Source organism: Pseudophryne corroboree, chromosome 2 (assembly GCF_028390025.1).
Source record: "Pseudophryne corroboree isolate aPseCor3 chromosome 2, aPseCor3.hap2, whole genome shotgun sequence".
In the NCBI taxonomy this organism is placed as follows: domain Eukaryota; kingdom Metazoa; phylum Chordata; class Amphibia; order Anura; family Myobatrachidae; genus Pseudophryne; species Pseudophryne corroboree.
In genome coordinates, this window is record NC_086445.1 from 658,036,880 (window position 1) to 658,108,968 (window position 72,089).

At 44.7% G+C, this 72,089-nt stretch overlaps 1 protein-coding gene across 1 annotated transcript; it reads right to left on the minus strand.

The window, feature by feature from the left end:
• Window positions 1-1,267: 1,267 nt before the first annotated feature.
• On the minus strand, window positions 1,268-56,576 carry LOC135042583 (mucin-3B-like). The gene is made up of 9 exons (XM_063955033.1): window positions 56,243-56,576; window positions 54,124-54,234; window positions 53,972-54,034; window positions 40,733-40,894; window positions 40,296-40,470; window positions 38,698-39,965; window positions 8,557-8,609; window positions 8,402-8,438; window positions 1,268-3,057 (listed from the first exon to the last, which is right to left on the minus strand). Exons 1-8 carry the CDS (start codon window positions 56,255-56,257, stop codon window positions 8,405-8,407), a joined length of 1,881 nt encoding a protein of 626 aa, XP_063811103.1. The 5' UTR covers window positions 56,258-56,576; the 3' UTR covers window positions 1,268-3,057; window positions 8,402-8,404.
• Window positions 56,577-72,089: the final 15,513 nt, after the last annotated feature.

The window sequence follows — 72,089 nt, forward strand, 5'->3', positions numbered from 1 at the left end:
TCCAACTCGTGGAGGCACCCTGCTCTCTTGACTCTACAGCATTGCTCTCCACTGCCCTGCATGACCACCCGGCTCTCACAACATGGCTGTACTGCTACGCTCCTCAAAGCACGCTTTCTCCCCAAAATGGCTTCTCTCCAGCTCTGTGTCCATGCCCTCTTCTTCCCACAGGGCTCCGCTTGCTCTCAGCTTTGCTGTCCAATCAGATTCTACCACCTCATAAACAGGACATGTGACCCAACTCTGGTCCATCCCTTAACCAGTGCTGTGCCAGCCAAATGAAATGTGAGGTGCAATCTCTGTCATTTATATGTTAAAGGGGTATACACAATTTTTCCGGGGTACCACACTAACATCATCTTTAGATAGAAAAAACCTGTCTTCAATAGCTAACACTAAGTAGCCCTATTTCACCATCCCCTTGGAGAATTATAAGGACAGCGTTACTTTAAAAAATGGTAGCGATACTGTAGTTATTATTATAGTATTAATAAAACAGCAGCTACTGAGTGTTTTCAAGCCTGTGTATACAGGAACCCCTGTTTCATCACTTCAACCCCCCAGGATCCTGAAGTAAGAGAGACTAAGTTATGACCTGATGAGCGATCCAACCGCTACAGTCAAGTTGAAATAAAAATCAGCCATAGATTTAAAAGGACAGTTTAACTAGTGGACAAACTATCATTTAAATGGATTAACACTTTATTTCTGCTTTTACTTTATAATTTTACATAAGTAATGCTGTTTTTTACTCTCTCTATACAATATGTATATCAGCTTAAACTGGTAGTCATTTTTTTTTTTGTCTATTACAATGAGATTTCAATAACAATCCTGCATTTAGCAGTTTGTGCTTGTGTCCCTGAAGGATACTGAACCATCTCTGAAATTGCTGGGATTTCGGTATATACATCCTGCCAACACTTTTTTGCTTTTGCTTTTTTCTTTTTCCTTTTTAGTGTAGTCATTCTTTTCGGTAAACTGATGCTTGCAAATTAAAGAATTCAAAGCATGTTGAACTCTTTGCACTTTTCTTATCTTTTTCCTAAACCATATGTATTTCACTAATATACTATAGATGTAACAGGCAAGACTAACGGTCATAGCCCAAACATTCAGATCTGACAAGAAGCAGACCAAGGCTGTAATCGGTTTTATTTAATGGGTTGGGATTAAAACTTCAGTTTTATATGTGCTATTGTGAGAAATATAATATTTTGATTTATTTTTAGAAATACATAATCGTTACAAAACAACAGCCACCAAATACATATAAAAACATTTATTAAATACATATTTTTCTTTTTATTTAAATAAACATATTAAAAATACACACAATTATAATGTTAAAATATAAAAATACATTAGAAAGGCTTTTAATCCAAAAAACAAACAAACTCCGGGAATCAATCCTATGGCCAGCACAGAAAGGTCTAAACATCCCAGAGGAGGTCAACTCCTCTTTAAAATCCTAAATTAATGACACAGCATTTTTTTTTAGCCAAGTGCAGACTCTTTAAAGAGAAACAAGTCAAATTAGTAAGTTTTCATACATTGTAAAAATAAACTGCCTTCCTCTTTTGACAACAGATCTGCTGACTCAGAAAGTGATTATATGGTCTCCTATTGAATTCAGTTTTAATTTATCACATTCCAAAACTTAAAAAGCAAATTCCAACTAAAATGGAAATAATATTTTTGGGAGAATTAAAAAAATAAAGTCAAAACAAAAACTGGACTTGCTTACCTGAGCTCTGTCAATACCATGATTGGCAGGACCCCTGCAGGCATACAGGGGATCCTCACTATTAAATTCTAAATATTTTATTTAATTATTGAATTTAATTATCCTATTAGTGGGAGACTCCGCCAATCAGGGTGAGTGATGAACTAAGAGTTGACTAATAAGTTCAGTACTCTTTACAGTTCATGTATAAGTATCATTGCTAAGTGCACATCAAGCACAGAGCAATGTTCTGGGCAAAGTTTAGCACCTTCTAGTCTAGATATGGAGAAATCATAGTACCGTGATATCACAAGTGTCAGGGTTACCATTTATATTGAAGTGCAAAACGAATATTCTTTATGTCATAATATCACATCATTTGTATTATATTTTATGCCACTCTGTAAGATGCCATGCTCATAGAAATTTACAGTGTCCTAAAACTAACATATCAATTACAATCTTTTGCTTAAAAAACAGAAATGAAACCTTACTGGTAACATTCCCTTCGCATCATTAAAGTGACAGCGGCATGAACAGTGACCATGTATAGAATGCATTTATCTGCCTACTCACTCCCCATTGCTGGCAGCTTTCTAAAGCAAGAGTCCTTAGGGAGGCGTTGTAAGCAAAGAGGAAGCAGATTTAAGTGTACACAACTAGACAAATAAACCTGAAACAAATGACTAACACAATATAATGGCACTTTGATATCCAGTATATCCTTTTACAATGTCCCATAAACAAACTGAAAACTATTGAAACTCCTTCAGTCTGTTACAAAGTCAATTCAGTAAGGTTACAAGTAGTTGATATCCTCCCTGCTTATCGGTATACACGCTCTGCTTCCATTCACCTGTAGTAAAAAATGTATTTACAGGAATTCACTACTGCTGTGATCAGCTTTCCCTTTTGTACGTACATGAACCAAAATAACTGTATATGACATTCAGTAACTGCAATTCATAGTCTCAGTTTTTCAAACATTTCCTATGTGAGGCACTTTACACTAGCCCCAGTCTGTTCGATGGATAGGTCGTGTTCAGCAGAGTAAATAATATTCACATGAAAACTGATTCCTATGGACGGAAAGGATTTTTCAGGTATTTGTCTGGCTCATGAGCAAAGCCAGCCTCCGGCTAAGTAAGAAGCAGGGCGAGTCTGCGTTACATGTTTTAACCTAATAGGTAACAAGACATGATAACTTTACAGCAGGTGATAATCGGAATGATGCAATTCCCCTCTTACTGTATGTGCAATCCAGGCAAGACAAGCTCCGTGTGGCTGTCAGCAACCTTTACAAATTCATTCTTCAAACAATGAAATTATGCCTGTAAAACAAAAGTTGCTTGTACTAAGAGATTGTAGCAGAAAGAGTTAACAACTGACAGTAATGCTATACATTTTGTTTACTCAACCACGAAAGACTAGGACTTAGCCCTCTGCACAGGCCTTTGTGTGGAAGTTGCAAAACACACCTGCCTGCCTGCCTGAACATAGCAAGGAATGAGTTGTTTATTACCAGGTTTGTACGTGTGTATAAAGAAATTACACACACACACACACACACACACACACACACACACACACACACACATATATATTTTATACAAAAGGTCGCACTCTCATCTTCCATCCTGCTGGGGTGTCCACTCAAATACCAAGGTATTGTAATTACAGAAAGAGAAAAGGAGGGGGCACTCTCCAGACTTATTCACAAAATACAAATCTTCATTTATTCAGAATATACTTTACAATGTCCTCATCATAGTAAGAGGTATTCTTCTCAAGCGCTTTCGGCCCACAAAGGGCCTTCTTCAGGAGGCACTAACCAACAGCAACAAAGAATAGAAGCATGTGCAATCACAGGTATCCAGCAGCAAAGCTGGTCCTGCCTGACTGGCTCTATATATACACACCACAACTCATTTGTAAATGGCGCCAAACGCCCACTGGTGACGTCATCACCGGGCGTCACATCCTATCAATCTTATGTGTAGTACTCAACTAAATATCAATCATGAGTTAAAGAATAAAAGAACGATGAACATAAGCTGCTAACATCCACAACACAAAAAACCCACTGATGCAAAACGATCTGGCTTAATCTCACCATTGGAAGTGTGAGGTGTGGTGCCTCTGGACTGGCTGGGCTGGATAGCTTTAGTGTGGCATACCTTTACATTCTATTAACACTTTTCACTTATTAATTTTCTAACACTATTTCTCTATTTTAATTACATTTCATGTTTATATCACCCTCTCTATAGCTTCGGCTTCCTAAATACTAATTTATTAACACTATAGTTTTTTACACTGGTATGCCATGCTGGGCTTTCTGGCTTATGCTGGTGTTTTGGGGTGCCACACCCTGCACCTAGATATAGCGCTAGGGACCCCAAATATACAGAGAGGCCTTGATGCGGCTTTGGGGCTTAACCACACATTTGCACAAATATGTGTAACGAAGATCTCTGAATTCTATTATCATGTGGGATTTATATCTGGTTACTGTTATCACTCAGGGTGCTGGGGAAACCAATTGCTTTTTTTCTTGCTCAGAAATACCCCTTCCTTTCGAGCACCTGAATGATATCACTAAGCTAATTGAGCATTTACCAATCTATATGTTAATCTCACCATTGTCATGGCAAAACGTCCACAACAGCGCGATCAACTTCTGGCCCTTGGAACGCAAGCGTCACGGGACCGGAAGTAGAGCCGCGTCATATGGAACACAAGCCAGACAGGCGGCCACAAACTCTACACAGCCCCATAGTGTCCCAAGACACTGCCACTGGAGACCTGTCACAAACGGATACTCTGTGTCTCAAGTTTGTGGGCATGAGCGCAGAGGCTGCTTGTTTATTAACTGGGGATCTTAATCATTGATACATACTACGCATGTCCCCTCACCAGAGAATTATACTAAAGATCAATTAGTAAATATATACACGGTATCCAGTGCTAGTGTGACCAGGTAGACAAGAAATATTTTTTATGTGTAATTAATAGACTATCCCTTATACATTAAACTCTGTAATAACCTACTCTAAGGGTTGAGACTAATCGTGTCCACCTAGTTCACAACATAGCAACAAGACATAAAAAAATATCTAAAACGACATATAATGAATCCAGAAAAAAACCCCACTAGCCAACACTTAACACAAAAAAACTAAATTAGACAAAAAACATAAAACAATAGGTGTATCGGTCAGATAATCCTCTGGGAGCTCACTCAACCAGAGGGTAAAAAAAATTACTAAAAAAAACGTAGGAAACAACAATAGGAGCAAATGCTCCTGTCTTGATTACAAAAAAATCAAGACCTCCTTTAACGGAAGAAAAAGTTATGTGGATTTGATTCATTTAAACCATTTGGCGCAATTGAACCCAATCTGTGGATCCATCTGGCTTCCAATTTTTTAACAAGAGTGCTTGATCTCCTCCTCTTCTAGGAATTGGTACCCAATGGATAATTCTACACTTCAGGGATGACACTTGGTGTCCTGCATCCAAGAAGTGTTGGGCAACCGGTTTGTCAGTGCGTCCCGTGAGGAGTGCTTGATGGATTGAGCTGCGATTATTCGCCATCCTCTCTCTAAAAGTACAGGTGATCATCCCCACATAGGGTAGACCGCATGGACACAGCAGCATGTGAATCACGTGATCTAACCGACAGTGTAAATGGTGGCGGATACTGATTGGTTTTCCACTCAGAGGATTTGGGAACTTATCACCCACTAACAGAGACCTGCAGGTCACACACCACAGGCACTTGACGCAACCCTTTCTCTGTGCGCTCAACCAGCTATTGTCGCCACACACAGTCTGTCTTGCTGGGTGCATCAGTAATTGCTTCAAGTTGCATCCACATCTATAGGCCATCATGGGTGGATGTTCAAACATACCCTTAAATTTTGGATCGAACTTCAATAGCAGCCAGTGCCTCCTCAATGAGTTCCGGATACCAGATGATTTTGCATCAAATTGAGTAACGTATATCATACGCGCTTCTTTCATTGGTTTCACCTCTTGGAGCCTAGACAGAGCCCTCTCTAGGCAAGTCTTAATAGTAGTCATTTTGTATCCCCTTTCCAGGAAGTGAGTAATCATTTCTGAAATCTGTACTTCAGCATTTGCTGGATCTGTGTTATTCCTCAGCACTCGCATAAACAGAGATAGGTAGGCTGGATCTGAGAGATGGTGGATGGTTGCTCCTAGCGTGTAAGATTGTGTTGCGGTCCGTATCCTTCCTATATAGGGTTCTTCCCAACCTCTTGCCATCACAAAATATAGTCAGATATAAAAATTAATGCACACAGTGTCCAAATGTCCCGTAAAGCGTACAGTGGAGTTTTAATTATTTAAATCCTCCAACATACTACGAAAATAAAGTTCAGTGCCATCCCACAGCATTAAGATATCATCTATGAAGCGTTTATAATAAACAATCTTGCTACCAAAGACCGACAAGATATGGGTGGTCTCATACTCTTGCATGAATATACCTGCATATGCAGGGGCCACATTAGAGCCCATGGCTGTCCATGAACATTGCATATAATATTCTCCTTAGTACATGAAGTGATAATTGGTCAGAATTAACTCCAAAAACTACAAGATACACTCAATCGGGATGGTGGCTGTCCCAGCAGACACTAAAAATTTTCTAACCGCCTCAAGCCCTAAGTCGTCCGGTATGATGGTATATAAAGGAAGATACATCAAGTGTCACCAACAAAGTTTCCTCCTTAATGTCTCCCAAAGTCAAGATCTTGGTCAAAAAATACCCTGTATCCTTTAAATTGCTAGGTCTGAAAGATATAAGTTCTTGCAAGAAGCCATCCACGAACATGGCTAGTTGTTGTAATAGGGACCCCATGGCAGATATAATAGGTCTACCAGGGGGATTGACCAGGGTCTTATGGACCCTGGGAAGCGCCTATAACATAGGACAAATTGGGAAGTCAACCTTCAAAAAATGTGATATCTGTTCAGTCAGCCATCCCTGACTGACTGATCTCTCAATCAGAGAATCCGCCCTTCTTTTCACAAGTGGCATCGAGTTGTATCCACATTTCATATATACAGTAAGGTCGGAAAGTTGAAGCTTGACCTCCTTATCATAATCCTCTACATTCTAAATTACTACGGCACCGCCTTTGTCGGCGGGCCTGATGACAATTTTATCATTATCTCTCAAGAATCTTAAAGCAAGGGCTGCATGTTGGCGGATCAAATAAGCTTGGTTTCTTCAACAGGGAAGAACTGGTCATATCATCACCCTTGTCACTGGTTGCATCACAAAAGAACCCTCTAAATCTCAATTTCCGGCCAAATTTATAATGATCAACCGCTAGGTTGAAATCATCATGCTTAGACGTTGGCACAAATGATAGACCCAGTGACAAAAGGGAGATCTCCCCCTTAGTGAGGATATGGTTAGACAGATTGAATACACTGTTTACTTCTTCTTCACGCGCCCCCTTCTTCCTGAAGCCACCCCACCTTGGGTGCAGTCTTCTATGTTTCCCGGGTTTGCTTCTACGATCACGCGAGAACCTTTCCCTAAAAAGCAGCGTCTGCAGCAAATGTGTACGATGTGCCAATATATTGTTAGATATATTGACAGTAGGATGTGCTGCAGGGCCAACGTGATATGTCTGTAAACGACGTATCGCTCATACACACTGAGCGATATATTTGATATATTGGACTTCAATAGAACGGCCGATATATAGGCCAGTGTGTATGAACTTTAAGAGTCAAAATACCTCTCTCTCCTTTCCTCCTATTGTTCTCTGTAAGGTTCGGCAATGTTTAGTTCACAAAATCTCCTGAACCATAAGGCTGCACTTCCTTGCCAGTAGCAGTTTTAGAGCAGTCCATTATTCAAATAGGAGAGCCACACTCAGCGATGTTTGACAGTGTTAACGAGTGGCAGTTGATGTGGCTCCCCTATTTGAATAATGGAGTGCTCTGCAACTGTCACTGCAAGGAAGTCCAGGAACAGAGCATTGTGTCCTCCCCGCTCCGCAACTTGGTATCGCTGGCACCATGCGTTCTTTATAGCCCCAGCTGGGTGGGCTGTCTTAACTCTCCTCTGTGAGGGGGGAGTTAGCTCACCCCTTTTAACCCCTTTGTGGGTGGAATTTAAAAAAATACCTTCTTAGTGGATGCTTAGGTCACATAAGCAAACTACTGTCCAAATTTCAAGTTCCTAGTCTTTATGGTTCAGGCGATTTATATATACACACACACACACACACACACACACACACACACACTGTAGACAGAAGTGATTGGACACCCCCACTCCCACCCTTCCGCGCAAGCAAAATGGTGTGCTCCCTCAGCAGACACATTTGTGAAGGTATAAAATGGGTAGAGGGGATTAGATCATTTGATAATGAAATGCCTGCTGGAGGGAGCTAACAGAGTTTGAAAAGAGGATCATCGTAGGTTGCGCAATATCATGTGTCCAGTGCGACACTGGATTGGTGAACAGAAAATTCCCACCTGGTTAGATCAGCAGGAAGGGAGATCAGTCAGGCACGCTTCAGACCACCCTCCATTGCAATTAACTGTCTCAATCATTAGAACGTCTGATTTTCAACCTGTATGAAACTATTCATTTAAATAACCCGGCACAAAAGATAAAATACTCACCCGCTACACTATTTCAGTTATTTGTAATTGTAAGGGGCTGAAAGAAAGAGAAAACATGTTAGTGACAAAATTGTCAGTAAGAGTGTAAGTGTAATGAAATGGAAACAAAAAAATGATGGCATATGGGGAGTATATATACTAAAGGCAAAGCTTACCTCTCTTCAGGGAACTGTAGGTCACAATCTCTATGTAGTCGTCTTTGTAATAACTGAAAAGCAGGAAAAAACTATTGGAACCACATTATATAATTTCAGATATCTCATAATTATGAAAAACATACACTTCTTTCTGCCAGAAAGTCACAGCTACATAATGCAATTTAACATGCATACTGTATATTTGCACAAGTCAGATACTGTAATTCAAAGAAATCATTCCAGAAAGTGCAGAGCACCAAGGAGGCTTTGCCAGTCACATAAATAAATAATACGGCTTACAGTAATTTGATTGGCTTCCAAGATCATGGGAGTAACGTGTATATTGTTATTATAGAACATTACTGTTGTACACAGTGCACAGCCAGATATTTGTGGGTCCCATAGTGATATTTTAAAAATGGTCTTTACCGTAATGGTGATTCTCCAGAAAGTGAATATAAAATCCTGTGCATCACACGCTTTTCATTTTTTTTTTCCTTTTAAAGTGTTCTGTTAAGAAATTGTTATATGAAAACTTAATTGCTTAGTAGCAATGCTTTACCCTATCACTTAACACCCACTAAAAATAGGATTTTAATTACCTGCCGGTAAATCCTTTTCTCGTATTCCGTAGAGGATGCTGGGAATCCATTTGGTACCATGGGGTATAGACAGGACCAGTAGGAGCCATGGGCATCTCAAGAATTTGATAGTGTGTGCTGGCTCCTCCCTACATGCCCCTCCTACCAGAACCAGTCCAGGAAACTGTGCCCGAGGAGATGGACATACTTTGAGAGAAGGATATAAAAGGATAGTGGTGAGATTCCGAACCAGCACACATGAAACAAGAGGAAAGTCATGCTAATCAAACTTGAAACAAGAAACAGCAAACAGCTGAACCAAACAACAATACTTAACCAAGTAACAGTGCAGGAGGTACGAAGCATCGGGTGGATGCCCAGTATCCTCTAAAGGACTACAAAAAAAAATGGATTTACCAGTAGGTAATTAAAATCCTATTTTCTCTTATGTCCTAGAGAATACTGGGAATCCATTTAGTACCATGGGGAAGTACCAAAGCTCCCAAACCGGATGGGAGAGTGCTCAGGTTCATGCATAACTTATTGACCAAACTGAAGGTCCTCAGAGGCCAAAGTATCGAACCTGTAGAACTTAGCAAACGTGACCTGACCTGACCAAGTAACTGCATGGCAGAGCTGTAAAGTCGAGACACCCCTGGCAGCCATCCAGGATGAACCCACCGACCTAGTAGAGTGGGCCTGTACAGATTTTGGAACGGGCAATCCTGCCATGGAATAAGCATGCTGGATAGTAAACCTGATCCAGCGCGCAATGGACTGCTTTGAAGCAGGACACCCAATCTTATTGGGATCATAAAGAACAAACAGAGAGTCCGATTTTCTGTGACAAGCTGTTCTCTTTACATACACCTTTAAAGCCCTCACAACATCCAAAGACTTTGAAGTACTGTAGTAGAGGTGTCAGTAACAACCAGAACCACAATAGGTTGGTTAATGTGAAACACAGACACCACTTTAGGAAGAAATTGCTGACCAGTTCTGAGTTCAGCTCTGTCTTCATGGAAAATTAAATAGGGGCTCTTGTGAGACAACGCCCCCAGCTCCGACACATGGCTTGCTGAAGCCAAGGCCAACAGTGTGACGGTCTTCCACGTAAGATAATTTACATCTACCGCCTGTAACGGTTCAAACCAGATCGATAGGAGGAACTGCAGAATCAAATTGAGATCCCATGGTGCCGTGGGAAGCACAAAGGGAGGTTGGATGTGCAGAACACCTTTCAAGAACGTCTGGACCTCAGGGAGAGAAGCCAATTGTTTCTGAAAGAAAATGGATAAGGCCGAAATCTGGACTTTTATGGAGCCCAGATGTAGGCCCACATCCACACCTGGCTGCAGAAAAAGCAGTAAATGTCCCAAATGAAATTCAACCACAGAACATTTTCTGCTCTCACACCAAGAGACATATTTTTTCCAAATATGGTGGTAATGTTTAGGCGTTGCCTCCTTTCTGGCTTGGATCATAGTCGGAATGACCTTGTCAGGGATCCCTCTCTGGGCTAGAATCATCTGTTCAACTTCCATGCCATCAAACATAGCCACGGTAAATCTTGATAGACGAACGGGCCCTGTTGCAGAAGATCCTCGCAAAGAGGTAGAGGCCACGGATCTTCGAGTAGCATCTCTAGAAGATCAGCGCACGAGGCCCGCCTTGGCCAGTCCGGAGCAATGAGTATTGCTTGAATCTTTTCAGTTTTTATTCTTTTGAGAATTCTTGGGGATCAGAGGAAGTGGAGGAAACACGTACACCATCTGATAGACCCATGGAGTCGTCAGGGCATCTACCGCCACTGTCTGTGGGTCTCTCGACCTGGAACAATACCACTTGAGCTTCTTGTCGAGACGAGAGGCCATCATGTCGATTTGTGGATATCACCACTGAAGTGTCAAACACCTGAACAACTCCAGGTGAAGGCCCCACTCCCCTGTGTGCAGGTTGTGTCTGCTGAGGAAGTCTGCTTCCCAGTTATCTACTCCCGGAATGAAGAGCGATTACAATGCCACAGCGTATTTTTCTGCCAAGTGGTGAATTCTTGTCACCTCAGACATTGCTGCTCTGCTTTTCGTTCCGTCCTGTTGGTTTATGTATGTTACCGCCGTCACATTGGCCGACTGGACCTGAATGGCCTGATCTCGAAGAACATATGAGGCCTGCAGAAGCGCATTGTATATAGCCCTGAGTTCAAGAATGTTGATTGGAAGGACAAATTCCTGATTTGACCATCTTCCCTGAAACTGCACTCCCTGGGTGACTGCTCCCCAACCTCTGAGGCTTGCATCTGTAGGTAGCAGAATCCAATTCCGAATCCCAAACCCTCGACCTTCGATTAGGTGAGAAGTCTGAAGCCACCATAGAAGAGAAATCCTGGCTCTTAGCGACAGACAGATCCTCTGGTGCATGTGAAGATGCGATCTGGACCATTTGTCCAACAGATCGAGCTGGAAAGGTCTTGCGTGAAATTTTCCGTACTGAAGCGCCTCGTAAGAGGCTACCATTTCCCCCAGAAGGCGAATGCATAGATGCACCGATATCCAGGTTGGCTTCAGGACATCCCGAACCATCGACTGGATTACCAATTCCTTTTCCAACGGAAGGAACACTTTCTGCGACTCCATGTCCAGTATCATTACCAGGAATGGAAGCCTCCGTGTTGGCTCTAAGTGAGATTTCGGAAGGTTCAGATTTCACCCCTGATCTCGGAGTAGTCCGAAAGGACTGCAAATTGGAAGCTGAGTAGGTTTTCCTGGCTGGTGGAGCTGCGGAAGGAAGATATGTGGAATTAGCCGCAGTAGCTTTGGCGATCCATTTATCCAGTACATCTCCAAATAATGCCTCTCCTGTAAATGGTAGGCCTTTCCGGGAGTCCGCACCAGCAGTCCACTGGCGTAGCCACAAGCCCCTGCATGCCGACACTGCCATAGCCGTGGTGTGTGCATTAAGCAAGCCTATTTCTATTATGGCTTCCACCATGAAGTTTGCAGAGTCCTGTATATATGTAAGAGTAAAACAATCTCTCTCCCCCCCCCCCCCCCCCAGATAAGGAATCTAACTCTTTTCATTTAGGTTACCTGACCATTTAGCAATGGCTTTAGTGATCCACACACATGCTAGAGTGTGTCTCTGGGCCACCCCAGCAGCTGTTTTAAAAGATTTGAGTGTGGTCTCAATTCTACGATCAGTAATGTCTTTCAGGGAGGCTGCACCAATGACAGGCAAAACTATTTTCCGTAATAGCCTGGAAACTGACCGGTGGACTTTCCCATTTTTTCCTATCCTCAGGAGGAAAAGGAAAGGATGAGAGTAACCTCTTAGGGATTTGAAATTTCCTATCAAGATTAACCCACAGTTCTCCAAACAGGGTATTCAGTTCCTTTGACACAGGAAAAGAGACTGAGGATTTTTAATAATAAGATACCTCACACTCCTGTCACCTTATCAGGAATTTGCAGAACGTCTCTGATAGCTTCTATAAGAGCCTCTATTCCCTGTGACAGAGCAGCATCCCCCCCTCTGAGGCCACCAACCCCTCCTCCATGTCTGACCCAGCATCATCAGGGTCAGACTGCAGGATATGGGCCAGAGTACATTTTTGCAGACAAATGGTAGGGGTCTGAGACGCTGGTTTGGGGACTGAGTCTCTGTTCATAAACTCATCCACAGACTGTCTTAAGTATTGCGTCGCTTTCTCATTGCGGGACAATTTAGTAGAAATATTGGAAATCATTCCTTTAATGGAATCCAGCCATGCTGGTTCAACCCCGCTAGCCTGGGAAGGTACACTACACTGAGTACATAGTAGTGAGCCCCCTGGGGAAGAGGAACACTCTGCCATACATGAAACACACTTTGCCTGACATATTGTAAATGTGACAGCACACACACACACACGAAAAGGTTAAAAGCACAATTAACCCACAAAGAGCCTTTCCAGGGAGAGACAGAGATAATATAGACCCAGCACCCAGTGCCCTTATCACTAATGCTAAGCTTAGCCGGTACACTAATAATTGCTCCCCCCTGCTATGACCCCCTGGTACCGCTGAGGTAATCTGGAGTCACTCCGGAGGAGCTGCGCGTTTCTGTCAGTCAGCATCTGTGTCCACTGCAGAGGGAAAATGGCGCTGGTGAGCTGCTGGATCCGCTTACAGTGAAGCCCTGCCCCCTCTATCACGCGCAGGCTTCCCGCATTTTTTATACTGGCTGAGGTAATTTAGTGCTTAAAATGGAGTCAGATCCGTTTTAAGTCTGTGTTTGCCAGTGTGGGTACTGTGCACAGTGTACTGAGACTCAGTTCACCCCCTCAGAAGCTGTGCGTCTGCACTGTGTACTGAATCTGGAGACGCAGTCCACCCCGGTTAGAAGCCGTGCGTCTCCGTACCCTAATGGCCGGTGACCCGCTAACCGGGACGCTGGCTTAGTACTCACCACTCTTTTGGCTCTGTTAGGGGTGGCGGCGTGCTGCAGGAATGTACGGTCGCCATGGTGGGGCTTGCGAATAGTTCCCTCAGGAGGTAGTGTCCTGTCAGCGGGGAACGGGACCATTAACCCTTCAAGAAGTTGGGCCATTCCCCCCCCCCCCCCCCCCCAAGTCCCATGAAGCAGGCAGGCTGGTGCCAACCAGTCCTGCCTGAAAATAACAGAAAAAATGCAGAAAAACTCTTCAGGAGCTTCCATAAGCGTGAAACTGGGTCTGGTAGGAGGGGCATGGAGGGAGGAGCCAGCACACACTATCAAATTCTTGAGGTGCCCATGGCTCCTAGTGGACCAGTCTATACCCCATGGTACTAAATGTATTTCCAGTATCCTTTAGGATGTAAGAGAAATCTTGGTATTTTGGAGACGTATGTTGTTTGAATTTGTGTAGCTGTCCCGTGCATCACGGAGAATCGTCCTTTTACAGTTAAAACCTTCCCTTCAGCAGTTGTTAGTTGTTTATTTTATGCTCTATAGTAATTTCATAGTTAATTGTATGCACTATAGTAATGCCCTAGTTCATTTTATGTCCCATAGTAGTGTCCTAATTAATCGTATGTCCCATAGTAGTGCCCTAATTCACATTGCAGTGCTGCCACTACACCTTACACTACACCTTACGCCACATAGTGTCCCCAGTACATGTTATTTCACTCTGAAGTGTCTTCACTTCATTATACCACAGTGTAGTGCCTCCACTTTATATTATACCACAATGTAGTGGCTGCAGATCATTTTATGCCACATTGTAGTTGTGAAGGAGCATCGATATTCGCGTCTGCTCAGCGCCACTAATAAGGTGAGCATGCGCAAGACTGTGCTTGCGCAGATTAAGAAATACACTGGGAATAAATCAGCTGTATATAGAACAAAGGAAACATACTGTATTGATCGTAACATGAGCTATAGTAATACAAAGAACAGGAAATGACACCTAGCCAGCAATGGATCTTATGTCACACTTCCAAGCCATGTGCAGCTGTGGGGGTAGGTTGGTGAGGTGCATGCTGGGAAAGGTTATATAAAGCCCCCTCACCCAAAACATGCTTTCTTTCCCTGACACTACATTACAGGACACAACACTGACCTGGCTTCTGGAAATCCACTCGACAAAACACTTTCTTTGGAAGGTAACCATACTTTTGACTATACTATAACACACTCTACCTTTATTTACCTTCACTTTAAATCATCTCTCCTTTTGACTTATATCTTTACTATTTCTGTATGTTATGCCTGCACTGTGTCTGCACATGGGCTGGCCTATTACAATTACAATGGACACTGCTTTCTCCCTTTGTCTGCTTTCATCTGTCCATCTCTATACACATACTGATGACCTTTTAACACACATATACACACACACACACACACACACACACACACACACACACACACACACACACTAGACCTTTTTCAGGTAGATGATCATCCAGCACTTATCAGTTAATCCATAGATTAGCCAAGTGCATGTTAAAAATGTATTCCCTAACAATAAATGCCACACACACACACACACACACACACACACACACACACACACACACACACACACACACACACACTCTATCATCCCCTAACAATACATGCCACAGACACACACAGACGTTTCTCACTATGCTTTCTGGAACAGCCATCTACACACATGTACACAGGGAAGAGCACAATCTGATAACACTAGCATATCTTTCTTGCATTCATATATTCACACATACATATCTGCATGCACAACAAGATCATATACTAGCAAGGAACACCTAGAATCTGCATTTAAGTTTACTTAGCAACAAAATGGGGTAATACATTACTGGGATCAAGTTGGGAATTCACTTCTGAGGTGTTAAACTATTGTGTATCTGACCAGGTAATCTATATTGCATTATTTGTAATTATCCACATATAAGTCATCTATAGTATTGCAGTTACTTTTTATGGAGTAAAAGATGTTATACTTTATATGGTTCATTACAACTGAGGGTAAGAATGATTTGAATGTTTAAATCCTATGTATAATGCAATATAGTTTAAGTAACGAGGTTACTTGACGGATTTTGTCAAGGAGTAATATTTGGGTGGTTTTGGCCCAGGCAATAGTAGAGAGTTCGCGTGTGTAGCTCACATAGGACTGTAGCTGAGACGCATAATGCATATCAGCTGGGACCTTCTGTCTGTGGGCTGTTGTGGTATAAGACAAATATATATTAGAAGACTGCATGGAAAGGCTAGTAGTAGTATAGTGAACCACTTTCTATCAAACTCATTTGACAGGTACCACGCCTACTCTCCGCCCCCATCACCACCCATAACAAACCCCCGACACTCCCACTTTTCATCTCTTTCTGATGCTGTTTTATATGAAATAAGCTTACAAAATCTGTTATAAGCGCTTTTTATACACTGTGTATTATCACTGATGATGCAACGATGTATATTATTTCAAAATGATTTATAAAATAACGTGCGAGCTAGGAATGTCGTTTATTGGATTATAGCGTGATATCTATAAAAGTGTATACTTCTATGTCTGCGAACAAAATATTCGATGTGTTACAACAGTCTGCTAACCGAAAAAATCATATGAAGAATGCGTATTACACTGTATTAAAACCGGGAAGTTATAGCGGCATTGATAAGTTTTATGCATCGAATAAAGACGTGTTTAAAAGGAGCGATATTCAAGAATAGCTGCAAAAAGAAGATACTTATATATTACATAAGCCGGTCAGGAAAAACTATAAAAGGAATATGATCTGCGTATCGGATATAAATCAACAATGGCAATGCGACTTGGTTTCGCTCATAGATCTTGCAAAGTACAATGACGGATTTAAGTACATACTACCCATCATCGATATTTTCAGTAAGAGGTCGTGGGCTGAAATCCTAATGACTAAGAATGCTACAGCCGTCGCTAATGCTTTTGAAAAAATATTTCAGCAGGGTTACGTACCAAAGAGTCTACAAACCGACTGCGGTAAAGAGTTTCTAAACAAAACCTTAAAAAAAGTGTTAGAAAAATACGACATACACCATTTTATGACTAATAACGACGTAAAGGCTGCTGTCATAGAATGCTTTAATAGAACTTTAAAAACACGGCTGTGGTGCTATTTCACAGCGCATAATACTTACAGATATATAGATGTTTTACAGGCCTTTATATGCAGCTACAATAACACGTACGACAGAGCGATTAAGTGCGCTCCGTTTGAAGTGAAGCCCTCTAACGCTTTGAGGATTTTCAAGACTGTGTACGGTGATTACTTTAAATACGGTAAACAAGCGCCACGTTTTAACATCGGTGAGCACGTGCGCATATCCAAATATAAGGATATATTTCAGAAAGGGTATGAACAGAATTTTTCTGAGAAAATATTTGTCATACAGGATGTGAACACTAAAGGTGTTATAAATTGACGGATCTCTACGGCGAAACCATTACAGGCAGTTTTTACTCCGAAAAACTTCAATGCATACCCAAAAACCATAATAGAATTTACAAAGTGGAAAAGATTTTAAAAAATAAGACGGTTAAAGGTCGAAAATACGCGTTAGTCAAGTGGCGCGGATACCCCGCAAAATTTAACAGTTGGGTACCGGCAGCGGAATGAAAAGATATATAAAGCGCATAACCCTCTAAACAAGACGAGCTATGGATGACAAATCGTTTTACATAACTTTGCCCAGCAATGCTTCGGCCTATACTTTCCCGCAGAATAAGATATCTAACTATACAACAAAGCTTGCAAAGTCGGAACACTTAAGCGGTGAGTGGGAAGTCGCTCTTACAGAGATACAATATCCGCACACATGGAATACTTTGGATATACAGGATTGTAGGTTACAAATAACACAGGACGTTATGCTAACCAATTCAGTTGTGGAATTCACAACAGTGTGCGTTAAACCCGGGTTTTATAAACCAATCGAAGTGCTGCTGGATGTAATCAATGCAGAAATTGACCGTCATAAACTGGATGGCGGATTAAGGCTAGTGTACGAACCGCTTGAACGTGTTGTATCATGCGACAGTAAGCGGCTGTATCATCTTTCAGCAGGTGATAAACTGACGAGTATACTTGATTTACAGCCTAAAACTTAGATTTCTAAGCCATGCACAGACATCAAGGGAGACCAATATATGCTGTACGTATATACTGACATTATCGAACATCAGAGGGTCGGTGATAGCTACCTACCGCTACTACGCACAGTTAAAATTAAGGGATATAACAACGAAGTGATCACAATACGATATGAGAAGCCAGATTACATACCTTTGTGCAAAGCGCATTTTGACACAGTCGTCATAGAGATAAAGGACGACCAGAACAAGAACATATCATTTAAGTTTGGTAAAGTGATTGTGAAACTACACTTCAGACGTCGCAAAAACTATATTTATTAACTAAACAGAATGGTCGCTGTTAAAAATTATGGTGATCCGGACCTCTACGCACAATATTATAATACGCAAGCTGGTAATAGATTACCCGGTTTTCACGGCAGCGCGTACATGTACGGCTGCGGTTTAGTCTGTATTTTTCGAAGTCTTCCGGAGAGGTTTAGAGTTAGCTAAACCGCATATGAAGACAGCCGCACGTAATATTGAAAAAAAGACGTTATCGGACAAGCCACAACGGCCGTAATTAATAAAATACATGAGTCGAACCAAGCAAAACAAGATTGATCAGGCCTAATATATACAAGAAAAGGTGTGTCTAAAAGAAAACGGAAGCGTGTGATATCACTTCTGCCTTGGGAGATACCCTTTTTAAATAAAAACCAGAGACGACGCAACTCAAAGAAGAAGAAAAAGTCGAAGTGCACCGTTGGTGATATTTTTTAAACATGTCTTTCATACACCACGAGTCCGTTTAATGTGCAAAAACTGAGCTGGATCTTTTTGACGTACCCCCGACACAAACTAGCATAGAGAAAAGTCTATACGTTGAAGTTCAACCTTTAGCGGCGTTATCAGACACAGCACCGCTAGAGTTTAATATAGCGGCCAGCGGCGAACACTACTATGATCTGAACAACACGCTGCTGTACGTGACGTGCAAGATTGTACGAACCGATAACACACCGATACCGCAAGGTGCGCGGGTCTCACTTATTAATTACCCCATAGCGACTTTATTCAACCAAGTGGATGTAACTTTGGGCGATAGGCTCATATCACAATCCAACAATCTTTACGCATACCGTGCGTACATTGAGACTATATTGAATTACAGCTCGGACGCTTTGTCAACAAAGCACACAACAGGATTATTTTACAAAGATTTGGCTGAAAAATTTAACAACACTGTGCTGGACGGACCGAATACGGGATTCAAAAAACGAGCAGGAGCGACAGAGCAGAGTCGCACTATTGAATTGCTAGGACCGCTTCACTGCGACCTTTTCCATCAACATAAATTAATTTTAAACGCTGTTGACCTGAAGATTAAACTCACCAGAAACAAAGACTCATTCTGCTTAATGTCAGCTGAAGTGGATGCCTTTAAAATACAGATCACAGCGGCGTCCTTGTTCGTGAAAAGAGTGCAGGTTTCACCGGCCGTGCGAATTGGACACGCGCAGGCTTTGCTAAACGGCAATGCGAAATACGTGATCGACCGCGTTGGGATGAAAATCTACAGCGTACCCACGGGCAGTAGAGTATTTAATCTAGAAAATCTTCAAGCGGTTCGTACACTAGCCTTAATCCGCCATCCAGTTTATGACGGTCAATTTCCGCATTGATTACATCCAGCAGCACTTCGATTGGTTTAGAAAACCCGGGTTTAACGCACACTGTTGTGAATTCCACAACTGAATTGGTTAGCATAACGTCCTGTGTTATTTGTAACCTACAATCCTGTATATCCAAAGTATTCCATGTGTGCGGATATTGTATCTCTGTAAGAGCGACTTCCCACTCACCGCTTAAGTGTATCGACTTTGCAAGCTTTGTTGTATAGTTAGATATCTTATTCTGCGGGAAAGTATAGGCCGAAGCATTGCGGGGCAAAGTTATGTAAAACGATTTGTCATCCATAGCTCACCTTGTTTAGAGGGTAATGCACTTTATATATCTTTTAACTCCGCTGCCGCTACCCAACTGTTAAATTTTGCGGGGTATCCGCGCCACTTGACGAACGCGTATTTTCAACCTTTAACTGTCTTATTTTTTAAAATCTTTTCCACTTTGTAAATTCTATTATGGTCTTTGGGTATGCATTGAAGTTCTTCGGGGTAAAACCTGCCTGTAATGGTTTCGCCGTAGAGATCAGTCAACTTATAAAGCGGCTTAACACCTTTAGTGTTCACATCCTGTATGACAAATATTTCCTCAGAAAAATTCTGTTCATACCCTTTCTGAAATATATCCTTATATTTGGATATGCGCACGTGCTCACCGATTGTTAAAACGTAGCGCTTGTTTACCGTATTTAAAGTAATCGCCGTACACAGTCTTGAAAATCCTCAAAGCGTTAGAGGGCTTCACTTCAAATGGAGCGCACTTAATCGTTCTGTGGTACGTGTTATTGTGGCTGCATATAAAGGCCTGTAAAACATCTATATATCTGTAAGTATTATGCGCTGTGAAATAGCGCCACGTCCGTGTTTTTAAAGTTCTATTAAAGCGTTTTATGACAGCAACCTTTACATCGTTATTAGTCGTAAAATGGTGTATATCGTATTTTTTTAACACTTTTTTTAAGGTTTTGTTTAGAAACTCTTTACCGCAGTCGGTTTGTAGATTCTTTGGTACGTAACCCTGCTGAAATATTTTTTCAAAAGCATTAGCGACGGCTGTAGCATTCTTAGTCATTAGGATTTCAGCCCACGACCTCTTACTGAAAATATCGATGATGGGTAGTATGTACTTAAATCCGTCATTGTACTTTGCAAGATCTATGAGCGAAACCAAGTCGCATTGCCATTGTTGATTTATATCCGATACGCAGATCATATTCCTTTTATAGTTTTTCCTGACCGGCTTATGTAATATATAAGTATCTTGTTTTTGCAGCCATTCTTTTATATCGCTCCTTTTAAACACGTCTTTATTCGATGCATAAAACTTATCAATGCCGCTATAACTTCCCGGTTTTAATACAGTGTAATACGCATTCTTCATATGATTTTTCGGTTAGCAGACTGTTGTAACACATCCGATATTTTGTTCGCAGACATAGCAGTATACACTTTTATAGATATCACGCTATAATCCAATAAAAAAACATTCCTAGCTCGCACGTTTATTTTATAAATCATTTTGAAATAATATACATCGTTGCATCATCAGTGATAATACACAGTGTATAAAAAGCGCTTATAACTGATTTTGTAAGCTTATTTTATATAAAACAGCAACAGAAAGAGATGAAAAGTGGGAGTGTCGGGGGTTTGTTATGGGTGGTGATGGGGTCTGGGCGGAGAGTAGGCGTGGCACCTGTCAAAAATGAGTTTGATAGAAAGTGGTTCACTATACTACTGCTAGTGTATATTAGTCAGAAGGTCACAGATGAAATAGTATCACATATAATGAATATGTATCATTTCCCAGTAATTATTACTGGTATAAAGGTTATTCTGTGTGACTATCAGACCCCCCAGATGGAGGGGGGGGGGGGGGGGGGGGGGGGGGGGGAGTACAAACAACCCCAGGTAAAAAGTATACACTTTGACAGTAGTCTCCCCGTTTCATATTACACCACACTATAGTGCCTCCAGGTCATACTGTGTCACATTACATTTCCCCAGTCCATATTATGTAACATTGCAATTCCTTCCAGTTAGTATTATACAAAATTACAAGGCCCAGTTCAAATTATGCAGCCTTACAGTACCCCTTACCATTATAACATTATCTACACACATCATTCACTAAATATGAAATGTCACCCACCCCATCTAGGAATGGCAGAAGGTCCAACCCAATTGCTTAGTAGGTAATTCTAGGAACTTAGTAGACAACTACAGTGCCTTGCTAAAGTATTCACCACCTTGGCTTTTACCTATTTTGTTACATTACAACCTGTAATTTTTTTTTTTTTTTAATCTGAATTTTATGTGATGGATATGCACAACATAGTCTAAGTTGGTGAAGTGAAATGAGAAAAATTTATATAAAAAATTATTTTTATAAATAAAAATTGGAAAATTGGCATGTGCATATGTATTCACCCCCTTTGCTATGGAACCCCTCAAAAGTTCTGGTGCAACCAATTACATTCAGAAGTCACACAATTAGTGAAATTAAGTCCACCTGTGTGCAATTTAAGTGTCATATGATCTGTCAGTATAAACACAACTTTTCTGAAAGGCCCCAGAGGCTGCAACACCACTAAGCAAGAGGCATCACACCATGAAGACCAAGGAGCTCTCCAAACAAGTCAGGGACAAAGTTGTTGAGAAGTACAAGTCATGGTTGGGTTATAAAAAAATATCTAAATCTTTGATGATCCCCCGGAGCACCATCAAATCCATCATCTTCAAATGGAAAGAACATGGTACCACAACAAACCTGCCAAGCGAGGGCCGACCACCAAAACTCACAGACCGGGCAAGGAGGGCATTAATCAGAGTGGCAGCACAGAGACCAAAAGGTAACACTGAAGGAGCTGCAGAGTTCCACAGCAGAGACTGGTATATCTGCGCATGTGATCACAATAAGCTGTACACTCCCTAAACCTGGGCTTTATGGAAGAGTGAGCAGAAAAAAGCCATTACTTAGTGTTAAAAAAAAAGGCACGTTTTGAGTTTGCCAAAAGGCATGTTGAGGACTCCCCAAATGTATGGAGAAAGGTGCTCTGGTCAGATGAGACTAAAATTGAACTTTACGGCCACCAAGGAAAATGCTATGTCTGGCGCAAACCAACACATCCCATCAACCCAAAAACACCATCCCCACAGTGACACATGGTAATGGCAGCATCATGCTGTGGGGATGTTTTTCAGCAGTAGGGTCTGGGAAACTGTTTTGAGTTGAGGGAAAGATGGATGGTGCTAAATACAGGGATATTCTTGAGCAAAACCTGTTTCAGTCTGCCTGTGATTTGAGACTGGGATGGTGGCTCACCTTCCAGCAGGACAATGACCCTAAGTATACTGCTAAAGCAACACTTGAGTGGTTTAAGGGGAAACATTTAAAATGTGTTGGAATGGCCTAGTCAAAACCCAGATCTCAATCTAATTGAGAATCTGTGGTCAGACTTGAAGATTGCGGTTCACAAGCGGAAACCATCCAACATAAAGGAGCTGAAGTAGATTTGCCTTGAAGAATGGGCAAAAATCCCAGTGGCAAGATGTGGCAAGCTCATAGAGACTTCTCCAAAGCGACTTGCAGCTGTAATTGCCGAAAAAGGTGGCTCTACAAAGTACTGACTTTAGGGCGGTGAATAGGGGTGGTCTTCTGTAAGCCGACTGACGGGATCCCGGCGCACAGTATACCGGCGCCGGGATCCCGACAGCCGGCATACGACACTTATTCTCCCTCGTGGGGGTCCACGACCCCCCTGGAGGGAGAATAAAATAGTGTGGTGCACATAGCGTGCCACTGTGCCCGTAGCGGGGCGAGCCCGCAAGGGGCTCATTTGCGCTCGCCACACTGTCGGTAAGCCGGCGGTCGGGCTCCCGGCGCCGGTATGCTAGTCGCCGGGAGCCCGACCGCCGGCATATCGTACTGAACCCGTGAATAGTTATGCACGCTGAAGTTTTCTGTTATTTTGTCCTATTTGTTGTTTGCTTCACAAAAAAAAAAAAAACCTTCAAAGTTGTAGCTATGTTCTGTGAATGAAATGATGCAAATCTTCAAACAATACATTTTAATTCCAGGTTGTGAGGCAACAAAACATGAAAGATGCAAAGGGGGGTAAAAACTTTAGCAAGGCACTGTATACAACCTACATCTGGGCCCTCTAAGCATCTGGGACCCATAGCAATGGCACCCCCTGCACCCACTATAGCTACACCCATGCTTGTACAGAATATTGTATGTGTTTTGTGTTTGCTGATTTAAAAAAAAAAAAAAAAAAAAAAAAAAGTGTTACTGCCAAACATCAGTTAAAACAGTTTATAAAAATTATGATTCCAGAACTGTAAGCTGCGCTCAAATCTTAGGTGCTATATTATAAAATATTTAAATGCGTCATATAAGATAACTGTGCATATTAGTTTAATAAGATATTATTTTCATTTACATTATTATTTTTTGTGCCCACATAATACTGAAACTTACAGTTTGTTTAATTTTTCAATCCTTAGGCCTAACCTACTTTCAAAGCACAAACAGGCCATTCTTCAGAAATATCCCTTGTTTTCTAGTTTGTAGTAGTACATTAGATATGTTCATCAATGGAGAATGTCACATTAGCACTCTAGGGTGAGTTAACATCCAATGCAGTGGCCCACAACAACCAATTATATACTGCCTCTCATTGAGCAGATTTACACTCAGAGTTGCCATTAGGGGGGGACTGCCAGGAGTGGAGTTCCAAGCCCGTACAGAAAGGGGGAGCTGCAGCTGTCATTGAAATCAGTCAGTCCGCCTGCTTAGAGCTGGGCCGTGAAAGCAATGTAGTGGCCACCCCTTCCCTTTCCTACAGTTCTCTCTTGCACTCAGGTCCTTCAGATTCTGTCAATAGAAAACTCTGCCGGCCCCCTCTCCTCACCCTCCAGATTACATAAGTGAGCACTGCAAATGGCTTCTGGATGATGAGAAATTATTAATGATTGCTGTGTGCGTATGTACTGTATGTATGTAAATGTGTAGTGTGTGTGTGTGTGTGTGTGTGTATGTTCATGAGTATATATGTGTGTGGTGTACAGATGACATCTGTACCGTGGGTAGCCACAAAAGGAACTTTGTATTTATCCACGGATTTTTTACCATTGTTTTATTTTTCATTACTTTGTCCTTTGGTGGATTTGTCATTTTTTACTCTGTAAATTGTATTAAAGAAAGAACTTTTATTGTGGACACATGGGAAAGTTTCCCCTTTTTTATTGGATACATTACCTCCTTTACTACTTAAACCTTGTTTGGATGAAGTACAAAGATACCATGATGGGAGTGAACACATGCTATCTGGAGTGAGTTGGGGTACACATCTGGGCTACCGTTGTTTTATAAAGATACCTTTATAGGAGTTTCTACTCCTGCTTTTGTGTGAGTTTGGGTATGCAAAGATTATCCCCTATTGGAGTGTATATTTGGGACACTGCTAGCTGCAAAGATACCTTTGTGTGAATTATATCTTCCACTATTGTGTGAGTCGGGGTACGCAGAACTTCATCCCCATTGGTTATATACATAAGACATAGTGGACTGGTCTATTCTTTAAAAAGATACCTTTATGTGTATGTACTCATCAGTACATACTGTGAGTGGGGTACGCTCCTCATCCTTTGAGGGTTTATACTGAAAGATGCACATGATTATTGCAAAGTAAAGATTGGTCTACACATTCTTTGTATTTCATTTTTTTCTATGAACTTCGGAGAATCTCCATACAAGAGTCTTTCGGATTTGAAGTGGACCCCTCTAAGGATTATCCAGAAATATTATACCATTAAGAAGAATCCTTCATCTGGTCACTATTGAAGGAATGTATTGTCTTTTTTATGTTATAATATCATAGCAGTTTTTTAGCGCCCTGGCCACAAATGAGTGTCTTTCTTTCTGTGTGTAAACTGTTAGTGGGCACTGGGATGTTAAAAATGATAATAAGTGCTAGGTGGGGAAGGGTAATAGGTGCTAGGTGAGTGTATTAATGGGTGCTGTGTGACGGAAGCTTTATGGGAGCTAATATGGTGGAAGAATGCGCTAATGGGTACTGGGAGGACGGAATAATAATTAACTAGGGAGAGATGGAATAATGTATGACAGGTGGGTGGATTGATAATGAATTGGATTATATATGCTCGGGGGGGGGGGGGGAATAATTGATTAATTGGTTCTTGGACAGGAATAGGTTAGTTGATTCTTGAGGGTGTGGCTGTTGTGTGGGGGATATTTATGGGTGTTAAAGGGATTAATGGGTGCTGGCAGGATGGATGAATGAGTTACTGGTGGTAAATGGAGCTGAAGGTAAATGGACATATTGGGGGCAATTCAGTTGTTTGTAGGAGTTTAGTTTGTCAACAGCTATTCAATTCTTTTGCGTGACCAGCCCCGAGGCACTGCTGCATGGCATATTATGAAATGGAGGTACTTTTGAATCGGAACAGGGGCCCTGTCTATTTTTAAAGAAAGAAGTGTTATCCGCACAGACAGAAAAATGAACCCAGAACAAAATGAGTAGAGATCAAAGGACAATCAATGTATAAGTAACACTTGTACCCCTGTTTTTTATAACATGCACATCTGTTCTTATATATCTGTTTAAGACACGGGGGGTGCTCCTTGAGAGTTAGGTTAAACTGTTACACATAAATACCAAAGAAAGGTAGACAAGAACTCTCCTAGAGTGGGGCACTCAAAAGTGTAATAATATGTGTGCAACAATATAGGATCAAGAAAGAAAATATGATAAGACTTAACTTTTATCAAAGATCAAAAATTAAAAATACTTGGAGATATTCTCTCTTATTCTAAAAAGGCGAAATATAAACACAATACATATAGTACAACATATAACAAATTAAAAGGTACAGGTGATTTACAAACTCAAGCGGGCCTTGGCCCTTTCTATAATGGAGAATCAGTATATGAATAAGACTCAATTGACTGTAAGTCAAGACCTTAAAAGCATGTTTCGTGGTTCTGCTGCCTCGTATGTGCTATAGCATTATATACGTGGTGAGAGACCCTTACTCGTGCCAGTCTCTAGAGTCACAGACAGTGCAAGAGCATCCAAGGAGAGTGTCTCATTCGCTTCTGATTTTGGTTGATGACACTACGGTCAGCACAGCCAATGAGAGAGTTACTGACACTCTACCTGCTCTGGTGTTGAAAAACTAGGATGAACTGATAAAGGATAGCAATCCGCTCTTGAATTAGAGAAATATAGAGAGTATAGAAGGCAAGACTGTATAGCAAATTTCGTGGTTCTGCTGCCACGCATGAGCTATTGCATTATATGCATGTTGAGAGACCATTACTCATGCTAGTCTATGGAAATACAGACTGTGCCAGAACAATGCGCAATGTGTCTCATTCGCCTCCAATACTGGCTGATGGTACTACGATCAGTGCAGCCAGTTTGGGGGTTACTGACACTATGCTGTTCTGGTGTTGAAAGAGATAGAAGGCACTGTTAAGTTAGGTACAGGAAAGGGGGATACCACATGAGCTCACTTTTTTCCATATACGTACTGCGTCAATCACAGCGTCCAAACCTCACCTTAATATATTCTGAAGAAAGTTCATCCCTTTAACTTGTGCCCTCTAGTGCCACTTAGTAGCTGGTCTCTAAAAAAGGGTGTACTGTATGACTAAATCTCACTTATTTGCAACATATGTTGCCATATAAAGCACACATTCCACAATAAAGATCAGTATATATTATAGAGACAATAAATTTCTCTCAACAACCATCATAGGTAAAGCTAGAGTTTTGTATTCTATGTGCACATGAGTGATTCATCTAACTTATAACCTTTTGCACAATTGAACACTGATTCTAATGCAACATGCTGACAGTATTATTCCGTTGACCTCCTATCTTATACTTCTAATTTCTTATTGCTATATAAACAATTATGTTCATTCATCCAAGAAAACAACAATAGGTTTTTTGTATGTCCTGACTGTGAAGCACGGTAAATACACGTGCAGTGCCAGACGGTCTGTTGCCCCTGGCAACAGTGCTCACACTAACTTGTGTTTTTATTTTATATCCCTAGACACAGAAAATATGCAGAATTAATCCCTCTAAACATATCATTATATGAAAAAACAAGGTTATTCACTTTTTGTGCCTAATCAAAACCTTTTTCATAGAACAATGATTTTATTAAAGAGGTTACTAGCAATTACATCCAACGTGCCTCCTGTCTTAATATCTCCAGATTCTCACTGCTGTGTTTTACAGATAGAGTCATTCAATAAAAGAAGACATAGTAAAATTATACACATCCTAACTGTGAAACATTTTTAGGCACACATGTAACCTCATAAGGCCTATCACCCCTGGTGACCGTTATCATAGTAACCAGTATTATTGCATCATGAACCTGGATACACAGGGGTCATGCACGGTAAAGCATAAATTGGGATAAAGCGCCGGGCCGTCAGGTGCCTTTAGCTAGAGGCTTTACAGTTAAAGAGTGTTCTACGTCATACAACCTGTACCGGGGGCAGCCCGCATGGGCACTTAGCGGGGCGCCCGCAACGCTCCTTCGTTAAAGTACGTTTCGCCTGGTGGCTTGTTCACAAAGTGGGGGAACAGCTCTCATCGGTGTCAGTCCAACTTCCTTTTAAACCATTATCCCCTACCAATAGGGGGCGTGAAAGCTATTACCTTCTGTTCACAGGGGAATCATACACTCACGGGTGTGTTTAATCACCTATGTAAAGTGTAACCTAGCAAATTAACGGCTTTCCTTATTGTTAAACATTATAGCCGTGTAACTCTTTCTTTACTGATTTAATAGCCGCACTGGTGTGCGCTTTAGCACATATTACAAGAGTTTTATCATAAAGCATAAAAGAAAGTAAAAAAAGAAGACAAAAAATTGCGTGCTTTGATTATTGCATTATTAAACCTGACCGTATGGAGCATTCACCAGTGTTAATTAGTGGACCCAATACAGAGTTACGTTTAATTCGGGAGGAGCATGTCACTATTTATTTAAAGAAAGACAAACATGAACATAAATAACTAGTTAATCTCAGAAAGCACCATATCAAATAAGGCATGAAAAGAGGCTAAGTGAAGCATGAATAAACATAATAAATAAATAAAGTGGAAATTAAATAATAATAGAATTAAATTAAAACTGAAAATAAATAATATTAATACTAATTAGGGATACAAGACAACCTGGGTTTTTGATCCTGCACTATATAAACCACTTTATATTTAAGTGTATGTTGGATATTGCACATATTGTATTTACATGCAGATGTCTTTTTCCCTACCAGAGTAACATGTGAGGGTAGCGTCTATAGTATGATGCCTGCCCTTAATTCATGCAGAAATCTATGTTCAACTGAGGAAGGATGGTGATAGAAATAAAAATAAGAAATTAAAAAATTCATGAAAGAATTGAGAACACATGAACTGAAAAATCACTATAAATGTACTGGTTAGTACAGGCACCAGAGCCCTGGTGTCTAGTTCATTAAACATCAGTTTACAAATTCCATTACTGAAGGGACAGTCCGTGTACGGGATATTCACTCTGTAGTAATAGAGCTGGCCCTTTATAAGGGTAAACAATCAATTAATGTGTAGCTACACCACTATGTATAGATCCCTGTGCCAGCACATAGAGCAAATTAGACTCCTAGTTTGTTGATGTGTTGTAGGAGCAGAATAACGATACTAGCCATACTATTAGCTTTACACACTGCTACCATACATAATTGAATTCATATCCTGCTGACAAAAATATAGATAACATCGTAAGTATAGCACTTACGATGCTATATAATTTGCTAGGTTACACTTTACATAGGTGATTAAACACACCCGTGAGTGTATGATTCCCCTGTGAACAGAAGGTAATAGCTTTCACGCCTCCTATTGGGAGGGGATAATGGTTTAAAAGGAAGTTGGACTGACACCGATGACAGCTGTTCCCCCCTTTGTGAACAAGCCACCAGGCCAGGCGAAACGTACTTTAACGAAGGAGTGTTGCGGGCACCCCGCTAAGTGCCCATGCGGGCTGCCCCCGGTACAGGTTGTATGACGTAGAACACTCTTTAACTGTGGAGCCTCTAGCTAAAGGCACCTGACGGCCCGGCGCTGTATCCCAATTTATGCTTTACCGTGCATGACCCCTGTGTATCCAGGTTCATGATGCAATAATACTGGTTACTATGATAACGGTCGCCAGGGGTGATAGGCCTTATGAGGTTACATGTGTGCCTAAAAATGTTTCACAGTTAGGATGTGTATAATTTTACTATGTCTTCTTTTATTGAATGACTCTATCTGTAAAACACAGCAGTGAGAATCTGGAGATATTAAGACAGGAGGCACGTTGGATGTAATTGCTAGTACCCTCTTTAATAAAATCATTGTTCTATGAAAAAGATTTTGATTTAGCACAAAAAGTGAATAACCTTGTTTTTTCATATAATGATATGTTTAGAGGGATTAATTCTGCATATTTTCTGTGTCTAGGGATATAAAATAAAAACACAAGTTAGTGTGAGCACTGTTGCCAGGGGCAACAGACCGTCTGGCACTGCACGTGTATTTACCGTGCTTTACAGTAAGGACATACAAAAAAACCTATTGTTGTTTTCTTGGATGAATGAACATAATTGTTTATATAGCAATAAGAAATTAGAAGTATAAGATAGGAGGTCAACGGAATAATACTGTCAGCATGTTGCATTAGAATCAGTGTTCAATTGTGCAAAAGGTTATAAGTTAGATGAATCACTCATATGTGCACATAGAATACAAAACTCTAGCTTTACCTATGATGGTTGTTGAGTGAAATTTATTGTCTCTATAATATATACTGATCTTTATTGTGGAATGTGTGCTTTATATGGCAACATATGTTGCAAATAAGTGAGATTTAGTCATACAGTACACCCTTTTTTAGAGACCAGCTACTAAGTGGCACTAGAGGGCACAAGTTAAAGGGATGAACTTTCTTCAGAATCCTTTATCAGTTCATCCTAGTTTTTCAACACCAGAGCAGGTAGAGTGTCAGTAACTCTCTAATTGGCTGTGCTGACCGTAGTGTCATCAACCAAAATCAGAAGCGAATGAGACACTCTCCTTGGATGCTCTGGCACTGTCTGTGACTCTAGAGACTGGCACGAGTAAGGGTCTCTCACCACGAGGCAGCAGAACCACGAAACATGCTTTAAGGTCTTTGTCACGATCCGGGTATCTGGACGCCATTTCTTACCCATCAGATGCCTCCTAAGGCTGGCTCAGCGCTCCAGGACCGGATCCCATCTGTTATCCTGATGTGTACATTCCTGTATCCTCTCCTGTCACTCTGGGACGCTGTCACAGTAAACGCCATATTACACCTGGCATGGCGTCTCCCGCGGCCTCCGCCGCCGTCCCTGAACTTCTGCATGCAGAGTGTCTGAGTGGTGATTACGTCAGCCGCGGCCTCCGCTGTGTCCGCGTGGTTGGATGTGCATCTGTCAGCCTGGCGCCTCCTGTCTCCGGTGGCCGGCGCCGCCATTACTGTTTTCATTACCACATGGATTACAAACCAAACTTCCCTCCAAGTGTCTGCATGGGCGCAGCCATCTTGGATTCTGTCAGCTGATCATTTCCACCAATCTGTTCTCAGTATTGATAATCTGCATAATTGCCTAGCCAATCCCTTCCTTGCTGCAGGTATAAATACACTGTGCCTGAGCAAGGAAGGCGTCAGTGCTTTGGTTGTCAAACCTAGTTCCTGTTTGTCTCTCTCCTGTGATTGTCTTCCAGGTTCCAGCTCCTGTCTCAAGACTTCCACCATAGAGACCCGCACCAGCATTCCACCTGCGGTGTAGCCTGACTCTCCAATCCATTGTGGATTCATCTGTTTCCAGCTACAACATTACCTGCTTCCAGCTCAGCTTCCAGCAGAGTACAGCTTCCCTTAAAGGGCCGGTGTCCTTTCTACACTTTACCACTCTCCACCGGTATTATTATTTCTCCGCTCTCAAGTTCTACATTTCAGTTCATATTTCATCGCTCCCAAGTTCATTTATTATTTAACTGGTTCCAGCCAGTATCCACTCCGTGCTAACAACAGTCTGGTTCCAGCCAGTATCCACAGCAGCTGTTTTATCTTCAGCAACCCAGCTTTTCCTGGAACACCAGCTGGCACAATCCTGGGTTATCTCCATTGCTACAGTCGGGCCTGGTAAGGACTTTCCATCTAGAAGATCATAAGAACTATCTCACACTACCAGTGCCCTGTGGCTCCTGCCATCCTGTAGTACCCAGGAACTGTATTTATTCTTTGCTGACTTTTACGTTTTCTTTTACTGCTGCTGTGTTGCGGAGTTGTCATAATAAACATCATTGACTTTTATCCAAGTTGTCGTGGTCACGCCTTCGGGCAGTTATTATTTATGTTACTTACATGTCCAGGGGTCTGATACAACCTCCCAGGTTCCGGTACATCTCAACCCCTACAACTGAGGCTGCCTCCCGTCAGCTCAGGCCCTCAGTTGTGACAGTAAGCACTGACCTAATGAATCCAGCCGGAGACCAGGATCAAGCGGCCAGGCCGATGCAAGAACTGGCAGCCCGACTAGAACATCAGGAGGCTGCACAGGGCCACATCATCCGCTGTCTCCAGGATCTCTCTACTCGGCTGGATGGGATTCAGACAACTCTCCGTGGATCAGGCGCGTCTGGTGCGTCAACCACAGTGACTCCAGCTATAACCCCACCCACCTTACCCATTCTGCTCCACGTCTTCATCTTCCAACGCCAGCAAAATTTGACGGATCTCCAAGATTCTGCAGGGGATTTCTCAACCAGTGTGAGATTCAGTTTGAGCTACAACCTGGCAATTTTCCCAGTGACCGTACAAAAATTGCCTACATTATTTCTCTTCTCAGTGGCTCAGCCCTTGATTGGGCATCACCGTTATGGGAGAGGTCCGACACCCTGCTATCTTCCTACACTGCCTTCGTGTCAACATTCAGGCGCATCTTCGACGAGCCAGGCTGGGTAACCTCAGCTTCATCCGAGATTCTCCGTTTACGCCAGGGGTCACGTACTGTAGGACAATATCTGATACAGTTCCAGATCCTGGCGTCCGAACTGGCATGGAACGACGAGGCCCTGTATGCTGCATTCTGGCATGGCTTATCTGAGCGTATTAAAGATGAGTTAGCTACCAGAGACTTACCTTCTAAGTTAGATGAGCTAATCTCACTCTGCACGAAAGTTGACTTACGTTTCAGAGAGAGAGCAACTGAGCGTGGAAGATCATCTGCTCCAAAATCTTCTGCTCCTCCTCCTCGTCAACTGTCACCATCTAAAGATGAGCCCATGCAACTTGGCCGTTCCCGTTTAACTCCTGCTGAGCGCCGAAGACGTCTCTCCGAGTTTCTCTGTCTCTATTGTGCAGCTCCGTCTCACACCATTAATGCCTGTCCCAAACGTCCGGGAAACTCCAAATCCTAGCTCGCCAAGGAGAGGGCCGGCTAGGAGTAATGATCTCCTCTCCATCTTCTCAAGATTGTAATCTCCCAGTCTCGCTTCAAGTTGCTCAACGTTATCGGAACGTCATTGCCCTCCTTGATTCCGGAGCAGCTGGGAACTTTATTACCGAAGCCTATGTTAAACGGTGGTCCCTACCCACCGAGAGACTTCCTTCGTCCATTTCTTTAACTGCCGTGGATGGCAGCAAAATTTTTGATGCAGTTATTTCTTTAAGGACTCTACCAGTTCGTCTGAGAGTGGGAGTTCTTCATTCCGAACTTATTTCTTTTTTAGTGATTCCAAGAGCCACACATCCTGTGGTCCTGGGCCTTCCATGGCTCCGTCTTCACAATCCTACAATTGATTGGACGACTACGCAAATCCTGGCATGGGGTTCCTCCTGTGCTGAGACATGTTTGTTTAAAGTATTGCCTGTCTGTTCTTCCTCCCCCAGGTCGTCTGATGTTCCACCTCCTCCATATCAAGATTTCACGGATGTGTTCAGTAAAGCTTCTGCTGATATCCTTCCTCCTCATAGAGAATGGGACTGTCCGATTGATCTCGTTCCAGGGAAGGTTCCACCTCGAGGCCGAACTTATCCGTTGTCTCTGCCTGAGACGCATTCTATGGAGGAATATATTAAAGAGAACCTAGCAAAGGGGTTCATTCGACCTTCTTCTTCTCCAGCCGGCGCAGGCTTCTTTTTTGTAAAAAAGAAAGATGGTGGTCTGCGGCCGTGCATCGACTACAGAGGTTTGAACGACATTACCATCAAGAACCGTTATCCTTTACCCCTGATTACTGAGCTCTTTGACAGAGTTAGCGGAGCTACCATCTTTACAAAGCTGGACTTGCGAGGTGCATACAATCTCATCCGGATCCGTGAGGGTGACGAGTGGAAGACCGCATTTAACACCCGTGACGACGGACATTATGAGTACCTCGTCATGCCCTTCGGATTGAGCAATGCTCCAGCTGTCTTCCAGCATTTCGTCAATGAGATCTTCAGAGACATTCTATACCGTCATGTCGTGGTCTATCTAGATGATATCCTCATTTTTGCCAACAATTTAGAGGAACATCGTTTTTGGGTAAAGGAGGTTCTGTCCCGTCTCCGTGTCAATCATCTCTATTGCAAATTAGAGAAATGCGTCTTTGAAGTCAAGTCCATTCCGTTTCTAGGGTACATTGTGTCCGGTTCCGGACTAGAGATGGATCCTGAGAAACTACAAGCAATTCAGAATTGGCCGGTACCCTTAACCCTTAAAGGGGTCCAGAGGTTCTTAGGGTTCGCCAATTATTACCGAAAGTTTATACGAGACTTTTCCACCATTGTGGCGCCTATTACTGCTTTCACCAAGAAGGGTGCTAACCCGTCCAAGTGGTCTGAAGAAGCCATGCAAGCTTTTCATCTTTTAAAACAGAGGTTCATCTCTGCGCCTGTCCTGAAACAGCCTGACATCGACTCTCCTTTCATCCTAGAGGTGGATGCCTCCTCCGTTGGAGTAGGAGCGGTGTTATCTCAGAGGGCTAAAGATGGCCATTTACATCCTTGCAGTTTCTTCTCACGGAAGTTCTCCCCAGCGGAGCGCAACTATGCCATTGGCGACCAGGAGTTGCTAGCCATCAAGCTCGCTCTAGAGGAGTGGAGATATCTGTTGGAGGGAGCTTCTCATTCAATCACCATCCTTACAGACCACAAGAACCTTCTATATTTGAAAGGCGCACAATGTCTCAACCCTCGTCAGGCCAGATGGGCACTTTTCTTTTCCAGGTTCGACTTTAAACTCCAGTTCTGTCCGGGCTCTCAGAATCGCAAGGCCGATGCCCTTTCCCGCTCATGGGAGCAAGAAAATGAGTCAGAGTCTTCAGACAAGCATCCTATTATAAGTCCGTTGGCATTCTCCACGGTAGGGATGGACTCTACGCCCCCATCAGGGAAAAGTTTTGTGAAGCCGATGCTAAGGAAGAAGCTCATGCATTGGGCCCATGCTTCCCGTTTTGCCGGACATACAGGTATCCAAAAAACCCTGGAGTTTATCTCTAGGTCCTATTGGTGGCCAACTCTGAAAAAGGACGTCTTGGAGTTTATTGCATCTTGCCCAAAGTGTGCCCAACATAAAGTATCCCGCCAGTCGCCTGCGGGGCAACTGGTTCCACTATCCGTTCCCCGTCGACCATGGACCCACTTGTCGATGGATTTCATTACAGACTTACCCATGTGCAACAAGTTCAATACCATCTGGGTGGTAGTTGACCGGTTCACCAAGATGGCACACTTCATTCCTCTCACCGGTCTTCCGTCAGCTTCCAAGTTGGCTCAAGTATTCATACAAGAGATCTTCCGACTCCACGGTCTTCCTGAAGAAATTATCTCTGATCGAGGAGTTCAATTTACAGCCAAATTTTGGCGAAGTTTATGTCAAGTCCTCCAAGTCAAGCTAAAGTTTTCCACGGCTTACCATCCTCAGACCAATGGTCAAACCGAGAGGGTGAATCAGGACTTGGAGGCCTTTCTCCGCATCTATGTGTCCTCCTCTCAAGATGACTGGGTTCAATTACTTCCCTGGGCCGAGTTCTGTCATAACAACCAGTATCATTCTTCATCTGCTTCAACACCATTCTTCACTAACTTTGGATTCCACCCTAAAGTCCCTGAGTTCCAACCGCTTCCAGCAACTTCTGTTCCCGCAGTGGATATCACCTTGCATCAGTTTGCCAATATCTGGAAGAGCGTACGATCAGCTCTGCTCAAGGCATCGTTCAGGTACAAGAAGTGTCGAGCAGTTCCTGCTCTCAAGGTGGGTGATCGGGTATGGTTATCCATGAAGAATTTGAGGTTAAGAGTTCCCAGTATGAAGTTTGCACCTCGCTATATCGGTCCTTTCAAGATTGAACAAGTCATCAATCCTGTTGCTTACAGACTCCAGTTGCCTCCCTTCTTAAAAATACCCAGGACATTCCATGTTTCCCTGTTGAAACCGCTGATCTTGAATCGGTTTCATTCCTCACTTCCTCCAACTCCGAAAGTCCAAACTCAACGAGGCGTGGAGTATGAAGTGGCCAAGATCCTGGACTCACGTCACCGTTACGGTCAACTACAATATCTTATTGACTGGAAGGGTTATGGTCCTGAGGAACGTTCATGGACCAATGCTTCTGATGTCCATGCTCCTGCCTTGGTCCGGAGATTCCATTCCAAGTTTCCTCAAAAGCCAAAGAAGTGTCCTGGGGCCACTCCTAAAGGGGGGGGTGCTGTCACGATCCGGGTATCTGGACGCCATTTCTTACCCATCAGATGCCTCCTAAGGCTGGCTCAGCGCTCCAGGACCGGATCCCATCTGTTATCCTGATGTGTACATTCCTGTATCCTCTCCTGTCACTCTGGGACGCTGTCACAGTAAACGCCATATTACACCTGGCATGGCGTCTCCCGCGGCCTCCGCCGCCGTCCCTGAACTTCTGCATGCAGAGTGTCTGAGTGGCGATTACGTCAGCCGCGGCCTCCGCTGTGTCCGCGTGGTTGGATGTGCATCTGTCAGCCTGGCGCCTCCTGTCTCCGGTGGCCGGCGCCGCCATTACTGTTTTCATTACCACATGGATTACAAACCAAACTTCCCTCCAAGTGTCTGCATGGGCGCAGCCATCTTGGATTCTGTCAGCTGATCATTTCCACCAATCTGTTCTCAGTATTGATAATCTGCATAATTGCCTAGCCAATCCCTTCCTTGCTGCAGGTATAAATACACTGTGCCTGAGCAAGGAAGGCGTCAGTGCTTTGGTTGTCAAACCTAGTTCCTGTTTGTCTCTCTCCTGTGATTGTCTTCCAGGTTCCAGCTCCTGTCTCAAGACTTCCACCATAGAGACCCGCACCAGCATTCCACCTGCGGTGTAGCCTGACTCTCCAATCCATTTTGGATTCATCTGTTTCCAGCTACAACATTACACAAGGTGGGAAGCTGCTCAATCAGATTGTTTCCAGCTACAACATTACCTGCTTCCAGCTCAGCTTCCAGCAGAGTACAGCTTCCCTTAAAGGGCCGGTGTCCTTTCTACACTTTACCACTCTCCACCGGTATTATTATTTCTCCGCTCTCAAGTTCTACATTTCAGTTCATATTTCATCGCTCCCAAGTTCATTTATTATTTAACTGGTTCCAGCCAGTATCCACTCCGTGCTAACAACAGTCTGGTTCCAGCCAGTATCCACAGCAGCTGTTTTATCTTCAGCAACCCAGCTTTTCCTGGAACACCAGCTGGCACAATCCTGGGTTATCTCCATTGCTACAGTCGGGCCTGGTAAGGACTTTCCATCTAGAAGATCATAAGAACTATCTCACACTACCAGTGCCCTGTGGCTCCTGCCATCCTGTAGTACCCAGGAACTGTATTTATTCTTTGCTGACTTTTACGTTTTCTTTTACTGCTGCTGTGTTGCGGAGTTGTCATAATAAACATCATTGACTTTTATCCAAGTTGTCGTGGTCACGCCTTCGGGCAGTTATTATTTATGTTACTTACATGTCCAGGGGTCTGATACAACCTCCCAGGTTCCGGTACATCTCAGCCCCTACAACTGAGGCTGCCTCCCGTCAGCTCAGGCCCTCAGTTGTGACAGTCTTGACTTACTGTCATTTGAGTCTTATTCATATACTGATTCTCCATTATAGAAAGGGCCAAGGCCCGCTTGAGTTTGTAAATCACCTGTACCTTTTAATTTGTTATATGTTGTACTATATGTATTGTGTTTATATTTCGCCTTCTTAAAATGAGAGAATATCTCCAAGTATTTTTCATTTTTGATCTTTAATAAAAGTTAAGTCTTATCATTTTTTCTTTCTTGATCCTATATTGTTGCACACGTATTATTACACTTTTGAGTGCCCCACTCTAGGAGAGTTCTTGTCGCCCTGTCTATTTTGTCAGTCCCGGGCCCCACAACTGCTGATGGCATCCCTGATTACACTGGACCAAAAAAATGTATTGCTGATAGCTTGCTATTGATTATTCCATAATGTAACTATATCATCCTCATTTTTATTATAAAGTTAAAATAACGGCATAACTATAAATTGCAAAACACCAAAAAATGGCTTTTAGGAAGTCCATCTGTGCATGCGTTAAGTGCTGCAGGGGGTGTTGGGAGGGAACTGATTGGATCCCTCTCAAGGTGAAATGTGATAGGAGCCCATAGACTTCTATTAGGTAACACCATCTAAAGATAGAGATACCCATCGCATCGAGGCTCCAGAATGTATGACATTCTGGAGATTGGTGCATAAGGGGTAATAGGCCAAATCTCAGAAAAATTTAATTTCTGAGGTTTGGGTGCATTTTCAGCATTTCTGCATCCCACCCCTAGTATATAAAGCACTATTACACTATTATGTTCTGCCAGCTTTTCATCCTACCCAATCTACCAAAATAAATAATTTTCTCTTTCTAACACCTGCATTGACATTGACAAGAGAGGAAAATACAGATTCAAATGCAGAGTATGCCAAACTCTGCCATTATAGCCCAGGTTTTAAGGCTATCCATGCTCGAGTCCAGATGGTTAAATTAAATTGACCGAGGACCTAATTAGTTCACTTGTACTCGAGCATGGAAATTCTTAAAATATGGCCTATAATGGTGGACTTTGGGAAGCTCTGTACAATAGGATTAAATTTATTAGTATTTAAATCAACACCTGCACTATATTAGAAGAAAATATTCTTCATATTGTATATGCCATAAAGGAATCTGCCCAATAGCTATATGGCTACACCAAAAAAAAAAAAAATATGACTCACCCGATAATGATATCTGTAGTAAAGAAGACCACATAGCCACAGTAGTCCCAGGATGCTTAGAATGATGATGAAGATGATGAAAAGGTTGGACTTCCTGTGTTCTTCTGTTTTGTCATCACCATGCTTCTCTGTTGCAATGAGATGGAGCAGATTAGAGCCGTGGTTGGGACCGACAAAGCGGTTTTCCCTGTTGTCAGACATGAAATCAGCTAGCTCTACCTCTTGCAGTGGAAGAATATTGTGTGTGTACCCTCCCTTATGCGCGGTTAATGGTGTGTGTTGCCGAGAAACCTCTGATAGTAGTTGCGTGACTCTCAAACTAGGAGATGACATAAGGAGTCCAGTTCTAGAGGACTTAGTAGTAAGTGTACTAGCAGAAAAGTAGTTAGAAGCCCAACCAAGGTTTCTCTCCACTGTCCCTTTCTCCTGTAACACAGAAGATTCAGAGGTAGACAAGCCATTTCCAGTGGATGGGAAGCTTGCATGCAGTAAGCTTAGAAAGGGGATATATGTGCCACTGTCCCCAGTGGATAGGGTAGGTGTTCTCACAAATGCTTTCGAAATTTCATCCACATCTATTAATGATCGTCGTATTTTGGTCACACTGCTAGATGAAGACTCTATGCCAGGTTCTTTGCTGGGCTTAGAAAGATATTTCCCAAAGATTGGCACTTTTGAGTGCTGGGAAACAAAGTCGCTCTGTTTAGTGTTCAGCATTTCACCAACAATTGGTTTTGTGATATTAGAAAATTCTTCATTTATGATAGAATATGCATTAGTGCTTGGACCACCTGTGGTAGGGGGCACACTTTCAGCATATAACCATTCTTTATTTGAATTTGAAGGCTCTTTGCTGACTTGCTGCGGATTTGAACTAGACCGAGATGGATTTAAGGTCATGTCTAGTATCTCAGTGGTACCTTTTGGAAATTCTGTGCTTATGAGTGTAAGATCCATATTATTATGTGAAGACACTGTGTTAGCCCCAACATGCAGTGTGGTAGCAGCATGTGAATGATCCATGGTTGCAGTCAGTGCCTGTAGTTCAGTTGGCATATTTGTAGAGATGACTGATGAAGTGCCTGCTCCTTGAGTGCTCCTCTGAGGACTTGTTGGCTTGTGTGGATAAGTGCTACTCATGCCCTTTACCAAGGGAGTGGTATGGGAAGGGGGGCTTGCTGTATATGTGGCAGATTTATGTTCTGACAAGCCATGTAGAGACTTCTGGGTAATTAATGTTGTTGAGGAAGGACAAGAACATTCAATACCTGCAAGATTCAGAGAAATAGGGAAAGGCTTCGATGAAGCCATGGTCTGCGATAGTACCACCCACATGCTTCATACTGTACAGAGGATTAGTGGTCATGCTGGAAATTTTAACTAAGGTAAATCAGACAGCTTATGCAGCACAATGACATTAAGACAAAAACATTTAATAATACTTGAACTCCCAAGTTTTATGTAGCCAATAAGCTCCTGCTACTCAACACAATTCAGTGTATAAATATTACATGTGTGCTCCAAATTATTCGCTAAGGAGTGAGCTACTGTATATGCTGCATGGATCTTTGTAAATGTGTAGTACTGATCTTGCTTACCTTTAGTAGTAGGGTAATCATCTACTTTGCTGCATTTATTATAGAGAACTTCACATTCTTCATCAGATTCAAAATCTGGTTGGAACTTTTGATATATCAAAAATGAACCCCTGACTGTCTCCAAGATGCCAGTAGGACTCAAGTCTGTAGTTTCTGAGCAGGCCATGATGTGTTCCTAGTAAATAAAGATTTTACTGACAGCTAAACATCAAAACTGAAATCTTCAGATATGAACCATGGACGTAAAATCATACTCCCAACATTCCAAATTTTGGAATCAGAGCAAACCATGGTAAACAAATTTACTGCCACCTTCTCCTTCCCATGTGGTACAGATGAGAGATATGGCAAAACACGTTGTACATTGCTATCCTGAAGTTCTGTGCATGCGTTAAAAAGGAATTCATGTAATCACTTGAACGTAATAGGTGCCTTACCTCTTTTATGTCATCACTGTTGATGCAGCCTGTCATTTCATTTTTGTACAGGTCTTTTAGAAGCTCGGTGTGCTTATGACTGAGTGAACCATTTTTAAATGTTAGACTACCCAAGAGATTCCATAGTTGATGCAACCTTATTTTATTGTAGCAATAGTCTGTCTGGAAGAAAATTAGAGACACAAGCAATCAAAGAATGTAACAATATCAGCAATTATGCATTCTTTATATTTTAGGAAATCACTTTTATAAATGAACGCCACGCTCTGTACCTGTATATGGGGGTTCCATGACCATTTATGTTAAGAGGATTCCTGAATAACTTAAGCCTACACAAAAGTTAACCAAACAGGCATATCTAAATGAATGGACCTTTAACTCTCATTATGTCACAGAAATTAAGTGGCAGCATGACAAAGGTTGAATACCCCACTGCTCTCAGTTGTGCACATTTGATCCTCTTATCTTGGGGCTCCAGTTCTATTCCTATTGTCGTTGGATTGGGAAGCTGACCAAATGGTTGTGGGACAAACTACAGTTAAACCAAGATAATTTCACCCTCTATGAAGCCAACTAGTAAATATAGAGATGATCCAAGTGGGCAGATGACCTTTCTTAAAATGTATGGCCCCCATAAATCAGGCAGCCGGTTTCCCAGATCCGGCACTGCCACCAATATGATGCACGATCGGCTGCCAGCGATGATCGGCGATCCGTTGGGGAATTGGGGAAATTAAATATGTTAAATTATGTGTATCAATCTGTCGAAAGTTTAAATATTGAAAACAATCACAAAACAACTCATATTATATTTGGTTTCTGTTGTAAGGCTATGCAATGAGTAATATGCCAGTAATACCAAATTGAGATCAGGTATGAGTTTGGACAGTGTAGTCAAAGAAACATGTATGGCTGGAAGAGAAAAGAAGTTAAGTAGCTAATCATTTTTATCCCAAACACATAGGATGGCTGCAATAGAAAGGACTCAGATGCCCATCCTAAGGGGGGAAACCAAAGCAAATTCGTTATAGCAAAGGTGGAGAAGCCTTTCTAGAGACAAAGGGCTTAAGCAGCTAAAATGCCGCCACTAGATAAAGTGTTCAAAATTTATTTCATGTAGTGCAAAAGTTTTGGTGCAGCCCTGGCTGCAGCTGTACAGAATGTACAATTCTGTATATGGGTGAAAATGCGCATTTAGGGTAGTGAAGAGCGGGTTTGGTTCCTCGGAAACCGAACCCCCCCGAACTTCACCCATTTTACACGGGTCCGAGGCATACTCGGATTCTCCCGTATGGCTCGGTTAACCCGAGCGCGCCCGAACGTCATCATCCCGCTGTCGGATTCTCGCGAGATTCGGATTCTATATAAGCAGCCGCGCGTCGCCGCCATTTTCACTCGTGCATTGGAAATGTTAGGGAGAGGACGTGGCTGGCGTCCTCTCCGTTTATTGTTGATGCAAATATTTGTGCTTGCTTATTGCTTAATTGTGGAGACTGGGGAGCAGCTGTATAATATAGGAAGAGTACAGTGCAGAGTTTTGCTGATCAGTGACCACCATTTTTATCCGTTGTCTGCCTGAAAAAAACGCTCCTTATCTGTGCTCAGTGTGCTGCATATATCTGTGCTTACACTGCTTAATTGTGGGGAATGGGGAGCAGCTGTATTATATAGGAGGAGTACAGTGCAGAGATTTGCTGACAGTGACCACCAGTATACGTTGTCTGCCTGAAAAACACTCCATATCTGTGCTCAGTGTGCTGCATATATCTGTGCTCACACTGCTTAACTGTGGGGACTGGGGACCACCAGTATATTATATAGGAGGAGTACAGTGCGGAGTTTTGCTGACCAGTGACCACCAGTATACGTTGTCTGCCTGAAAAACACTCCATATCTGTGCTGCATTGTAGTATATAGTAGGAGTACAGTGTATAATTTTGCTGACCACCAGTATATAATATATAGGAGTACGGTACAGAAGGCCACTGCTGTACCTACCTCTGTGTCGTCAAGTATACTATCCATCCATACCTGTGGTGCATATAAGTTTTGCACAGTTTGCTGACCACCAGTATATAATATATAGCATTACGGTACAGTAGGCCACTGCTCTACCTACCTCTGTGTCGTCAAGTATACTATACATCCCTACCTGTGGTACATTTCAGTTGTGCGCAGTATATATATATATATATATATATATATATATATATATATATAGTAGTAGGCCATTGCTATTGATACTGGCATATAATTCCACACATTAAAAAAATGGAGAACAAAAATGTGGAGGGTAAAATAGGGAAAGATCAAGATCCACTTCCACCTCGTGCTGAAGCTGCTGCCACTAGTCATGGCCATGATGAAATGCCATCAACGTCGTCTGCCAAGGCCGATGCCCAATGTCATAGTAGAGAGCATGTAAAATCCAAAACACAAAAGTTCAGTAAAATGACCTAAAAATCTAAATTAAAAGCGTCTGAAGAGAAGCGTAAACTTGCCAATATGCCATTTACGACACAGAGTGGAAAGGAACGGCTGAGGCCCTGGCCTATGTTCATGGCTAGTGGTTCAGCTTCACATGAGGATGGAAGCACTCATCCTCTCGCTAGAAAACTACAGTGCCACTCCTAGATGGGCCAGGTGTTTGTGTCTGCCTCTTGGGTCGCTTAGCTTAGTCACACAGCGACCTTGGTGCGCCTCTTTTTTTCTTTGCATCATGTGCTGTTTGGGGACTATTTTTTTGAAGTGCCATCCTGCCTGACACTGCAGTGCCACTCCTAGATGTGCCAGGTGTTTGTGTCGGCCACTTGTGTCGCTTAGCTTAGTCACACAGCGACCTTGGTGCGCCTCTTTTTCTTTGCATCATGTGCTGTTTGGGGACTATTTTTTTGAAGTGCCGTCCTGTCTGACACTGCAGTGCCACTCCTAGATGGGCCAGGTGTTTGTGTCGGCCACTTGTGTCGCTTAGCTTAGTCACACAGCGACCTTGGTGCGCCTCTTTTTTTCTTTGCATCATGTGCTGTTTGGGGACAATTTTTTTGAAGTGCTTTGAAGTGCCATCCTGCCTGACACTGCAGTGCCACTCCTAGATGGGCCAGGTGTTTGTGTCGGCCACTTGTGTCGCTTAGCTTAGTCACACAGCGACCTTGGTGCGCCTCTTTTTTTCTTTGCATCATGTGCTGTTTGGGGACAATTTTTTTGAAGTGCCATCCTGCCTGACACTGCAGTGCCACTCCTAGATGGGCCAGGTGTTTGTGTCGGCCACTTGTGTCGCTTAGCTTAGCCATCCAGCGACCTCGGTGCAAATTTTAGGACTAAAAATAATATTGTGAGGTGTTCAGAATAGACTGAAAATGAGTGTAAATTATGGTTATTGAGGTTAATAATACTATGGGATCAATATGACCCCCAAATTCTATGATTTCAGCTGTTTTTGAGGGTTTTTTGTAAATAAAAACACCAGAATCCAAAACACACCCGAATCCGACAAAAAAATTTCAGGGAGGTTTTGCCAAAACGCGTCCGAATCTAAAACACGGCCGCGGAACCGAATCCAAAACCAAAACCCGAAAAATTTCCGGTGCACATCACTAATTTAGGGGGAGATGTACTAAGCAGTGAAAAGAGTGGAGAAGTGAGCAAGTGGAAAAGTTGCCCATGGCAACCAGTCAGTTGCTCTGTATAAGTTTCTAGTATGCAAATAGTGATTGATTGCCATGGGCAACTTCTACACTCTTTTCACTGCTTAGTGCATCTATAGGGCCCCATACACTTATAAGACATGACGGTCCGTCATGTCGTATAAGATTTCCTCCAACCTCCCGGCAGCCTCAGCGTTGGCAGGATGTATTAGATATATCGTATGCAGGTTTTTTTTGCATACAATGTATTTTTTACTTTCCCATCCATTACTGCGGGATCCGACATATCACGAGTGCAGCACTCGTGATATGTCGGATCTAGGGGGATCCAATCCGATGCACACAGGAACGCGCATTGGATCGGATTGGGGATAAAGCACACGAAAATGCCGGATTTCACTCAATATATCGGGCCGAATGCCCGAATTGGGCTGAAATCGGGCATTATCGATCTAGTGCATGGGGCCGTTTAGTCCGGTATACACATTGTGGGAACAATTGTGGCCAATGGGGGTGATTCCAAGTTGATCGCAGCAGGAAATTTTTAAGCAGTTGGGCAAAACCAGGCAGATATAACATGTGCAGAAAGAGTTAGATTTGGGTGGGTTATTTTATTTCTGTGCAGGGTAAATACTGGCTGCTTTATTTTTACACTGCAATTTAGATTTCAGATTGAACACACCACACCCAAATCTAACTCTCTCTGCACATGTTACATCTGCCCCCCCTCCCCCCCCCCCCCCCCTCCCCTTGCAGTGCACATGGTTTTGCCTAACTGCTAACCAAATTCCTGCTGCGATCAACTTGGAATCACCCCCAATGTCTGCATCAGGCCACTTACAATTATTGTACTTTATCTGAATGAATAAGTGCACTTAGAAGTCTTAAAAAATATTTTAGTCAAGCTATACTAGATAGATACACCTGGTATGTGTCCTGACACGTCTCATGATAAACATATGAGAGGCCCTGGTTTGTTGGCGTATGTAAACGTTATTTACATTTATGAGAGTTGCATTATAGACAAGACTACAACTACTGTACCACATACAATGAATGCAGCACTATGTAAAGGAGCTGACAAAAATATTTTTATGTTTTCTACTATTTTATGAATTTTGTGGTTGATGTATGCCAGTTACTAACTGTTACCTTCAGACTCATTCAAGGTTTTTTGTTGAATTTCAGTTACTCAAGATTACATGTACTTTGCCGACATAAAAACCTGATGAGAAACTGATAAATATTGCACTGTGCATGTGCAGTGCAAATATATTTCACAGAACTCTGTAAAATGCATGAACTCCACATGAAATTGTCAAAAAATTGTTTCTTTTTCCCTGTATCTTAACACATTGGGCCTTACTCAGAGTTAGACATAATTGCAGGTAGCTTCTTTTTTTTGGTGGTAACTTGCGCTTTCCTTTAGTGCCCAGACATATTCTGGACCTGCAGCTTAGTCTGACTGGGGGGCTGGAATAGACATGTAGTCACAGCAACTAGGCTAGCAGCAGATACTGCCAAAAGGGGTTGTGTTGGCATGTATTCGTAAATTGTGGCCAAAAAGCAAACGTAACACACTAGTGGGGCCTGACTTGCGGGTGTTTCAACCCTGATGAAAGTTGCACATGGGTAATGATGATTGTGCCTGATTGTTTTTAACGTTTGTGACCACACTTATTTATGCAAAAATTGCAAACCAGTGTTTTAAAAGTCACTTAAGACTACATCACATACACTTGTTTTACACTAATAAATTATGCTTCATACTTAAGTTGGTAAAGGAGAATCCTGTACAAATGTTTTTAACGAGCATAATCATAAAGGTGAACAGGTCCATTATACATGTGGAAAATTAAGATTTTAAACCTACTGGTAAATCTTTTTCTCCTAGTCCGTAGAGGATGCTGGGGACTCCGTAAGGACCATGGGGTATAGACGGGCTCCGCAGGAGACATGGGCACTTTAAGACCTTTTAATGGGCGTGAACTGGCTCCTCCCTCTATGCCCCTCCTCCAGACCTCAGTTATAGGAACAGTGCCCAGAGGAGACGGACATTTCGAGGAAAGGATTTTGTTAATTAAGGGCGAGATACATACCAGCTCACACCACAACACACCGTACAACCTGGGATATAACTAAACCAGTTAACAGTATGAACAAATAAGATCAGCAACAGCTGGATCTGAATTGCAACACAACCCTTGTGTAGACTTATCAATAACTATGTACAAGTACTGCAGATTTATTCCGCACTGGGACGGGCGCCCAGCATCCTCTACGGACTAGGAGAAAAAGATTTACCGGTAGGTTTAAAATCTTATTTTCTCTTACGTCCTAGAGGATGCTGGGGACTCTGTAAGGACCATGGGGTTTATACCAAAGCTCCAGACCGGGCGGGAGAGTGCGAATGACTCTGCAGCATCGATTGAGCAAAAGAGAGGTTCTCATCAGCCAGGGTATCAAACTTACAGAATTTTGCAAAAGTTTTTGAACCCGACCAAGTAGCTGTTCGGCAAAGCTGTAACGCAGAGACGCCTCGGGCAGCCGCCCAAGAAGAGCCCACCTTCCTAGTGGAATGGGCCTTTACCGATTTTGGTAATGGCAATCCAGTCGTAGAATGAGCCTGCTGAATCATGTTACAGATCCAGCGTGCGATAGTCTGCTTGAAAGCAGCAGCGCCAACCTTGTTGGCTGCATATAGGATAAACAGAGCCTCCGTTTTCCTAATACAAGCCGTTCTGGCTACATAGATTTTTAAAGCCCTGACTACATCAAGGTACTTGGAATCCTCCAAGACATCCGTAGGCACCGGCACTACAATAGGTTGGTTCATGTGAAACTACGAAACCCCCTTAGGTAGAAATTGTGGACGAGTTCTCAATTCCACTCTATCCACATGGAAAATCAGATAGGGGCTCTTGTAAGACAAGGCCGCCAATTCTGACAACCTCCTTGCAGATGCCAAGGCCAATAACATGACCACTTTCCAAGTGAGAAATTTCAACTCAACAGTTTGAAGTGGTTCAAACCAATGTGATTTAAGGAACTGTAACACCACGTTAAGGTCCCATGGTGCCACTGGGGGCACAAAAGGAGGTTGGATGTGCAGTACTCCCTTCACAAAAGTCTGCACTTCTGGAAGAGAGGCCAATTCCTTCTGAAAAAATATTGAGAAGGCCGAAATCTGCACCTTAATGGAGCCTAACTTTAGGCCCATATCCAGCCCTGCTTGTAGAAAATGGAGAAAACGACCTAGCTGAAAAACCTCCGTAGGAGCATTCTTGGATTCACACCAAGACACATACTTCCTCCAGATACGGTGATAATGCTTCGCCGTTACCTCCTTCATAGCTTTAAGCAGAGTAGGGATGACCTCTCCTGGAATACCTTTCCTAGCTAGGATTTGGTGTTCAACCGCCATGCCGTCAAACGTAACCGCGGAAAGTCTTGGAACACACACGGCCCCTGTTGTAACAGGTCCTCTCTTAGAGGGAGAGGCCAAGGATCTTCTGTAAGCATTTCCTGAAGATCTGGATACCAGGCCCTTCGAGGCCAGTCTGGAACAATGAGTATCGTTTGAACTCCTGTTCTTCTTATGATCCTCAATATCTTTGGGATGAGTGGAAGTGGAGGGAACACATAGACCGACTGATACACCCACGGTGTCACTAGTGTGTCTACTGCTATTGCTTGAGGGTCCCTCGACCTGGAACAATACGTCCGAAGCTTTTTGTTGAGGCGTGACGCCATCATGTCTATTTGAGGGAGTCCCCAACCGTTTGTCACTTCTGCAAAGACCTCTTGATGAAGCCCCCATTCTCCTGGATGGAGATTGTGTCTGCTGAGGTAGTCTGCTTCCCAGTTGTCCACTCCCGGGATGAAAACAGCTGACAGAGCGCTTACATGATTTTCCGCCCAGCGAAGAATCCTGGTGGCCTCCGCCATCGCTGCTCTGCTTCTTGTTCCACCCTGGCGGTTTACATGTGCCACGGCTGTGATGTTGTCTGACTGGATCAGTACAGGTAGGTTGCGAAGAAGATGCTCCGCCTGTCTCAGGCCGTTGTATATGGCCCTCAATTACAGCACATTTATGTGCAGACAAGCCTCCTGGCTTGACCATATTCCCTGAAAATGTTTTCCTTGTGTGACCGCTCCCCAGCCTCGGAGGCTCGCGTCTGTGGTCACCAGAACCCAATCCTGGATTCCGAACCTGCGACCCTCTAGGAGGTGAGCACTGTGGAGCCACCACAGGAGAGATATCCTGTCCCTGGGGGAAAGGCTTATCATTCGATGCATTTGGAGATGGGACCATGACCATTTGTCCAGTAGGTCCCACTGAAATGTTCTTGCATAGAACCTGCCAAACGGAATGGCCTCGTAGGCTGCCACCATCTTTCCCAACACTCGAGTGCATTGATGAATCGACACTCTCTTTGGTTTCAGCAGATCCCTGACCATGTTCTGAAGTTCCAGAGCTTTTTCCATTGGGAGAAAAACCCTCTGCCGTTCCGTGTCCAGAATCATGCCCAAAAACGACAGTCGATATGTCAGCATCAACTGTGACTTTGGCAAATTTAATAGCCAGCCGTGTTGTTGTAGTGCCCTCAGAGAGAGTGCCACGCTTTTCAGTAACTGGTCTCTTGATCTAGCCTTTATCAGGAGATCGTCCAAGTACGGGAAAATTGTGACACCTTGCCTGCGCAGGAGCACCATCATTTCAGACATTACCTTGGTGAAAATCCTCGGGGCCGTGGAAAGCCCAAACGGCAACGTCTGAAATTGGTAATGACAATCCTGCACAGCGAATCTCAGGAACGCCTGATGAGGAGGATATATGGGGACATGAAGGTATGCATCCTTTATGTCTAGTGACACCATAAAATCCCCCCCGTCCAGACTGGAAATCACTGCCCGGAGAGATTCCATCTTGAATTTGAATCTTTTCAAATACAGGTTTAGGGATTTTAGGTTCAGAATTGGTCTGACCGAGCCGTCTGGCTTCGGGACCACAAATAGAGTTGAATAAAACCCCTTTCCCTGTTGCAACAGGGGAACCGTGATAATCACTTGCTGTTGACACAGCTTTTGTATCGCAGCTGAAACTATTTCTCTCTCTAGGAGAGAAGCTGGTAAGGCCGATTTGAAAAATCGATGTGGAGTCACGTCTTCGAACTCCAGTCTGTATCCTTGGGTTACAATTTCTAGCACCCAAGTTCGAATTAATCCAGACCTGGCTGAAGAGCTGAAGACGTGCCCCCACCGGTACGGACTCCCGCAGCGGAGTCCCAGCGTCATGTGGTGGATTTGGTAGAGGCCGGAGAGGACTTCTGCTCCTGGGAACTAGCCGCAGCTGGTGTTCTTCTCCCTCTACCCTTGCCTCTGGCGGGGAAGGATGATCCACGTCCCTTTCTGAATTTATGAGACCGAAAGGACTGCATCTGGTATGGAGGCGTTTTCTTTTGCTGTGGGGGAACAAAAGGCAAAAAAGAAGACTTACCCGCGGTAGCTGTGGAAACCAGGTCCGCGAGGCCATCCCCAAACAAAAGTTCACCCTTGTAAGACAAGACCTCCATAAGTGTCTTGGAGTCAGCATCACCAGTTCATTGACAGGTCCACAACGCCCTCCTAGCTGAAATTGCCATGGCATTGGCCCTTGATCCCAAGAGGCCAATATCTCTCGCAGCCTCTCTTAGGTATAACGCTGCGTCCTTGATGTGACCCAATGTCAACAATACACTCTCCCTGTCGAGGGTGTCCATGTCAGATGACAAGTTATATGCCCATCCTGCAATCGAGCTACTCACCCATGCCTACACTACCGCCGGTCTGAGCAGGGTTCCCGTAGTCGCATAAATCGATTTCAAGGTAGTTTCCTGCCTGCGATCCGCAGGATCCTTTAGTTTTACCGTGTCCGGAGACGGTAGGGCCACCTTTTTGGATAAACGCGTCAAAGCCTTATCTACCGTGGGTAATGATTCCCACCGTATCCTGTCCTGTGAGGGGAAAGGATACGCCATAACAATTCTCTTAGGAATCTGCAGTCTTTTGTCTGGAGTTTCCCAATCTTTTTCAAATAGAGCGTTCAGCTCATGGGATGGGGGAAATGTTACCTCAGGTTTCTTCCCCTTAAACATACAGACCCATGTGTCAGGGACAGAAGGGTCCTCTGTGATATGTAATACATCTTTTATTGCAATAATCATGTACTGAATACTCTTGACCACCCTTGGATGTAACCGAGCGTCATCATAGTCGACACTGGAGTCGGAATCCGTGTCGGTATCAGTGTCTGCTATCTGGTTAAAGGGACGTTCCTGGGACCCTGATGGGTTCTGTGACACATTAATATCCATGGATTGTCTCCATGCTTGGTTCTGGGACTTAGATTTGTCCAACCTTTTATGTAATAAAGCCACACTTGCATTCAAAACATTCCACATGTCTATCCAATCAGCAGTAGGCGGTGCCGACGGAGTCACTATTACATTCTGCTCCGCATCCTCTCTGGAAGAGCCTTCCACCTCAGACATGTCGGCACACACGTACCGACACCCCCACACACACTGGGATATAGGGGACAGACCCACAATAAGGTCCTTTAGAGAGACAGAGAGGGAGTTTGCCAGCTCACACCCAGCGCCACTGCGGTCTAAAAATTAATAATGTCCCAGACCTGTAAGCGCTTTTTGTATCACACTAGCACCAAATTAATGTGCCCCCCCCCCCCCCCTGTTACTTGCATACAGCGGTGAAGGGAGTCTGGGAGCAGCGTCTCTGCAGCAAGCTGTGGAGAAAATGGCGCTGATTAGAACTGAGGGACTAAGCTCCGCCCCCTCGATGGCGCGCTTCGGTCCCGCTAATTTTTATACTGGCGGTGGTCTGTATATACTGCCCATGCAGTATCTATGTGCCAGTGAACTTTTATGAGGTAATTATTGCTGCCCCCACCTGCGCCCTGCACCCTTGCTGTGCCTCGTGTGTGTGTGTGTCTTCTGCCGCCTTTGAAGTCTTCTTGCTTCTCATACTCACCCGGCTTTTATCTTCCGGCTCTGTGAGGAGGACGGCGGCGCGGCTCTGAGACAAACAGCTAGGCGTACCAAGTGTTCCGACCCTCTGGAGCTAATGGTGTCCAGTAGCCTAAGAAGCAGAGCCTATCAGTAAAGTAGGCCTGCTTCTCTCTCCTCAGTCCCACGAAGCAGGGAGCCTGTTGCCAGCAGTGCTCCCTGAAAATAAAAAAACCTAACAAAGTCTTTTTCCAGAGAAACTCAGTAGAGCTCTCCTAGTGTGCGACCAGTCTCCTCTGGGCACAGAATCTAACAGGTCTGGAGGAGCCAGTTCACGCCCATTAAAAGGTCTTATAGTGCCCGTGTCTAGATGCGGAGCCCATCTGTACCCCATGGTCCTTACGGAGTCCCCAGCATCCTCTAGGACGTAGGAGAAAAATAGTTTCCTCATATTTTAAGTAAAGGACTCAATCACCATTACTGGAATGCAGAACATATCACAGATATCTCCTGGGTACAGCTAAGTGGTCACATAGACTAGTGGGCCTAATTCAGGGTTGATCGCAAAAGCAAACTCTTTCTCTAATGGGCAAAACAATGTGCACTGCAGGGGGGGCAAATATAACATGTACAGAGAGAGTTAGATTTGGGTGGGTTATTTTGTTTCTGTGCAGGGTAAATACTTTCTGCTTTATTTTAACACTGCAATTTAGATTTTAGTTTGAACACACCCCACCCAAATCTAACTCTATCTGCACATGTTACATCTGCCTCCCCTGCAGTGCACATGGTTTTTGCCCATTAGTGTGCTTTTTTTGGTGTGCTCGTCATATCCATTTTGCATGTTTCATTTGCACTTTTGCAGAAAAGCATATTACAAGGAATACATTAGAAATATCTTCTTGTATTATTCTAATCATTTTTATTGTCCAAACTCTGGAGTAAAAAGACTTTGGCAGGTAAGGCAGCCTATCTTTTACACACATCTCTTAAAGCTCACCAAATTTCCAGTAGTATATACTGTACTGCTGCATCTTTGCATAATGCTCAAATTAACCATTTGGCTAATATATTGTGTGTAAATCTGGTTCTGACAGTAGCCAATGCCTGCTGAGCCATTTACCTCACAGCACGTCCCTGAATTCCACCCATGTATTTACAAACATTTCTACTTAAAATTGAAATACAAACTATGGGCATAGAAATTAAGTGTATGGTTCTTGTGTATTTACTCCTTAAATAAATCATGAGTGTGAGGAGACATATACAGTAGGTATAGGTTTTGTGAATTTATTGAACTGCATCAAGTGCGCATGGGAATATGCTTTTCTGCAAAAGTGCAAATGAAACATGCAAAATGGATATGACGAGCAAACCAAAAAAGTACACCGATAAGCAAAACCATGTGCACTGCAGGGGGGCAGATGTAAATGTGCAGAAAGCGTTAGATTTGGGTGGGGTGTGTTCAAACTGAAATCTAAATTGCAGTGTAAAAATAAAGCAGCCAGCATTTACCATGCACAGAATCAATATAACCCACCCAAATCAAAATCTCTCTGCACGTTACATCTGCCCCACCTGTAGTGCAACCAGGAGCAGTTCTAGGCATGGGCAAGCAGGGCGGGTGCCTAGGGCGCTGCGGCCCACGGACACGGCAGCAGTCATTCCGCAGGCGCCCACCTGCACCCCGTTCCTGCTCCCCGGCCTCAGCAGGCGCCGTGGGCTGTGTGGGCACCTGCTGCATCGTCAGACACTAGAGGTCATAATCGTCTCTCCCATGGAGAGGAACGGGCGGAGCAGCAGTGGCAGCAGAGACAGAGGGCAGCAGCGTCGGGAAGCAGGAGCGGGGCTGGTGAGTATTTTTTGTTTTTTAGTGTTTGTTAGTGGCGCTACCAGGAGGCACAACTACTCTGGGCACAAACCAGGGGGCACAACTACAGGGGCAGATGTACAGGGGGCCCCCAACTACAGGGGGCACAACCACTGGGGGCAAATCTACAGGGGGCACAGTAACATGGGGCACAGCTACTGGGGCAAATCTACTTGGGCCATAACTGTGGCCACGCCCCTTCCCTATGAAGCTACGCCCGTATTTTTTGTGTACACCTATGTTTGGCCTGGGGATGGAGGGACGGGGACGACCACAAGGTCTAGAACTGGCCCTGAGTGCAACATACTGTAGTTTTGCCCAACTGCTAACTTTTTTGGTTTGTTAACAACTCTAAATAACCTCCCACTGTCTTATACTCAATACTCCCTCTGATAGCACCTAACCCATGATTATTCTGTATATACCTTGTACTTGTTTTATATTTTCTCAAACTGTAAGTGCTTTTTTCTTGTTTTGTTTATGTACTCTGTATTGGGCGCTGCAGATGCCTTGTTGCACCATATAAACAAAAGATAATAATAATAATTTACGGGGTATCCCCTGAAAATTGATGTTTATGGAGGAATATGCTCCAACTATTGAATAGGCCCCATAATTTTTACAATGTGTAATATTTAAAGTTTCATTAGCCTTACAAAAACATATAGCAGTTTACACAGTCTTATTATATAGTACATTGTTGACTAATAACACTTACCAAGTGTCCTTTTATTATGAGGTCTTTCCTAATAGTACATGCAGACTCTAACTGGCCAGCAATCTGTAATAGATATGGTTGTAAGATTTTGTATTTAGTAGTACATCACTATTCCAGTATTTAGCTACACATCTGGTTAGCCATCGACCTACCATTTCATCCAGATATTCCAGGTGTTTGTCAGTGAAAACATTAAGACATTTCTGCACAGCACTGAGCTTTCCAACCAAGGAGATAATCACAATAATCCCAAACTTCCAGACCTAGCAAGAATAGACATTGAAAACATAATTTTATTATACAGGTACAAGTAAATACACAATTGTATAGACAATTATGACTTTTTCTCAATGTCAAAACCAGAAAATAAACATGTTAACTAGTTATAAAACATATTTTTACAACCTGAAATAAATGTTAAATGTGCAACTACTGTTGCACTGCATTTCAATATAAGGCACTGAAACAGAATTATATAGTGGGTTTACTGTACTGTATGTACCTTATATTGGCAGGGTGCTACTGTTGGCAACTCAGACAGCTTTGAGCAACTTGGTACTAAATATGAAAAAAATATTCTAATTGTATAGGACTTTTAAGTACAACCCTAAGGAAACTTGTTGTAACCAGAGTCGGCCCTAGGCATAGGTAAACTAGGTAAATGGCTAGGGCATTTGGTATGTCTAAGGGCACAAGCAGCTTCTGCTGATTAAAATGATATGCGGCATGCCTATATTGTTTGTGTGACTGCAGCTGTATCTGCATACGAAATACTATGTTATAGTGTATTCTTAGAAATCACTGTAATGTAGCATTTCATATGCAGATACAGTAACAGTTGCACACAGAATATTGACATGTCACATATCATTATAATCAGCAGAAGCTGCTTGTGCATCCTAGTCACATAGCAATGCAAATAAGACTCATTTCCATAAAAAAGAGCTGCCAGCTGACTCATGCCAGGTATCTCCTGATGCATGGCGTATTGAAGCAAGATGTACGAGGACACATCTGTATCCAAGCAGAGGCAGAGGTCACAGTGTTAGCAGCCATGTGAGTGCTGTGTGCAGGTGGGTTGGTGGTGCAGTATCGTTCGGCATATGTGTAAGGGGCATTATGTGTGTCATGTGTATAAATGCATTAATAATGTGCAGCATATGTGTAAGGGGCACTGTGCATGTCATTATGTGTATAAGTGCACTAACAAAGTGCAGCATATGTGTAAGGGACATTATGTGTGTCATTATGTGTATAATGGCATTAATAATGTGCAGCATATGTGTAAGGAACATTATGTTTATTAGGACATTAATAATGTGTGTCATATGTGTAAGGGGCATTACTGTGTGGTATTATGTGTATAAAGGCATTACTAATGTGTGGCATTATGTATATAAAGTGCTCTACTTGTGATGTAACTTATAGAAAGGGCACTACTGTGTGGTCTAATGTGAATAAAGAGCAAATGGTGTGGTGTAATGGGAATAACGAGCAATTTAGTGTGATGTAATGTGAATAAGGGGCACTACTGTAAGGAGTAACGTTTATAAGGTAAAGTGGTAATACTGTGTAATGTAACGTGAATTAGGGACAATATCGCATGATAAAATGTGAATAAAGTTGTACTACTGTGCGGTGTAATTTGAATTGGGGGTACTATTGTATGGCCATACCCTTCCCAGAGGCGGAACTAGCGGCAATCATATTTAAGCAATAGTATTTGTGTGCCTGATTATGTTTTATACAATTATTATTGCAGCTTCTGATATACATTTTACAAGTGTGATATTACTTCTGCGGCTGAAGTTGTTTGTGTGACATGAGACGTGTTCATATGATGTACTCAATATACACGTGATCATAAAGTGTGTGAATACTGTACTCTGTAGCGCTGCTGGTGTAGCAGCAATGCGAGCTGCATGAGTGTGCTGTGCGATTAGACAGGCGTACGCTGTCCCCGATGTGTGCGTTCAATAACATAGGGGCAGATTTATTAAGCTGAAGTGATAAAGTGGAAGGTGATAAAACACCAGCCAATCAGCTCCTAACTGTCATTTTTCAAACCCAACCTGTGATATGGCAGATCCGATTGGCTGGTCCTTTATCACCTTCCACTTTATCACTTCACCGAGCTTAATAAATCTGCCCCATAGTATTTCACCTCTCACACCAGGTGCCACAACATGCAACACGAACATGTATCATTTTGAGAATACACATAGCTACAATGTACAAGTTTTTAATTAATATGACGGCTTATGCTCTTACCATTGTGGCTCCCATGGACGGATCGGTTAATATGATTCTGAATCCGTGTTCTAAACACAATCCAGAACACGCGACCGGCAGGGAGTTGCAGGGGGTTTCCGCGGTGCGTGGCGCAATCTACTTTGTTTCTTGCCAACCTGTTAATCCAGTCTGTGCGCAGCAACACACGGCAGCCTGGGACGTTACGCTGGAGAAGGGTTTTCTGGTAGCTGTGTACTAGCGCGGTCTGTGCGGTGACTCTCAGTGATCACTGGCTGGTCCTTTCCATAACCCCGTACGCATTTCCCTCTGCCGGTGTCAGCACTGCTCTGTGTGCTCTCTGAGTTCCGCTTGTTTCCTTTTATAAAGGATCAGCCTCTCCCACCCTCCCAAGACAAGGCATGTGGTTTCTGGGAAAGCACCCTGGAGTACTGCCAAATAGATCAGCGGCAGCGCTTTCACTCTGTGACACATATCCCCCATGTTCAGGCTACTGTACCCTCTTCTTTTCTAATGCACATCCGCTGACTAGCTTATTAATTTGTAGTTACTGTTAAAACTAAGTAAATCGATATTTGGTTTCTCTGTGAACAGTGCTATTCATGTTACTATAGGAAATAATCATAGCGTACATCTGAAGCAAACTGATGAACTACAGTTACGTCTTTTTATTAAAATAAGAAATGTTTCTCACAATAGGGGGCATATTTACGTCATGTCATTTTGCTGTAAATACCAGATAGGGGCCCATTTTTTTAATAAATATTTGTGACATCACTTATTCGCATATCTGCAAATATTTAATGTCACCCTAATGGGTTTGGTGTTACTATACTGGCGGCGCCCATCATCCTGGTGGTCAGAATCCCGACCGCGGGATGCTGGGCACCAGAATGGCGGCAGCGGCGCAAGCGCAAATGAGCCACTTGCGGCCTCGCTACGCTCGCCACGCTGCGGGCACAGTGGCGCACAGCTATTTATTTTCCCTCCAGGGGTGTCGTGGACACCCTGAGATGGTGATTAGGTGTCAGAACCCCTGCGGTCGGGATCCCAGCGCCAGTATGCTGAGCACCGGTATCCTGTCAACCGTGATATTAATGCACTATGCACCACAGGAGGTATATATCTACTGCAATCCCTTCATTTCCCACAGCAGCTGCAGCAGCCCCCATAGCTTTCTCTGACGTCCTAGTGGATGCTGGGAACTCCGTAAGGACCATGGGGAATAGCGGGCTCCGAAGGAGACTGGGCACTCTAAGAAAGAATTAGGACTACCTGGTGTGCACTGGCTCCTCCCTCTATGCCCCTCCTTCAGACCTCAGTTAGAATCTGTGCCCGGCTCGAGCTGGATGCACACTAGGGGCTCTCCTGAGCTTCTAGAAAAGAAAGTATATTTAAGTTTTTTATTTTCAGTGAGATTTGCTGGCAACAGACTCACTGCTACGAGGGACTTAGGGGAGATAAGCGAACCTACCTGCTTGCAGCTAGCTTGGGCTTCTAGGCTACTGGACACCATTAGCTCTAGAGGGATCGAACACAGGCCCAGCCTCGGTCGTCCGGTCCCGGAGCCGCGCCGCCGTTCCCCTTGCAGAGCCAGAAACAAGAAGAACGTCCAGGAAATCGGCGGCTGAAGACTCCTGTCTTCATTAAGGTAGCGCACAGCACTGCAGCTGTGCGCCATTGCTCCCCATGCACACCACACACTCCGGTCACTGATGGGTGCAGTGCGCTGGGGGAGGGGGGGGGGGGGGCGCCCTGGGCTGCAATTAGATTACCTTATATTGGCAAAAAACACACATAATATAGGCATTAAGACTATATATGTGTAAAATCCCCTGCCATTATATCCATAAAAAAGCAGGAGAAGTCCGCCGTGAAGGGGGCGGGGCTATCTCCCTCAGCACACTGGCGCCATTTCCTCTCACAGCTCCGCTGGAAGGACGCTCCCCAGGCTCTCCCCTGCAGTTTCCAGGCTCAATAGGGTAAAAAAGAGAGGGGGGGGCACTAAATTTAGGCGCAAATACTGTGTATTATAGCTGCTATAGGGTAAATCACTTTGTGTAGTGTAACTCCCTGCATTATAAAGCGCTGTGGTGTGTGCTGGCATACTCTTTCTCTGTCTCCCCAAAGGACTTTGTGGGGTCCTGTCCTCAGTCAGAGCATTCCCTGTGTGTGTGCGGTGTGTCGGTACTGCTGTGTCGACATGTTTGATGAGGCTTATGTGGAGGCGGAGCAGGTGCCGATAAATGTGATGTCACCCCATGCGGGGTCGACACCTGAGTGGATGGATATGTGGAAGGAATTACGCGACAGTGTCAACTCCTTACATAAAAGGTTTGATGACATAGCAGATGTGGGACAGCCGGCTTCTCAGCCCGTGCCTGCCCAGGCGTCTCAAAAGCCATCAGGGGCTCAAAAACGCCCGCTACCTCAGATGGCAGACACAGATGTCGACACGGATACTGACTCCAGTGTCGACGACGATGAGACTAGTGTACATTCCAATAGGGCCATCCGTTACATGATTACGGCAATGAAAAATGTGTTGCACATTTCTGACATTAACCCTGGTACCACAAAAAAGGGTATTATGTTTGGGGAGAAAAAGCAACCTGTGGTTTTTCCCCCATCTGATGAGTTGAATGAAGTGTGTGATGAAGCGTGGGCTTCCCCCGATAAGAAACTGGTAATTTCTAAAAAGTTACTAAGGGCGTACCCTTTCCCGCCAGAGGACAGGATACGTTGGGAGACATCCCCTAGGGTGGATAAAGCGCTCACACGCTTGTCAAAGAAGGTGGCACTACCGTCTCCGGATACGGCCGCCCTAAAGGAGCCTGCGGATAGAAAGCAGGAGGCTATCCTGAAGTCTGTATATACACACTCAGGTACTATACTGAGACCTGCTATTGCTTCAGCATGGATGTGCAGTGCTGCAGCTGCGTGGTCAGATTCCCTGTCTGATAACATTGATACCCTTGACAGGGACACTATATTGCTAACTGTAGAGCATATTAAAGACGTAGTCTTATACATGAGAGATGCACAGAGGGATATTTGCCAGCTGGCATCTAGAATAAATGCAATGTCCATTTCTGCCAGGAGAGTATTATGGACTCGGCAGTGGACAGGTGATGCGCAGTGCCAGATTAAGGTCAATATGGGCCTGGAGCTGAAATTTAGGAAGGGCCTATTGTGTGCCTCGGCAGGAGGTGTGAAGCGCTGCAGTGGTGTGACTAGTGATGTGGTGGTGTGATCAGTGTGGTGTGGGTGTGGTCTAAATAGGGGGTGTGGCCTATGCCATGTGAGTAACACAGTCACCACTTACTGACAGAAACTACTTACTGACACACACGCACACACAACACAAAGCTTACTGACACAATCACCACTTACTGACAGACACTACTTACTAACACGCACAACACAAAACTTACAGACACAGACACCACTTACTGATAGATATTACTGACTGACACACACGCACAACACAGATAAACTTACTGACTCAGACATTACTTACTGACACACACAACACAATACTTATACCGCTCTCACATCACAATGCCGGGTCCCACCTGGGAATTGGAAATGGGTCCATTCCTGGGTGGGACCCGGCATTGGACCCTACACACCGCCAACTCGACCCGGCAATTTGCTGGGTCGGGTTGCCATCCGTGGGCGGAGATGGAGTCTGCATCAGGGGCGGGTGCGGAGGCGGCGCTGGGAGATGAGATCATCTCCGCGCCGCCACTCCCTATGCAGTGAACGGGTCCCGGGTTGCTTTATTCCCGGGTTGAATTACCGGGTCAGGCAAACCGGAATTCGCCCATGACCCCTTTCACAACGCACATCGAAACTTGTCGACCCGGCAATATACCCGGTCTATACCAGGTTATTTTTGCGGTGGGAAAGGGGTATTACTGACACAGACACCCACCACTTACTGACAGACACTACTTACTGACACACACAGTACAAAACCTACTGACAGACACTACTTACTGACACACACACACACACACACACACACACACACACACACACAACACAAAACTAGATGACAAAAAATAAGATTTTACTCACCGGTAAATCTATTTCTCGTAGTCCGTAGTGGATGCTGGGTACTCCGTAAGGACCATGGGGAATAGCGGCTCCGCAGGAGACTGGGCACAACTAAAGAAAGCTTTAGGACTACCTGGTGTGCACTGGCTCCTCCCACTATGACCCTCCTCCAGACCTCAGTTAGGATACTGTGCCCGGAAGAGCTGACACAATAAGGAAGGATTTTGAATCCGGGGTAAGACTCATACCAGCCACACCAATCACACCGCATAACTCGTGATACAATACCCAGTTAACAGTATGATAACAACTGAGCCTCTCAACAGATGGCTCAACAATAACCCTTTAGTTAGGCAATAACTATATACAAGTATTGCAGACAATCCGCACTTGGGATGGGCGCCCAGCATCCACTACGGACTACAAGAAATAGATTTACCGGTGAGTAAAATCTTATTTTCTCTAATGTCCTAAGTGGATGCTGGGGACTCCGTAAGGACCATGGGGATTATACCAAAGCTCCCAAACGGGCGGGAGAGTGCGGATGACTCTGCAGCACCGAATGAGCAAACTCTAGGTCCTCCTCAGCCAGGGTATCAAACTTGTAGACTCTTGCAAGAGTGTTTGACCCCGACCAAGTAACAGCTCGGCAAATTTGTAAAGCCGAGACCCCTCGGGCAGCCGCCCAAGAAGAGCCCACTTTCCTCGTGGAATGGGCTTTTACAGATTTAGGGTGCGGCAGTCCAGCCGCAGAATGTGCAAGTTGAATCGTGCTACAGATCCAGCGAGCAATAGTCTGCTTAGAAGCAGGAGCACCCAGCTTGTTGGGTGCATACAGGATAAATAGCGAGTCAGTCTTTCTGACTCCAGCCGTCCTGGAAACATATATTTTTCAGGGCCCTGACTACGTCCAGAAACTTGGAATCCTCCAAGTCCCAAGAAGCCGCAGGCACCACAATAGGTTGGTTCACATGAAAAACTGATACCACCTTAGGAAGGAATTGGGAACGAGTACTCAATTCCGCCTTATCCATATAAAATACAGATAAGGGCTTTTGCATGACAAAGCCGCCAATTCTGATATACGCCTGGCCGACGCCCAGGCCCACAGCATGACCACTTTCCATGTGAGGTATTGTAGCTCCACGGATTTAAGTGGCTCAACTTAATGCGACTTCAGGAAATCCAACACTACGTTGAGATCCCACAGTGCCACTGGAGGCACAAACAGGGGCTGACTATGCAGCACTCCCTTAACAAAAGTCTGAACTTCAGGCAGTGAAGCCAGTTCTATTTTGGAAGAAAATCGATAGAGCCGAAATCTGGACCTTAATGGAACCCAATTTTAGGCCCATAGTCACCTCTGACTTGTAGGAAGTGCAGAAATCGACCTAGCTGAAATTCCTCCTTTTGGGGCCTTACTGGCCTCACAGCACGCAACATATTTCCGCCATATGCGGTGATAATGGTTTGCGTTCACTTCTTCCCTAGCTTTAAATAGCGTAGGGATAACTTCCTCCGGAATGCCCTCTTCCTTCAGGATCCGGCGTTCAACCGCCCTGCCGTCAAACGCAGCCGCGGTACGTCTTGGAACAGACAGGCCCCCTGCTGCAGCAGGTCCTGTCTGAGCGGCAGAGGCCATGGGTCCTCTGAGATCATTTCTTGGAGTTCTGGGTACCAAGCTCTTCTTGGCCAACCCAGAACAATGAGTATAGTTCTTACTCCTCTCCTTCTTATTATTCTCATTACCCTGGGTAAGAGAGGCAGAGAAGGGAACACATACACCGACTGGTACACCCACGGTGTTACCAGAGCGTCCACAGCTATCGCCTGAGGGTCCCTTGACCTGGCGCAATATCTTTGTAGCTTTTTGTTGAGGCGGGACGCCATCATGTCCACCTGTGGCCTTTCCCAACGGTGTACAATCATTTGGAAGACTTCTGGATGAAGTCCCCACTCTCCCGGGTGGAGGTTGTGTCTGCTGAGAAAGTCTGCTTCTCAGTTGTCCACTCCGGGAATGAACACTGCTGACAGTGCTAACACATGATTTTCCGCCCATCGGAGAATCCTTGTGGCTTCTGCCATCGCCATCCTGCTTCTTGTGCCGCCCTGTCGGTTTCCCTGAGCGACCGCCGTGATGTTGTCTGACTGGATCAGCACCGGCCGGTGTTGAAGCAGGGGTCTAGCCTGACTTAGGGCATTGTAAATGGCCCATAGTTCCAGAACATTTATGTGTAGGGAAGTCTCCTGACTTTTCCATAGGCCTTGGAAGTTTCTTCCCTGTGTGACTGCCCCCCAGCCTTGAAGGCTGGCATCCGTGGTCACCAGGACCCAGTCCTGTATGCCGAGTCTGCGGCCCCCTAGAAGATGAGCACTCTGCAGTCACCACCACAGCGACACCCTGGCCCTTGGAGACAGGGTTATCCGCCGATGCATCTGAAGATGCGACCCGGACCACTTGTCCAACAGATCCCACTGGAAGATCCTTGCATGGGACCTGGCGAATGGAATTTCTTCGTAAGAAGCTACCATCTTTCCCAAGGCTCGCGTGCATTGATGCACCGACACCTGTATTTGTATTAGGAGGTCTCCGTCTAGAGACGCCAACTCCTTGGACTTTTCCTCCGGGAGAAACCCTTTTTTTCCTGTTCTGTGTCCAGAACCATACCCAGGAACAGTAGACGCGTCGTAGGAACCAGCTGCGACTTTGGAATATTCAGAATCCAGCCGTGCTGTTGTAGCACTTCCCGAGATAGTGCTACTCCGACGAACAACTGCTCCCTGGACCTCGCCTTTATAAGGAGATCGTCCAAGTACGGGATAAGTACTTCGGCCATTACCTTGGTAAATACCCTCGGAGCCGGGGACAGACCAACGGCAACGTCTGGAATTGGTAATGACAATCCTGTACCACAATTTTGAGGTACACCTGGTGAAGAGGGTAAATAGGGACCTGCAGGTAAGCATCCTTGATGTCCAGCGATACCCTGAAATTCTCCAGGCTTGCAATAATCGCCCTGAGCGATTCCATTTTGAACTTGAACCTTCGTATATAAGTGTTCAAGGATTTCAATTTTAGTATGGGTCTCACCGAACCGTCTGGTTTCGGTACCACAACATTTTGGAATAGTAACCCCGGCCTTGTTGAAGGAGGGGTACCTTGATTTCACCTGCTGGAAGTACAGCTTGTGAATTGCCGCCAGTACTACCTTTCTCCGAGGGCAGCAGACAAGGCTGATGTGAGGTAACGGCGAGGGGGAGTCGCCTCGAACTCCAGCTTGTATCCCTGTGATACTACTTGCAGAACCTAGGGATCCACCTGTGGGCAAGCCCACTGGTCCCTGAAGTTCCCGAGACGCGCCCCCACCGCACCTGTCTCCACCTGTGGAGCCCCAGCGTCATGCGGTGGACTCAGAGGAAGCGAGGGAAGATTTTTGATCCTGGGAACTGGCTGCCTGGAGCAGCTTTTTCCTTCTTCCCTTGTCTCTGTGCAGAAAGGAAGCGCCTTTGACCCGCTTGCTTTTCTGAAGCTGAAAGGACTGTACCTGAAAATACAGTGCTTTCTTAGGCTTTTGTAAGGAAACCTGAGGTAAAAAAAAAATTTTCTTCCCAGCTGTTGCTGTGGATACGAGGTCCCAGAGACCATCCCCAAACAATTCCTCACCCTTATAAGGCAGAATCTCCATGTGCCTTTTAAAGGCAGCATCACCTGTCCACTGCCGGGTTTCTAATACCCTCCTGGCAGAATGGACATTGCATTAATTCTGGATGCCAGCCGGTAAATATCCCTCTGTGCATCCTTCCTATATAAGACGACGTCTTTAAAATGCTCTATGATAGCAAAATATTATCCCTGTCTAGGGTATTAATATCATCTGACAGGGTATCAGACCACGCTGCAGCAGCACTATTTTGCTGAGGCAATTGCAGGTCTCAGTATAAAACCTGAGTGTGTGTATATACAGACTTCAGGATAGCCTCCTGCTTTTTATCAGCAGGCTCCTTCAAGGTTGCCGTATCCTAAGACGGCAGTGCCACCTTTTTTGACAAACGTGTGAGCGCCTTCTCCACCCTAGGGGATATCTCCCAGCGTGACCTATCCTCTGGCGGGAAAGAGTACGCCATCAGTAACTGTTTAGAAATTACCAGTTTCTTATTGGGGGAACGCACACTTCTTTACACACTTCATTCATTCAACTGATGGGGGAACAAAACACTGGCTGCTTTTTCTCCCCAAAAATAAAACCCCTTTTATGTGGTACTTGGGTTCATGTCAGAAATGCGTCACACATTTTTCATTGCCGAGATCATGTAACGGATGTTCCTAGTGGATTGTGTATATGTCTCAACCTCGTCGACACTGGAGTCAGACTCCGTGTCGACATCTGTGTCTGCCATCTGAGGTAACGGGCGGTTTTTGAGCCCCTGATGGCCTTTGAGACGCCTGGGCAGGCGCGGGCTGAGAAGCCGGCTGTCCCACATCTGTTTTACGTCATCCAGCCTTCTATGTAAGGAGTTGACATTGTCGGTTAATACATTTCACCTATCCATCCACTCTGGTGTCGGCCCCACAGGGGGCGACATCCCATTTATCGGCCTCTGCTCCACCTCCACGTAACCTTCCTCATCCCACATGTCGACACAGCCGTACCGACACACAGCACACACACAGGGAATGCTCTGACTGAGGACAGGACCCCACAAAGTCCTTTGGGGAGACAGAGAGAGAGTATGCCAGCACACACCAGAGCGCTATATAATGCAGGGATTAACACTATAACTGAGTGATTTTTCCCCCAATAGCTGCTTGTATAAACAATATTGCGCCTAAATTTAGTGCCCCCCCCTCTCTTTTTAACCCTTTGAGCCTGAAAGCTACAGGGGAGAGCCTGGGGAGCTGTCTTCCAGCTGCACTGTGAAGAGAAAATGTCGCCAGTGTGCTGAAGGAGATAGCTCCGCCCCTTTTTCGCAGACTTTTCTCCCGCTTTTTTATGGATTCTGGCAGGGGTATTTATCACATATATAGCCTCTGGGGCTATATATTGTGATATATTTGCCAGCCAAGGTGTTTTTATTGCTGCTCAGGGCGCCCCCCCCCCCACCCCAGCGCCCTGCACCCTCAGTGACCGGAGTGTGAAGTGTGTATGAGGAGCAATGGCACACAGCTGCAGTGCTGTGCGCTACCTTGGTGAAGACTGATGTCTTCTGCCGCCGATTTTCCGGACTCTTCTTGCTTCTGGCTCTGTAAGGGGGCCGGCGGCGCGGCTCCGGGACCGAACATCAATGGCCGGTTCCATGCGGTCGATCCCTCTGGAGCTAATGGTGTCCAGTAGCCTAAGAAGCCCAAGCTACCACCAGTTAGGTAGGTTCGCTTCTTCTCCCCTTAGTCCCTCGCTGCAGTGAGTCTGTTGCTGTAAAATAAAAAACCTAAAATATACTTTCTCTCTAGGAGCTCAGGAGAGCCCCTAGTGTGCATCCAGCTCGGCCGGGCACAGAAATCTAACTGAGGTCTGGAGGAGGGTCATAGTGGGAGGAGCCAGTGCACACCAGGTAGTCCTAAAGCTTTCTTTAGTTGTGCCCAGTCTCCTGCGGAGCCGCTATTCCCCATGGTCCTTTACGGAGTCCCCAGCATCCACTTAGGATGTTAGAGAAATACTACTTACTGACACACAAACACAACACAAAACTTACTGACACAGACACCATGCAAAATGTACTGACACAAACACTACTTACTGACAGACACTTCTTACTGACACCAGTGCTGCACACAGAATTTTTTTCTCAGTGGTACTGTGCCTGCGCGCCGTGGGCGTGGTCACATGCCATTAAGGGATGTGACCGTGTGACACTAGGTGGAGTGGTTATATATTATGTGAATCCATGGCACTGACACCGCCTGTCCCTGCGGACTACAGAGACAAGGACAGCAGGATGTGACACTGGTTATAGAATAAAAAATATTATATATAAGATGTGTACCCAGCACTCATCCTGTTATAATGTGAATATTTGCTCCAGTTCCCTCCTTCGGTTTTTCAAGCTGTGGACAGAGTACAATGAGGCAGCACTCCCGAGTCTTGCTGGTGCAGTAAGATTTATTAAGTAAGATTCTGGATCAATAAATCTTACCGCACCAGCAAAACTCGGGAGTGTCGCCTCATTGTACTTGTGAGGAGGGGTCCCGACCATTAGAGTTACTTACCGGGGTGTAGTAAGAGTTGCCGGCGGCCGGGTCCCCGGCGGCCAGCATACAGGCGCCGGGATCCCGACCGCCGGCTTCCCGACTGCAGGGCGAGCGCAAATGAGCCCCTTGAGGGCTTGCTGCGCTCGCCATGCTGCGGGCACGGAGGCGTGCGTAAGCGCCACGCTATCCTCCCTCCAGGGGGGTCGTGGACCCCCAAGAGGGAGAAAAGGTGTCGGTATGCCGGTTGTCGGGATTCCGGCGCCGGTATACTGTGCGCCGGGATCCCAACAACTGGTATACTGAATACCACCCACACACCGCTGGCCCGGCACCCCACCGTCACTTTTTCTCTGCCAGTCTGCCAGGTGCGGGAGGGTGATGACATCACTTTCATGCTCGCAGCAGTCCTTTTCCTGGAAAAGGAAGAAGGTGCTGGCGGCACCTCCGAGCAAGATCTAAGAGCTTGGTGGTGGTGTTTTACAGTGTGGCGGGGGTATGGCATACTGGCGGACACATTCTTAATGGTACGCCGTACCGGAGCGTACCGCCACACTTGCAGGACTGACTGACACACACACACAACGCAAAACTTACACAGACACCACTTACTGACACACACACACACACACACACACACACACACACACACACACACACACACACACACACACAATGCAAAACTTACTGACACAGACACAATACAAAACTTACTGACACTACTTACTGACACATACACAACGCAAAACCTACTGACACTGACACTACTTACTGACAGTCACTACTTACTTAGTGACACACACACACACCCCTCAAAACTTACTGACATAGACACCACTTACATAGGAGACCTCAGGGTCTGGTGTGGGCTGCTACTCACATGGTTTTGCATGCCCTCTCAGCTCTGACATCCAGGGACCCAGCTCTCCTAGAAGACAGCAGCCTCCTGTCAAGACCCTTCCCCTCTTTCATGAGGCATGTTATTGTTGGGAAGCTGCAGCAGGAAAGGTAAGCTCCGCCCCCATGCCCGTCCGAAGCCCCGCCCCCTCGCCCATCAAAACATAAATGCTTTTGCTGCAGCTTACATTTCCTGCTGCAGCTTCCCAACAATAACATGCCTCATGCAAGAGGGGAAGGGTCTTGACAGGAGGCTGCTGTCTCGGAGCTATTTCCGAGGCTCCGCCCCCGTGCCCGTCCGAAGCCCCGCCCCCTTGCAACACGAAGAGGTCAGGGCACAGGTTACCCAGTTTGGGGTGGGGGTGAATGTGCAGCCGGAGGTGAGGGATCTGCTGTATGTGCTGACAGGAAATGTTTTTTTTCCTGTCAGCACTGGCTACTACCTGCACTGCAGGGAGGTCTGTGGGCCTATTTTCAATGGGGGGCTTGGAGCTGCAGCTCCATCCGCCCCATTGTTAATCCGGCCATGGTGATGCGGATTCTAAAAGGCACATGGAGGTTTTGCCTTACAAGGGTGAGGAATTGTTTGGGGATGGTCTCTCGGACCTCGTTCCCCCACGACGGCTGGGAAGTCGACATTTTTACCCCAGGTTCCCTCACAGCCAAAGAAAGCACCGTATTATCAGGTACAGTCCTTTTGGCCCCAGAAAGGCAAGCGGATTAAAGGCGCGTCCTTTCTGCCCAGAGGCAGAGGTAGAGGGAAAAAGCTGCACCATACAGCCAGTTCCCAGGAACAAAAGTCCTCTCCCGCTTCCTCTAAGTCCACCGCATGACGCTGGGGCTCCACAGGTGGAGCCAGGTGCTATGGGGGCCCGTCTCCGGAACTTCAGCGACCAGTGGGTTCGCTCACGGGTGGATCCCTGGATTCTACAAGCGGTATCTCAGGGGTACAAGCTGGAATTCGAGACGTCTCCCCCTCGCCGTTTCCTCAAATCAGCCTTGCCAACTACTCCCCCAGACAGGGAGGCGGTGCTGGAGGCGATTCACAAGCTGTACTCCCAGCAGGTGATAACCAAGGTACCCCTCCTTCAACAAGGACGGGGTTACTATTCCACAATGTTTGTGGTACCGAAACCGGACGGTTCGGTGAGACCCATTTTAAATTTGAAATCCTTGAACACTTATATAAGAAGGTTCAAGTTCAAAATGGAATCGCTCAGGGCGGTTATTGCAATCCTGGATGAAGGGGATTACATGGTATCACTGGACATCAAGGATGCTTACCTGCATGTCCCCATTTACCCTCCTCACCAGGAGTACCTCAGATTTGTGGTACAGGACTGTCATTACCAATTCCAGACGTTGCCCTTTGGTCTGTCCATGGCACCGAGGGTATTTACCAAGGTAATGGCCGAAATGATGATAGTCCTTCGAAAGAAAGGAGTTATAATTATCCCGTACTTGGACGATCTCCTTATAAAGGCGAGGTCCAGGGAACAGTTGTTGATCGGAGTAGCACTAGCTCGGGAAGTGCTACAACAGCACGGCTGGATCCTGAATATTCCAAAGTCTACTGTTCCTGGGGATGGTTCTGGACACAGAACAGAAAAAGGTGTTTCTCCTGGAGGAGAAGGCCAAGGAGTTGTCATCTCTAGTCAGAGACCTCCTAAAACCAAAACAGGTGTCGGTGCACCACTGCACGCGAGTCCTGGGAAAGATGGTAGCTTCTTACGAAGCAATTCCATTCGGAAAGTTCCATGCAAGGATCTTTCAGTGGGATCTGTTGGACAGGTGGTCCGGATCGCATCTTCAGATGCATCGGCTGATAACCCTGTCTCCAAGGGCCAGGGTGTCGCTGTTGTGGTGGCTGCAGAGTGCTCATCTTCTAGAGGGCCGCAGATTTGGCATACAGGACTGGGTCCTGGTGACCACGGATGCCAGCCTTCGAGGTTGGGGGGCAGTCACACAGGGAAGAAACTTCCAAGGACTATGGTCGAGTCAGGAGACTTCCCTACACATAAATATTCTGGAACTAAGGGCCATTTACAATGCCCTAAGTCAGGCAAGACCCCTGCTTCAACACCAGCCGGTGCTGATCCAGTCAGACAACATCACGGCGGTCGCCCATGTAAACCGACAGGGCGGCACAAGAAGCAGGATGGCGATGGCAGAAGCCACAAGGATTCTCCGATGGGCGGAAAATCATGTGTTAGCACTGTCAGCAGTGTTCATTCCGGGAGTGGACAACTGGGAAGCAGACTTCCTCAGCAGATACGACCTCCACCTGGGAGAGTGGGGACTTCATCCAGAAGTCTTCCAAATGATTGTACACCGTTGGGAAAGGCCACAGGTGGACATGATGGCGTCCCGCCTCAACAAAAAGCTAAAAAGATATTGTGCCATGTCAAGGGACCCTCAGGTGATAGCTGTGGACGCTCTGGTGACACCGTGGGTGTACCAGTCGGTTTATGTGTTCCCTCCTCTGCCTCTCATACCCAAGGTACTGAGAATAATAAGAAGGAGAGGAGTAAGAACTATACTCGTGGTTCCGGATTGGCCAAGAAGAGCTTGGTACCCAGAACTTCAAGAAATGATCTCAGAGGACCCATGGCCTCTGCCGCTTAGACAGGACCTGCTGCAGCAGGGGCCCTGTCTGTTCCAAGACTTACCGCGGCTGCGTTTGACGGCATGGCGGTTGAACACCGGATCCTAAAAGAAAAGGGCATTCCGGAGGAAGTCATTCCTGCGCTGATTAAAGCTAGGAAAGATGTGACCGCAAAACATTATCACCGCATATGGCGAAGGTATGTTGCTTGGTGTGAGGCCAGGAAGGCCCCAACGGAGGAATTTCAGCTCGGTCGATTTCTGCACTTCCTACAGTCAGGAGTGACTATGGGCCTAAAATTGGGTTCCATTAAGGTCCAGATTTCGGCTCTGTCGATTTTCTTCCAAAAAGAACTGGCTTCACTGCCTGAAGTTCAGACTTTTGTTAAAGGAGTGCTGCATATTCAGCCCCCTTTTGTGCCTCCAGTGGCACCGTGGGATCTCAACGTGGTGTTGGATTTCCTAAAGTCGCATTGGTTTGAGCCACTTAAAACCGTGGAACTAAAATACCTCACGTGGAAAGTGGTCATGCTGTGGGCCTTGGCGTCGGCCAGGCGTGTATCAGAATTGGCGGCTTTGTCATGTAAAAGCCCTTATCTGATTTTTCATATGGATAGGGCGGAATTGAGGACTCGTTCCCAATTCCTTCCTAAGGTGGTTTCAGCTTTTCATGTGAACCAACCTATTGTGGTGCCTGCAGCTACTAGGGACTTGGAGGATTCCAAGTTACTGGACGTAGTCAGGGCCCTGAAAATATATGTTTCCAGGACGGCTGGAGTCAGGAAAACTGACTCGCTATTTATCCTGTATGCACCCAACAAGCTGGGTGCTCCTGCTTCTAAGCAGACTATTGCTCGCTGGATCTGTAGCACGATTCAACTTGCACATTCTGCGGCTGGACTGCCGCATCCTAAATCTGTAAAAGCCCATTCCACGAGGAAAGTGGGCTCTTCTTGGGCGGCTGCCCGAGGGGTCTCGGCGTTACAACTTTGCCGAGCTGCTACTTGGTCGGGTTCAAACACATTTGCAAAATTCTACAAGTTTGATACCCTGGCTGAGGAGGACCTTGAGTTTGCTCATTCGGTGCTGCAGAGTCATCCGCACTCTCCCGCCCGTTTGGGAGCTTTGGTATAATCCCCATGGTCCTTACGGAGTTCCCAGCATCCACTAGGACGTCAGAGAAAATAAGAATTTACTCACCGGTAATTCTATTTCTCGTAGTCCGTAGTGGATGCTGGGCGCCCATCCCAAGTGCGGATTGTCTGCAATACTTGTATATAGTTATTGCTTAACTAAAGGGTTATTGTTATGAGCCATCTGTTCGTGAGGCTCAGTTGTTATTCATACTATTAACTGGATATAGTTATCACAAGTTGTACGGTGTGATTGGTGTGGCTGGTATGAGTCTTACCCTGGATTCCAAATCCTTTCCTAGTAATGTCAGCTCTTCCGGGCACCATTTCCCTAACTGAGGTCTTGAGGAGGGGCATAGAGGGAGGAGCCAGTGCACACCAGGTAGTCCTAATTCTTTCTTAGAGTGCCCAGTCTCCTTCGGAGCCCGCTATTCCTCATGGTCCTTACGGAGTTCCCAGCATCCACTACGGACTACGAGAAATAGAATTACCGGTGAGTAAATTCTTATTTTCTACCAGAGATTTACGATTTGGTTTCGTCCCCACATCTAATACCAACAGCAGCACGAGCTGCTATAGACTATGGGCTGCACTAGGCATTAGCCACTGAATCTTATATGCTATACTTCGTAAAATTAGCAGGCTGGGAGTTCTTCTGCAACCCTTACCCAGCAATGGCAGCCGCACATGCATGGTCAGTAAGGGGCCTATTTATCAAAGTGTATTTGAGGCTATATCCTCGAAAACACCGGTTTAGGTATCTACTGAATGCATGAAGGAGGGATCGGAGATACCTGCTGCTGCGATCCCTCAATTACCACCCGCAGCCACATCCCCATGGGTTTCTATGGGGGATGCGATGCTGCCTGATTTACCAATATCTGGAATGAGATGCATTCTCCACACAGCTACAGTCATCTGAAAATGGTGCTAGCATATGGGCTACGCATCGTATTCTTAGCCAGGCAGAGGCTTCACCCAGAACCTG

Bases quoted from the DNA above. Each gene is read 5' to 3' on its own strand.
- LOC135042583 (XM_063955033.1), bottom strand. The intron at 54,035-54,123 runs GTAGGTCGATGG...TATCTATTACAG, and splicing joins TGGAATATCTGGATGAAATG to ATTGCTGGCCAGTTAGAGTC. The intron at 8,439-8,556 runs GTAAGCTTTGCC...TCTTTCTTTCAG, and splicing joins CTACAGTTCCCTGAAGAGAG to CCCCTTACAATTACAAATAA.